Here is a 60,611-nt window from a genome sequence, read left to right as displayed (position 1 = left end):
CCTTTCCCTAAAGGCATTGATGTTTCATCATAATTAGCGCTTTCATCTGAATTATATGATAAAGCATTATCATTTTATTGAGAAAGCAAGTAAATCTTTACAATGTTAAATAAAGAACAGCTGCCAAGGAAAATGTCCATAACCCACAGATTGTTCATCCATCCTTTAAAAAAAGGCACAATAGTCAAACAGTTCTTGTAATCAAAGAGCTTGCTGAATTCCCAGTTTAAATTATAAATCAGCTTCTCTAACCCTTAATTGGAGTCACACCACTCATTCTGATTTGTCATTATTCCTGTATCCAACATACTAGCTATTTCATTACTGGTACCTTGCTGTCCTCTGGAGAGACCACTAACCACTACAGATACGTAGGGAAATTTTTTCCTGTCATATAAGCATTTTACATTTGAAGTCTCCCCTTCCAAATCCAGATAGAGTATAAATATTTTAAGTTTTCAAGCAAAAGTAACCCCCAAACCATCAGTTTGGTTAAGCTGAAACATTTGGTTTAGATACAATTGATAAGAAATGTTTCAAAGTTGATACTCATATATTCAAACTTTAAAAATATAAATAAAATATTAAAAGTGAAAATACATTCGAACTCAGAAATAGAATCTAAATGCCAATATAGAAAGCTTTGATGATTTTAAAACTTAAAAATTGATACTGTGAATTTTGTCAAAATAGATATTTTTCCAGAAGTTTCAGCTTTGGGAAGAGTTTGGTTAAAATTTGACAATTCCTAATCACACAATCTTCTTCTGAAAAAGTCTTGCTAGCTTCAGAGGCTGTCAATCTATTCTGCACATAGCTATACTGAAAAACATTTGTGTGCTGCTTTAGAGAACTTGTTAATATGAAGTGAATCAACATGGACTGCTAGCAAACATCCATGATCAAAAGTGATATGCTGACAACAGTCTCTCCTGTAGCCTTTTTCCACTGACTCTATGATTTATTTAGCTATACACAACTCTGTTCAGTAAGATCTAGCTTTTGTGAATCAATGCAGAATTCACAGCTGAAGACAAGTCTTATAGTCCTGTCTTCACCTGAGAATCCCTTGTTCTTTACAATTCAGATTATGTAATAATTTTTTAACACCAACCAGGTCTTAGCTGCCTTCATAAATTTAGGCTATTTGGACAGTTATTCTGTGAACACTTAAGACCTGAATCTTTGTCCAGTAGGATGGATTCTTGCTTATGCCAATAGAAAAGCAATTTCTCAGCTGATCTTTTTGTTAACTTTCAAATCCATCCCTAGTTATGGCAAACAAAACACCAAAAAACCCCTCAACCCAAATAGTTGTCCTTTTTTTTTTTTATTTTAGAACAGTTTTCCCAATTTTTTTGAGAAATGGTATGTGCCTTATTCTAAATTGAATCTGTACTGAATGTAATGAGGTTCGAAACATTAATATTTTTAGGGAGACAAAACCCAACAAGAATGTTTGTTACTGATGGAGAAACTATGGTAATACTAAGGAATAGTAAAGTGGAACATTTTTTAGTTACGGATGATAATGACTGTATTCTGTTACTGAGACTCAGAAACCTCACAATGTCATGAAAAAGGGCTTGATATTGATCTTATGAAGCAACTAAGCATGTAGGTGACACCATTTTCCCAAAAGCATATAACAAGTGAATGAAACTTAATCTCCTGCTTCCAGATTTGTACAGATTTATCTATCAGCTTTAGTTAACTTAAAACGAGAAAGCAAGTTCTGTCATGTAAAAGCTGATTGATTTGGCAGCAGTTAAAGTGACAAATAGATGACAACAGACAAATGAAGTAATTTCATTCTCTTCTGTAAGACAAACAGCAATGTTGCTGTAAATTAAGATAATTTAGCTACTTCTGTTGAGATGTTCATCATGTCTGTGACAGTGAACTGCACTGATACATTCCCCTTCAGTAGCAATATAGAAAAATTCCTGTCAAAACCCCTGGTGCAAATTCCATGTATGGAAAAATTATAAATGTCATAGGCTTCATTAAACATGTATTGGTTTAGTCTTGGCTGGAAGAAAAACTACACCTGATATTATACTGGTGAGCACCACTAAACCAGATCTTAATTCTTGTTAGTTAATCACATCTTCTGTGATGGCTGACTCCAGTGAAACAGTTATAAAGATATGCCCTACATTCCTTTTCAGTATGGCACTTTCCCAAACTATTCACCTTCTCACTTCCTTTGCAACAGAAGTGCTTAAGTATCTTTTTTCCTCAAGTAAAAAAAAAAAAACTTCCTGTGAAAATACTGGTGGTATGTATTGCTAAAATATAAAATACTGGGAAAGCAGACAAGATCTCATGTGGAAGATCCCTCTCCCTTTGATATCTCAGGCTGGTGAGGAAAGACCGGGCAACTAAAGGCAGATGTGTATGTTGGAATTTGGCACTTGCTCATCAGCTTCTTCCAGATGCTGACCAAAATGGATGCCAAACAGATGGGTGATAAAATTTGATTAAGAAGTGTTCTGTTGAAATGCCAATTTCTTCTCTCTTCTTGACCCACACATCTGCTATAGTTGAGATAATATGAAGTAGACAATCAGGAATGATAGGGGAGCACAAGATACAAAATAAAAGGACTGCGTGAAGGAAGGCGTTGGAGATCCTATTTCTCCATAAGAAGTGGAGAAAAGTAGACAGAAGTCTTTTACTCAGGAGCAAATTGAAGAAGTCCCCTCCAAATTCCAGACAGGTTCTCTGTCAAATCTTTTCTTCTTAGGCTGAGAGGAAGTTACTTCGATCAGTGCTGGAGAGAAGTTGATAAACAGGATAGCAGCCTGTTCGTGGCTACACTAGATTTACTGAGGGCAAAAAGATTATCTTTCAACCCTAGAGGCAGCACGTAGAGCCCAGAAGCAAAACATTTAAGGAAAAAAAGAAAAAGAAAAACCTAAATAAGATCGGAGGTCAAATGTTCAAAACAAGGATGCCGCTTGAAGATGACAAGCAGAGGACACCAGACAGCCAAAGATTCCAGGGAGTCTCTAGATCCTCAGAGGATGTCTGCCAGGTGTGTGAGACAGAAATCAGGGCTGGCTTCTCATGTACACAATGCTTCTCAGCAAGCAGTGTTGTCTGGACTGTGGATGTTCATTTTAATCAGTACCTTGAAAAAATTGACAAGGAAGTCCCAACCTAAAAGTCTTGAAAACTGAAGTTTGATGTATCATCAGAGCAGGACAGTATGAATGGTTCCTTCCAATGATCCTACCAACAGACTTCAGCCAAGACTTGGAGAAAATGAACTATGGTGGGTTTTAAGTTTTGGCACATATTTTTGATCTCTATATACAAACACTCCCAAGAGAAGCAAAATGCGAAGTGGTTCCCAGACAGCTAGTGAGAGACTAACACCAGTTCATTTTGGAAGCATCTGATGTGACTAAATATGTCATCTATGAAGCTCTAATTTTTATTTACTGCTCATTCTGTGTCCCCAGTTTTTTCTTCAGTGATTTAGTGGGGTCAAGCAGCAAATATGAATCAAACTGGAGCAGCTTAAGAAGTTGTTGCAGCTTATTTATTTTCTTTGCCAGAGAAAAAGCATTCCTTACAAAGGTATGTGAGCATTCCTCATCCAGACCAACACAAAGCCACCTGACATTTTAAGAAGCCTTCTTCAGCTGTTTGAACTATGAGGGAAAGTTGTGTAATGAGACAGTGCTGAAGCATGCTCAGGCTGCTCTGCCAACTGTCTTAAAGTGGACAGTAATATCTAGAAGATGGTTAGGAAGAACAGTTATAAATAATAGAGCTTATCACTTCATCCAATTTCTAAGAGAACATCTTGGTACTGACTAAGACTAACACAAATCAAATGAATCATTAATCTGAAATGTAACTGGTGACTATTTTGCCAAACCAGGACTGACAAGGTGGAGACCTGACTAATAGCTCACCTGGCCAGCTTCAAAAGTCCTAGTCTATCACTAAAAGTAATTCCATCCATTACAGACTGTGTGGTAATGAGGTGCTCTGTTAAGGATGGATATGCAAGATTAAAAGAGAGCAATCGCATGCCTCAGTTGTATTTTAGTAACTATTGTGCAAATGTAATTGTGTTGAAAGACCTGTAGTGTCTCAAATAATACAAAAGCATTGAAGAACTAGTTATTAGTAGCAGTCTATATTTGTTTAATGTTATGAACCATCTTATCAAATCATAGGCTATGTTAGGTGTTCATAATAAGAATATACTTTTCATCTTTCCCTTGGATTATCAGGACAACCTATGTTGCACAACCGCTCCTTGTCTCCACTGCTGAAGTGAAAAGGGATTTGAAACTCAATAAAGCTTTCTAACTTCAGCCAAAGGCAGAAGGGCTATGGAAAACAAATCTTTACAGCATCTCCAAATCAAGTAGTGTTCCAAAGATGGAAAACAAACTCACCTTCAGCACCAGAAAAGAGGAATAACAATGAGCTTTTACAGCTCAAAAATAAAATTGAAGCTCTTTCAAGAAAACCCTTGTTAAGAAAGGCATGTCATTGCTTGTGACTAACACAACAATTTCAGGAGTGGGAAGTCCAAATTCCTGTCTTCCTGAAAATACATGTAGCACATGAACCAAGAAGGAATATGCTATGCGACTTATTCCCCATCCAGTTTAGAGCACTGCCATCAATAAGGAGGTTGAACTGACACTTCTGTTATGCTTCTAATTGCTTATGGAATTTTGCAGTATCTTCACTTTTTTTTTTAAATGAGAACACCTTTAAAATGCATTTTTAAATGCAGAGGAAAAATGCATTCCATGTGTCAGCCAAATGAGAGACAGAAAAGTCCCCTTTCCAGGGTTAGTAATAGTGTTTTTTCATGTTAGTAAAATGGTGTAGTAATTAGAAGCAATACTTTAAACTTTTCTATAATTTTCCACTCAAGGATCTCATGCATTTTACCAATAATAAGTATGTCTCCTCAGCTTTCCTACCAGAAGAAAAACTATTGAGACATGCAATAGACATCTGTGCCTCTGGAGTCAGGTGTGAGAGACAGGTACGTAACAAAATCTTGTACCTGCAAAATAGATAAATAATCCATCTCCTCATCTCACAGGGCACTGGAAAAATGAATTCATATCTGTGAAGCAGTCATAAACATTACCAAAAAAACACAGCTGAAATAATTCTGTATTCAAAGTAGGTATGGTTAACATACAGTAGATAAACTTTTGACCATGCATTAGAAAAGAGTAAGAAAATAAAATCCTTAAAAACTCCATTGCCAAGTGAGATGGAATCTCTTAAAAAATAGTGTGTGATCATATTATTAGCTGTAAGTCTGGCATTTCTAAATTCTGAGTAATCTAATAGCCTTTGAATGTCATTTTGTATATGCGGTTTCTTATATTTGAAACAAACAGAGAAAACAAGAGTGGAATTTCATGTTGGCAACCACATGAGTCATCTGAAATATTTCAAACTATCATACAGAACTTTGCCTGTTTGGATTAAAGAAATAAGTCATTGTCATCATATGTGTGAAAGAGAACTAAATGAAGCATACATTTTCCCACAGGATTTAAATATATTTGCTGACAGAAAAGGGAGGGGGGGAGCAGGAAACTTGGGTTCTATTTCTAGCTTCATTAGTAAATGACCTCCAGTGAGTGCAGACGACTTCATGTTACTCCAAAGCCTGGTCCTCTTTGCCTTGTCCTTTCAGGTTCCCTCTGGTCACTCTCCTACTCCTGTCTCTTCATCCTAGCCCTGTTCTCTTTAACTACTAAATCCCAGCCCCTGATCCTTATATTTCTCATGACAGTTCCAGTTTCCTACTGCAAACTGGGTCAGAGCCCAAACCTTTGGCCTTTCTAACTTCCTTGCAATTTGGTAAATCAGTTTCAGAATTATCCCCATAATCAACGCCTACATGCAGAAACTACATACTTACTAGAATCCTTGAAAATTTGTATCCTTCTCATATAATTGTATCTCTAAAATTAATAATAATTATATTTTACAAGCAGGGTAAATAAAAGCAAAGTTAAATGATTGAGGGAGTGTCACACTGCAAATTTTTGTTAAGTAAGAAGCATGCCATTTCTGTCTGTGCCTAAAACTCAGCTGAGTAAAAAGAATTTTCCCCTCTGAACAGAAAAAAACCACTCCACCAAGACAAACTGCAGTCAAGATATTTGGCTAGGTTCATTCTGGAAACTATATTATCCATCTTACTATCCTATTTCTAGACAGGCAAGTAAGTGTAAAAGGGTAAGATTTGCTTAAGTGAGCCATTATTCTGACAGCACATAAAACACTCTAGATACTAAGGCCATTACACATACAAACACAAACTACTTATCAGAGCTCCATCCTCACTTCAAAATTACCAGTGTCAATACTTAAAATAGATCTGTGTACTTAACTGTTTCACTGATTCTCCCTGTTCCTTTAAATTTTGACTGAAACTTCTTACTTCCTGATGCTCAAAATTACTTTCTACTCCTTCATCATTTAGCTCTGAAAAGCAGAGACAGTATAAAGGCAAAATCTATACTATATATTGACTGGGGGGATCAATTAAAGAATAATGTGAATGAAAAAGCGTTAAAATTACTAGAAAAATTGGTTGGCTCTAGAGTGACATGAAAAAATCATGATGATACTTTATACATGTGTTCATTTTCACAGAGAGGATCTCGAAACACACTTTTGTAAACAAGTGACAGACAACTCCGTTGTCATAAAAAATTTATGGAGAGTTACAATGAAGCACACACAGTGAAAACAATTTGTTTACAGTTGTACATCAGTTGAATTGAGAGCATAACGCAAGATGTATCATATCCTCTTGACAGATTTCAGACCTTCACTAATGCACGAGTCAAATAACACAGTGCCAAAGCAGATACTCCTCTTTATAATGCTCCTAGCATCAGTCTTTCTTTTTAGTCCTCTGAGTGACAGCATCTCGCTGTACTGCAAGTATGCACCCCTTAAACTTCTGTTCCTCTTTCAGTTTAGAACCTTATGCTGTCATCTGCCTTCCTGAAGCGCCTACTACTCGTGTGATAAAACATGGTGTCTACACTCACCCAGATGTCAGTTTGAGCTGTTGCTCCTAATGGGGCTAGTTACACCATCTTAGCACCACAATTTTGTTTAATTGCATAATTTACTGCCAGATTACTTTTGAAGGTAATTTATGCAGCTCTTAGCCTATTAATAATTAGATTATGCTCTTAAGGAAAAACCATTACATGTAGGTCTGCAGATGAGGATTGATGCTGATCCAGACAGCTCTAATGGTAGCTCATAATCAGTTTTCTGTTTCTTAGAAGCTTGGATGGTAGAAATGCGTCCCATAACTCTTACTATGAACATTTGTTCTCAGCTCTTAAGTAGTGGTCAATGCAGAGGTACAATTCACTTTGAGTTGTCTCCAAAGAAAATGGCTAAATCAGGAGGTTTAGCTTCTTCCTCAGGTCTCCTTTGCTCTAAGCTGTATTCAGCCAGAGCAACTCTTTTAAGTTGCTGGAAAACTAAACCAGGCTGGTTCTGCTGACTCGGATATTGTGGAGTCAGATAATTAAATAAGAGGCTGTACATTTTTCACATTAATTATAGTTTATATGATTACAATTCTTTTTAATGATTACAAGAATTGCTACTGTTTTAATTATTGCATAGTGCAGCACACATATATTTATGTTTATGACTGCATTGGGAAGGCCTGAAAACAGTTGTTTTCCTATTTCCAAGAAATAGAAAGCCAAAGATGCAGTTCCACAGCACCAAGTATTTTGGAAAGGGGCTTTAAGTACAGTCAAAACAATCTCTTGGAAGCAATATGAATACCAGTAAGTCAGTTAAAGATTTGCAGAAGAGGCTGGGTTGGAAGCATGTGAGAAAGCTGGCAGGTTTTACCAGACTTGGTAGAGCTAGAGCTTCACAGCAAGAGAGACTCATTCACAAGGACGATAGTTCAGCACTCAGAGAACAGAACTATCCTGTTTTGGATACAGTTCTGAAAGCTGCTCCTGAATTATCTAGATGATTTGTCTGTTACTTACACCTGTCCTGAAAAAGTCTTTGATCTGTGTGTGTTTTTCTGAAAGCTGAATGACCTCACTGTTGAAACACACTCCTCAGTCAGCAGAGACCTGTTGCAGGCATCTGCGTAGTAACTTAAATGGATATTGGCAGTAGTGGAGAAAGAGAGAGAGGGCAACATATTTTATGAGACCCAAACCACTAGCTCTTGCTGGAAGAAGAGATCTGTGTTTTGTAATTGGAATGGGAAAACAAGGTCATGTGTTTTCTTCTGACATAAAGGATGATGCACATGGTCCATTGGTCAGTGATGAGACTCCCACTCTCACTTCAAGTCCTGTTTCTGAATGTCTCATCAAAGGAGAATGTTTTTTTTATTTCAATCCTCCAGCAGTTACATAGTTAATTCAGTCCCTGAGGTAGATAACTCAAAGTTAATTTCTAATGTTTCATATAAATCATTCCAAATAACGGGGACAACAGAACACACTAATTATTATCACCCAGAAATCAAGGCAAGTACAAAACAATTGCATGATATAAATGAGTATACTGATTGATTAAAAAAAAAAAAGATTTTGCCACTTCATAACATGTGGCTTCTTTGAAGCTAAATTCCATTAAGTTTGGAGAAAGAATCCACCTTTACTTCAACTCTTGACTCAGATCTACCTTCTACACAGTAAATATAAATGGAAGATTGTGTAAGACTGAGTATAAAACTGTGGTAAGTAATTTTACTTGTTCCAATTCAGTGTAGTAATAATTCCGAGTAGAAAATTGTTTTCTGAGTTCCAAGTAATAAGAGAAAAATCTCCAAAAGTAAAATAATTACATGAAATACAAAAATAACTGAGAATGTCCTATATTCCTAAACATCTCTTGACCTCTTGACCACTTGATTTGAGAATAGTCAGCTGAATAGGTGAATTGAACCACTTCTGCATTTGATTCTCTGATCAATCTCTTTTTGCCATGGTTGTCAAATTCTGGTATGAAGAGAATCTCAATGGAAACAGATAAAGAAAGGATAAGATGGGCAAAAAAATCCTAGAGAGATAAAGATAATCAGAAAGAAAAACAAGGATGGAAATTCAGGTTTTGGAAGAAAATAGCTATTAGCAACTGAATGAGGTACGTATAAGATATTTCAAAAGACAAATAACTATTAGACTGGAATTAGATATTCCTCCATCTGGGAAATCGTGGGACTTACGTGAGATCTCCCTTTTGAACACAGTATTGGCAGCCTCACAAAGACTTGAGTCAGTCTCTGAAACCATGACAATTGCCACTGTATTTGGGTTTGTTTTGTTTATTTGGTTTTTCTTGCACGTCTTAACCTAACTTAATTAGAGAACAAGATGTATACAACTATGCTGTCTGTGGGTCTGACAATCCTTCAGCAATAAATTCTGAATACACTGCTCCGTTTCAACCATGTCACATGTTGATTAGCTGATGCATACACACTATGTGGCCAGCCAGCTGGCCGCTTTTAAGCAGAGATTCACTCACCCTTCCCTCACTGGAGGCTTTACTCAACCACTGAAACACAGTCCCTATGTCTTTGAAAGACTAAGATACTGTATTGAAATTAAACCTGCTCTGAATCAAATGACCAGGAGATTGGTCTCTAAAAAAAGACCTCAAGTATCACAAGAGTCATGATTAAATCCTAACATGTAGTAGCACTATTGACATAACTCATTGATTCCTCCTAGTCTCTCCTTTTCCAGAGTCTTCGCTCCAGCCACATCACTGTCATTTATCCTTGCATTTTGTGTAGTGCAACATCAAGCACTGAGCCTGTTTTTGAGGTCCTTAAAGTCAAATTCTCAATTTGCTCAACCTTAAGGCACCCAACAGTTGAGTAATTTGAATTTCCCCTGGCTATTCATACATCCAAAGATTAGCAAGGCAAATCTGTAATTCAGCAGATAAACTCTGACTGATTTTTTGAATTAATTTCAATTGGTGCTAAATCAGGGTTGATTTCACAAAATCAACCAAGCAACTGAAGAATATTTATACTTTTTAGCAAGTACAGTCAAGGACCCAAATGCAGGGAGACTGTATGTAGTACTGGAAGATCTCAGTGTCATGGCTCTTAGTGAATGCTAACAGGCCCTGACCAGCAGCATCACCTGGGTCCTCAAAACACCCAGACCCCTCTGCTCACTGGTCCAAGAATCACATTTAAGCTCATGCCAGGGCCACATGACCTTCCCTAAACCATGCCAGAGGTATGCTTGTGCTTGTGCTCAGTCCTGTCTCTAGCTGGTCTGCATTGCTTACTGGTCTTTCTGGATGAACTTTCAACCTGTGCTGTAGGTTACTTGCCTCCTGTTGTCTTTCTTGGATGGACCTGGACTCTACTCAGTATCTTACCTTGCCTGGCACTGCTGATGGTGCCTGTCATTGTCACTAGCCTGGCTGTGTTCAGATCCTGCAGGACTGTGCCCTGGTCAGTGAGGACACTGCCCCTCCCTCAGCTGCCATCACTCCTGGCTCTTGCTGTTGCTAGAAGTCATGAAACTCCCGCTTGCCTGGAGGTGATCTCAAGGCAAGACCTATGAAATTAAAATGTAAAGTGTTAGTTGAATTAATGTGGTATTATTGGTGCTAGCTCTCTTGATGTTGTACAACTTTACTTTCTTTCTGAAACCTGAACTTTTCCTTGAGGAAGTCACTTGTGTGGCAAAGCACTTGATCCAGGCTCTCTTGTAACCTAGAGAGGAGACTGAGGAACAGGTCCGTAGAGGGGGTAGCATCTTAACCATTGCTGTCCGGGACAGTTTTTATCATCCTTCGTTCCATGAACCAAATGACATGCATGTGCATTATCTTGAGCTGAGCCCTACCCACCTTTCCCTCAGGAAAGGCTCTTTCACACAGGTAACAGAATAACTGCCTAGGCCCGGTATTTGTTTTTTTAAAAGTGGTCTAAAAAACTAAAAGGAAATGCCCTCAAAAGCAGGAGACTGGCCTCTCAGAAGCATTAAATATTTTGTGGAGTTTTTACCCCTCAATAAAGCCAAGGGGTCCTGAGCCCAGCTGCGGTGTGGCCTCTCTCAGTTACCTCCTTGCTTTGGCTGTCCTGAGACCCCACCGAGGCTTACGGGTGAGGGGGACCCCCAGAATCCCTCCTCGACGGGGCCCCGAGCGCCGAGGGCAGCCAAGCCCCAGCGAGACGTGGGGGTGCTGCCTTTGAGGTGAGCAACGCGGAGGGCGGCAGGGCCCCCCCCGCACTCTACCCCCTTCCGAAGGGCGGGAAGCGCTGCTCGCTCCCTCACCTCAGGGCGCGGGCGGCTCCCGCCGCTGCCCGCCTTGCGGCGACCCTCGGGCTGGGGAGTGGGGGCCGCGGCGGCTCCCGCCCGCCGCCGGTGCAGCCCCCCGCCCGCCCGAGCTCCGCCCGCTCGCCGCCCTACCTCCCGCCCGGGTGCCGCCGGAGCCGAGGCGCGGGCAGCCCGGCGGGCGGCCGCCGCACCATGAGCGCCGAATGCAGCAGCTACCTCACCGCCGACAAGGTGCTGGTGAGCGGGTTCAGCTGCCCGCAGACGGGCGGCGACGCCCGCGCCGTGTACTGCTGCGGCTTCCAGGACGTCAAGTACTGCTGCGATGACCCCCACAGCTTCTTCCCCTACGAGCACAGCTACATGTGGTGGCTCAGGTAGGGGAGCGGCGGCGCGCCCCCGGCTCCGGCCCCGCATGGCGGGCGGTGGTGAGGCTCCGCGGCCCCGGGGGCGGGAGACCCACGTCGGCCCGAGCGTGCCTGCCTGCGGGTTTGTGTTTCTGAGGTACTTGTAGCCGGCTGCCTGTGTCCCGCTGAGAGTAGCGGCAGAGCTGCAGCTGCTACCCAGAGAGACTTCTGCTTGTGTCGGGGTGATCTCTGAGAGAAGGAACTCGTGGCCTTTGTAGGGGAGCGCTGGGGACGCTGAGTGCCCGTGTACGGGGCATGCGGAGCGTCCCTGCGGCCCCGCGGGTGTGGGGAGCGGCCCTCGGCGGGCCCCGCGGGCGAGGCGCTGCTTGCGTAAAGTTCCCAAGGACTTTAGCTACTTTTCTGTGTGTAGTGAGATCAAGCGCTACATCGCTTCCACTTGGTTGATGGCAGATAATCAGGCTTGTGCTTGCTTGGGTCAGCGCGAGGGTCCATGTAGCTCTGGATCACTGCGCACCACTGCTGGCTGTGCCTGGCTCCCCTCAGGCTCTTAGTCCACGCTGGCTGTGTCAGGGTGTTAGTACACCTCTGCATGGTGCTTTCATTAGCTTTCTATGGACTTGTTATCCCTCGTTTTGTCTAATCCCTTTCTACGCTTGCTTCTACTCTCTGCTTCTGCAGCCTCGGTGGCAGCAGTCACTACCTGCTGTTTGAGGATACATCCTTTTAGCAGTTCTATACTGTTTCCTACCAGTTTTCTGGAGTGCCCTCTGGTAGTAGTGTGAGACTTGGCAAACAAAAATTGCATGTTAAATTTATGCACAATATTAAAAATTTTGTAAGCATTTGGTGCATCAGTTCTCAGCTTTCAGCTCTCCAAACCGAACAGCCTTAGTCTTTTTGGACTCCCACTGAGACAGATGCTGTGTCCCACTGATCATTTTGGTTGCCTTTCTTTCATACCTTTTTTCACTCCACAGCGCTGCTCTAGAGGTGCATAACCTGGAGCTGTGTGCTCATGTGGGTATGGTAAGGTTTTACACGCTGGCAAGATGCTGCCTTTGGTCTTGCTCTCAAAATCCTTGCTGTTGGTGGTGGCCACCATTTTGTTGATGTCTTTGGCTGCCAGTGCACATTGACCTCATGATTTCAGTGAGCTGTCACTGATGGCTCTAAAACTTTTCTTGAGTTCACAGCTGCCAGTTCTGAGTTCATTGCCATCTAGGCTTGGTTTTGTTTGTTTATATATTACATTATGTACACTGAAGCTCATTTACGTCACTTTTGCCTGCTTGCTCAGTTTTCTGCAAGTCTTCTAGCATTCTTTGCCCTCATAGCATTTGGTCGCTTGTAGGGACTCAGGATCGTCGGAAACTCAGATTTCATTCTTTTCCAGGTCATAGATGAAGACACTGAATAAAATCAGTCTCGCCAATGATTTCTGGTGACTTTTCTTTATACTGAAAAGAGACCACTTAGCCCTGTGCGTATTCTTTTAAGCAGCCTTGAATCTGTAACAGAACTTTTCCCTAATGCTGTGTCAGTTCAGTCTTTTTAGTCCCACCCTCAGTGCAGGGCTTTGTCAAAGGCTTTTTGAAAAATCTAACTCTGTCTGCTGGGCTCTTTTATGCATCTGCTTATTGACAGCTCATAGATTCCAGCAGGTTAACAAGGCAGTATTTCCCCCACATAGTAATGCTGGCTGTTTAATGAAAGATTTTTTTGTCAGGAAGCAGGAAGTGCCAGAAGCTTCCTGAGGGCAGAGTGTGGTAACAAGTTGGATGAGGGTAGTGGCTTCACCATCAAAGGACGTATCCCTCATATCAAGGTGAGGTGAGTGGGGCAGGCCTGGGCATCGTGGCTTGGGGATAATAGCCAAGGTCAGATACAACCCTGTGCCCCCCACTCAACGCCCTGACATTGTGTTTATCTCTTGGCTTAGGGATATTACTCCGTTTTTTACAGACCTTTCTGTCTTGCCAGGGATGGAAATCAGATTTACTAGTCTGTAGTTCCTGAGTTCCCCTCTACAGCCCTGTTTTAGGTTGGAGTTACACTCCCAGCCTACCAGTGCTCTCGCAGGGTGGCCTTATGTTGCATGCCCTGGCCAGCAGTTTTGCAATTTCACATATGAATTCATTCAGGGCTCTTGGAGAATGTTATCCAGTACTGCAGGCTTACTTTAATTTATCTGGTCTAATATTTAGTGTATAATTATTTAAAATCTAGTTTGGTGCAGATAGTGGGTTGAATGTGGGAATCTCCCAGCCAGCCGCAGCTCTGACTGGCACAGAATTGCTCAGCTTCTCTGATGTGAGAAGACATCCTCAAGTGTCCTTTTTTACGCTTTTTCTCATCAAATACCCATACTGGTTTAATGTTACGTGATTTTTTTGATGTAGTCTTTGACTGGTTTGGTCACAGGAAGCCTTCTCAACATGGGAGAACTACTGAAAGATTAAGATGACGTCTAGCTCTTGCATCTTGATGAGACATTGTAGTGGAGACTGTTAGAGCTTGATCTTTTCAGAAAGTACCTCAAAGAACTGAATCCTATGAGAGGCTTTAATGAAGCATGTCTCTGAATGTTCTTCATTTAGAAAGATTTTCTGGGTCTGAGAAGTATGACTGCTTTCTTTACTCCAGAGCTTTTTAAGTTTCTCATCTTAAACCTTTGTTTGCTTGACTCCCCCCATTAATTTGAAAGCAGTGACTGAATGTACCACCAAGTGGTTGGTGGTACCTGAGGGGTTATTTTGGTGATAAACCAGGTAGAATTTCAGGAAGCTATTGCATGTATCTCTTGTGTTTTTTCTGCTGTGGGAGACATGTTTGCCAGACCACTTGACAGTCAGCTCTGATGGAAGCAGCTCATGGAGAAACCAGCCGCCTAGGCAACCTGAAGCAATAGTCACTTGCAGGCCTATGCTGTTGTTCTTTTGCCTACTCACTACTGCCGGTACTACATTTAGAGCTATATACTGCACTATCCCTTAGCAAAATGGAACCATCTTTTCTCCTCCCACTCCTGCAAAAACTGCAGTGTTAGACAAGTGCATCCTAACACCCGCTGTACTAGGAGCAGCTGGACAGCCATAAGTAATTGACCTTTGAGGAACTCTGGCACATGTCATATTTCCCCCTGAATGTATTATCTGTAGTATTTCTTTCTCACTTATTCTTTCTTTTTTTTGCTGGTACTTAAAATCAAATAGTATAGTCGTTCGGGTTTTTTTTCTGTTAGAACAGCCTATGTTCCCTTTACACATTTATTGAAAAGCTGACCTCAGCAAAGAAGAGTGAAAATTGTCTTTTTTCTGTCTCTTGCAGCAGTCAGGAGCCCATAGAACAGGGAAGGGCACATTAGGAAAAGGCAGGAGTGTACAGAATTTGCCAGAAGGTTATGCAGCTTTTGAAACCACAAAACACAGATGCTGTAAAACAATAGTGAGCAAAACACTGAACCACTTGCCCTTCATATCTTTATGTTGTGCATGTACATATAGTCATCATGACATCTACTTTACCTCCAAAGCAGAGTGGAAGGGGAGAAATACTGAGCATGTAGCATTTGTATTGAACTGTGATGCAGTTAGGGTCAGTCAGCACCTTTTTTGTTTCTCGTTGTTCTAAAATTATTTAGAATTATTTTTGTCACTCTTCAGTTAAGTTTTATTTTATCAATTTAATGGCTTCTTTCAGTATCAAATAAAATTACAGTACCTTTTATAAGTTTCATGTAATATTACAGATTTGATTAAAACTCTGGCAGGCCAAGTATAGATTTTATTCAAAATGCTCTATGAATTAATACCCATAGAACCATGGTGACCTAATGGTGTAGCCAAGCTTTGCTTAGCTGTACAGATCCTCGGGAGTCTGCTTTAGCTTTCCAAAAGAGCAAGTCTTTTGTTCCCATATGGCCATTCTTCCAATCTTCAGGGAATATTTGTTTGCTTTGCAAATACTATATACAAAAAAAAATAATCACTGCAACGATGGCATTAGAAACTTTTGATTCACTCAGTTCCGGATGACTCATGAGCTTCCTTTTAATCTACCAGTGGACATACAGCATCTGCTTAGCCAATATTTAAATTTTTCCTAGCTGTTGTTGGTGTGGATGGACTAATTTTATGGACTAAAAATAACTGTAGGTGTGTGCTACTGAGCATCCCGTGACAGAAATGTCAATGACCCACTAAACAGCTTCCTGGAGAGCAGCCTGGGGAGCCCTAGAGAGTCTGCTGGCAAGAGTGGAGCCTCTCTGTCCAGTAGAGCCCTTGTGCAGAGGTGTGTGGCAGTGCTACAAGCTCGTATGTGGCACTCGGTGTAACAGCAGTAGGAGCATTAGTGAGATGTGTGGTATCGCTGTATCTTTATTGAAGAAAAGTATTGTAGAAAGTAACTTGGGAGTGTTCTGTTTGGTCTGTGGATCTTCTACCGAACTTAGCATTGCTTATGTTTCAAGAATTGTGTAAATGCTGCTGGGGTTACCCCTAGGCTTTCATTGCCATTTTTATGCTAGGTCATCGTTTAGGGGGTGTGTGTGTGTGTGATGTTAATGCGGAGGTTTTCATTTTCTAATGAGGCCATAGCTGTGGGCAAGAGTGACTTTTTAGCTTGCTTGTTTAGTGTCTCTGTTCAGAAAACTGATCTTTAAACACCTAGTGTTTAAGGTAAAGACGAGAAGATGGCAAAATGTTTTTATCAAGGTCTTGTCTAGATGCATATGCAGCACCACAGTAACTGCTGTAGAATCCAGAGAACGTGCTGAAGGGCTGTCTTTATTTTCAGAGGAGGGTGATCATTAACATAATCAATGATCATAGTTATTTTGGTATTTTGTTTCTGAAAACAGTTTTAACTATTAAGAAAAAAGAAAAAAAAGATTGTGTTGTGGTTAAGGAACTTAAGTGTTCAGAGCTGTGGAAGCCATACTGAATTCCTCTAAATTAAATAAATTAAGAAACAATGCCTCACCCCCCAACTTTAACACCAAATTAACCTTAAAGAAATAGTCATACGTTCTAAGAGAGTTGATGGCTTCAGCATGTGGAGAACAATCTGGTATTGAAACATTGTTTAAAAAGAGTAAGTACAAACTGAGTCTTAATTTCTCATTGATTTAGGAAGTGGAATCCAGGGTGTCTATTTGGTTTTGTGATGCTGATCTTCATGTTTTTGGTGAGATCTTTTCACATTGCTGATGGAGCATGACAAGTACTTTTAGTGGCATAAAACCTGTGGTAGGTCTTTGACCTATAGTAGGAAATAACGAAGAGTTCCTCAGGAACTGCTTTTCTTATCTTTGCTATTTGTATCTTACAAAGCATCTTACACAAGTTACGTAGTAATACTGAAGATGCATGATGCTGTACAGTACACAACTGTATTGTTAACGTCATCTTTACAACTGCATGGAGGAGAGCTACAACCAAGAAGTAATAGATGCCTGAATGGAAAGACAAAGAATCAATGATTAATATGTACTTGATCAAGTCAGCTTTAGGATGGCTGACTCTACTTAACGTTTGGCTAATGGTGAGCAACCTCCTTTGTTCTGCACTGCACACTATTATTTAACTAGAATATTAAAATAGGGCTAGTTACTGACATGACAAAAAAGCACAAATACTTGTCTCTGAAGAGCCTTTGGGTTGGTATTACTTCCTCAAATAGATTCAGCTGTGGAGAACTTCCATGGTTCAATGGTTGCTCACCTCAACCTCCTCTAGTGTAGTGTCTTCTGTTTTGTCCATTTGGGTCAAGGTATTCCAAGTGAAAATGCAAAAATGAGGCCAGAACACAGGTGAGATCTCTGGCTGTAAGGACATACTCAGATTCCATGTTAAGCAGAATATTGCTTGCCTGTAAGTTTTGTTTGAGCCAAAAAATGATAAGGGAAAATTTGCTTAATATGTGCATATATACACAAACATACAAGGACAGTCTAGTTCATATGGATGATAAATACCATGAATAATCTTCATAGGGGTAGAGCTGTTCTTTCTAGAACCAATCATTCTGCTGATAATGAATTATTTTAGTTGTGCATGGAACTTAACACTGCACAAACTTCATTAATGGATCTGACCAATAACTGATGAGAACTGCATCTTGAAGTCATACTGGTATCTGTTCTCATCCTACTGATCTTAAGAGTTTACCCTATGGACATATCTGTCTACTGGTGTTATGGGAACTTGCAGAGAAGCTTTGCAGTAGCTTGAATGTAAAATTCATAAAAACATCCCAAGGCACAATTCTTCTGATCTCCCTGGAAGGTCATAGTAGAATTGACTTCTCACTGATAGCAGTGATTTATAAAGGCATTTTTATCGCTAGAGGATGGGGTTCCTAGAATTTAAGACTTTCATCTCTCTCCTGTCCTTTTTACGTCTGCCAAAAATTGTAAATATACCAGAGTAGTAATACAAGGATTCTCAGTCCTCGGACTCACTTAATCTGTGACCAAGAGGCTGCTGTACAATTTCACCAGAAATCTTTGACATGGACTGTAGAATAGAGGATTGGAATGCTGAAGGCATAAAATGGCCCAGGAGAGGATAAGATAGTAAATGATAGCTAGACTGTATTGCAACCAGTCCTTTAGTTCATCATGAGAATATTATATTAGGAAAAAACTTGAAAAGAAGGATTGGAAATAAGGAAGCTGCTAAAGGAATGACTGTATGTACATATACTGTCTCACTGAGCATCTGTGGGAGAACTATAAAGTAGCTTCTATCCTGCAGAAGTAGTATACTGATAAAATCTATATATAGTATTGTGTGTTTGGCCTCCTGAATAATTAAGTTCCTGCTCCTTTGATGCTTTTGATATTGTGTGTAAATTAATTCATCTTTACTTTTCCTTTTACCCTGACAAAGATCATGGAAAAACTTCAGTCTTGATTGGAGATTTATTGCATTAACACAAAGGCACAACAGTGATCACAGTACTCTACCCTGCTTTACAGAGTTGCTAACAGAATTGAATAACATGGCTTGCACATTTTATATCCTGTTCTTTATGGGCATGTCTTCCTTGGTGAGAAGTCTGTGACAAATGTGTACTTTGCTTGGAGTACTCCAATGGGCTCTTCTTGCAATAAAAATAGCATTTCAAATAGAAAATACGGATTTAATAGTCATGTTGTTTGAGGAAAAGGACTTTGCTTGGGCTGCCTGGAGCTCTGGAAGTGTGTGCATATATTTGTGTGATACTATGCTTATCTAGGAATATACCCTGCATTGGAGAAGTTGTTGATCTCAGTGATGCCAGTTACTGCATGAAGTTATTTCTGATTTTCATAAACACAGTTTAAATCAGGCTCAGGAGTCGTAAGCATAGGTAACATGAAATGTCACTGAGGGCCAGGTGTTCAGCTGCTGTGTAGTGATATTGACCATTCTGAGGGCAATGAAATAATTCCAGTTTATGCAACTTAAGTATTGAGCTCTAAACTTCAGTTTGCGGTAAAATACACAGTCACTCCCCTGATGGAGTGCAAGCAGCCTCCAGACAACATCCTGACCATTGTTTTAATGGGTATCTCAGGGTGTTTTTACACTTAATTTCTTTGTTTTTCTCTCTTCTTAGTGTTGGAGCACTTGTGGGCCTGTCGATAGCAGCAGTGGTCCTCTTTGCTTTTATCATCACTGTGTGTGTTCTCTGTTATTTGTTTATCAGCACGAAGCCACGCAGCAAACTGGATACTGGTTTAAGCTTACAGCTGGCAGGTAAGACCAGTTGTTACTTGACATACATTATCTCCTGCAGAGGAAAAGCCTTATTTTGTCTTTAAATGGATGTGGAGGAATCCAACAAACAGCGTGTATTTTCTTTCTGATGGGGACTTCAAGATTTAGTCAAGCTATCTTGCTGTTTTACCTTCTCAATGAAATCTGTACGAAACTCAAATGAAAAAAATGTAACAGAAGCTCAGTATATTTATTTAGTAGTAGGAAGAGCATAAAACTTTGCAATACTGAGTAAGTGTGCAACAAATAAGTCCCTTTATCAGCAAGAGGCTTAATGATTTAGTTGCTCTGGATTTCTTGTCAAGAGTACGTAAGCATATAGTAGTGATTCCATTCTGGGAATAAGAATCTCAAAAGAGATTTTAGGTGTCTTTTCTTGTGACAGGGAGAGATCATTCTTTTGTCTTTCATACTGACTTAGGATCCAGTCTTTGAAGTCTAAGACTCTTTGCTTCAGTCCCAGTAGTTCATACCTTTGCGCCCAAACTGTGTCAGTGGATCCCTGCAGAAACAGTGCATGTAGCCAGCACTAGCTCACTGGTGTGGGAAAACCTGTTGCTGCTGCCACATTTCACTACATTTGTGAAATCTGACTGCAAGTTTTGATGGCAAGGTGGGGTGTGCTAAGTTTTGCCCTTTGTCTTGGACTTCCTAGGTGTTTAAATGTGGCTTCAGTAGTTCAGCCAGTAAAGTTGTAGGAAGTAACGGGAATGTTGTACTTAATTAGGTCTTGGAAGTTGAAGAAGTTGAAAAAGGGGAATAGTTCTTGGGAAAAAAGTCCTCTCACCTCAAATTCTTTTTTCTTACTAGTTTTTAAAATGTTTCCATACCTGCATGGCAATAGATGACCAATGAGTTACTATAATTATAGCCTATTATACAGCAGTAAACCCCTTCTGAATGTCTAGTTAACATAGTCCGCTCCATACCAAACTTCTTATGTCTTGTTCTACAGAGAATGCAGGCTTTGCTCTATAAGTTGTTTATAGGGATGTCAGGAAATGCAAAGCCTCCCTTTGGAGCTATATAAGCTGAGCAAGCTGCTGAAGTGAAAGTCACACATTCAGCAAACTGCTACTAATCTGCAAATTGAAAACTTCACACCTGTCCTGGAAAGAGTGGAAATAAGACCTGTAACCTAGAACAGCCTAAATAAACGCTTGGGTGGGATGAACAAAATGCCTGGTGATCTTTCACAAGATGGTTGTATTCTAATTATAAACTGGCATTATGCTTTTGAACGTGTTGCTGTTTAATTTCTTCCCTCAGGTTTTCCTGCTATGGCATCAGCTTGTAATCCATTGCCAGGACAGCAGTGCTGGTTTTCTCATGCTTTGTGTTTTTGTGCCAGACATGTTTGGCATATGGGGAGCTGGGAAGGAGGCAGGTGCTACTGCTGCCAAGTGATGCCATCTTTCTCTACAGACTCAAAACCTGCTGCAAAACCACATCCTGCTTTGGCATTAGAGATAGTTCCTCTCTTCCTATCATGAGGTGAACCGCATCCCAAGCTCCTCTACTGATGACCCAGCATTCATGTAGGCATCCTGTTTCCCATGATTCTAGGTGTTATGACTCCAGGAAGCTGAGAGATCTTTGCTCTTTCCAAACCATCTTCTGTGTTGTTTTTAGCTTTGTTCAGACTGCATTGCTTTGTATTTGAACACTGTTTTGACTTTGCTCTCATCCTGTGTTTTTTGCTTTTATTATTCTGCTTCTTTGACTGCTCTGAATGACAATTATTTCACATCTAAATTCTGATAGCTTTAGCTGTTGATGAAGTGGGTTGCCAGAAATTGAAAGCCAGTTGCTTTGCCAAGGTTGAGAGATCTTTGAAAATATTGAAGGATTTAATTGACAAGCCTGAGTACTTATCTTCATTATACTTGGGTTTCTTTTGCATGGAAGTCATGCAAGGGCTGAGTATCTATGAGATGACTAGCTAGCTACTTTCAGGCCTGGGGAACAATAAAAGCAGCCTCTCCTCTTTCAGTTTTTCTGAGATTTGAACATAATCCTGTATAGGCTGTAAAAATGAATTAAAAAAATTAAAATAATCTTTAGAAATTTCAGAAAATTTTAGGCCTGTGGATCATGAGTTTTAACTGTGAACTCAGTTCAGCCCTGCTTTTTCTGAACTAGCATAACCTTGCCTTTAGATGAAAGCTGTCACACATTAGATATTGTGCAGTGTCTGGACCCCTGGAGCATTTAGAAAGCACTCATTTATAAAAGCAATACTTGTTACTATATTCAATTTCACCCATAATATATCAGCTTAGTTGGAGTTTTGTATTTCATTAAACATACAATAGATTCTTGTGTGCTTCCCACATCTGATAGCCAAAGTTGGTCATTGTTCTGTGGGCGCATCCAAGATCTCCTAAATATAGAAGTGGAATTGTTGAATTTTTACAGAAATAATTTCACATGCAATCATAAATATAAAAATAATCTGGATGTGTGGCCTTTGTTAAAGTCTCTGATTCTGCAAAAGACAGATCAGCTGGAATTTGGCTCTATTTAGTCTTGAACAAATGGTCTTCAATAGCATCACCACAGATACTACCTTTGGGGTTCCTGAGTTAGCTAAGCATGTTGTTAGCCCTATCAAAAATTAGTGTTTTAATCTGAGAACTAAATTTCAGGGAAAATGAGCTCAGCCACTGGTGTAGACCAGCAGTAACTACTTAAATGTTAATGGAGTTATACTTATTTCTATTTGTAGTATCGCAGTATAGAGTGCGGAATAGATCCCTTATATGCAAGACAGTGTGTACTGGCAAACGAGAAGATCCTACATCCCAAGGAGTTCACAGTCTAGTTTCTCATCAGATCTAGTATTTCTCAACAAAAAGCAGCAATGTACTTTACCTCTTTCAATGAAATCCTCTCCTTTTACAGGCAAAATTTCAGTTCTTTATACATTGCTTTCTTATTGTTTGTGCTCTGTCTCAGAATGCAAGGTTCGCCTAGGATTTGGCTTGTGGGTTAATGATCTGCTTTACTAAAGTGTCAAAGTGCTTCATTTTTTCTTCTATCCTCACATCTACATTCAGAAGTAGGGAGGTGCCATTAGGTCTGTCTCACAAGGAGACAGAACTGCAAGGAAGTGTCATATTTTTAATACTTTTTGTGTCAATTTAGACATTCTTGTCTAGTGGAATTTTGAAAGAACTTCACTAACCAGAAGAGCTTTTTCCCTTTGCTTGTGATACCTCTAAAAACGTGGCTCTAAGACTAGCTTGGCACAGGAATTCTGTGGTACAGAGAATTGAGCCGTGGTTTCTGAGACCAAGATGAATACTTAAATCATTGGACCGTACTTTCTCTTAGCATAGTGAACTTGCTTTTTAATCATACAGGTTGCTCAGTAAGCTCTTTCTAAGTGAAAGGATTTTTTGCTGAACTTATTGTAGGTGTTTCTGTTTTTCCCATTTGAAAGCTGGAGAACTATGTGTTTCGTGGTAAAAAAAAGCCCCAAAGGAATCTGAGCCCTGAGAATGCAGCTATGCATTATGCAGTTATGGATTTTCCCAAGATGAAAGGGAATTTGGCTATACGCTTTGTTCTCCTTCTAATGAAAAAACTTCCCTTTGTGCGAAAAGTTTATCCCCTTCAAAATGTAGGGAGCTAGGGAGTCACAAAATTGTGAATGTTTTGTTAAGGCTGAGCAAACAGTGCTGGAGCATCTAGAGGAGATGAGGATGACTGAGTAGAGATTGCATAATTGCCAGGAGAGAAGTGGTAAACAGGCAGAAAAGCAGAAATCTAGAGGCGTATCTGCTGCTGAGCTCTGAGAAAAGGTGAACATATGCTTCCAGGCAGCTGATGGGAGAGCAGTAGTCATCTCTGCACACCCCTTAGAATGGGTTTTGCCATCAGAGATAAAAAGGTAAATAGAGACTCCCCGCTTTCGTGACCCAAACAGTTTATAAACACATTTTCTGAGTTGCCTTCATATTTCTACCAGCATTAGTCCAGGAAGACCTTTGAGGCAAGGTGTCCTATATCACTGCGAAGCGAGAATAGCAAATTACATTTTGTGATGGTAACTAACATTTTCCTTTAAAACTTAGCACAGGAAACCCTCTATAATGTATTTGGAGTCAGACAGCAGGGACCTTTAGGTTGGAGTGTGAAGAGAACCATGGCCTTGTAAATTACTCATAAGTGCTGGGAGAAGTGTGCTTTAATGAAAGAGATTAATTCTTTGTTCTTACAAAGCAGTGACATCATAGTATGCTAAAGTTCATGGTTTCATTTCATAGTAATAAAAAAATCAGCTCGAAAAATAGCCAGATGACCTTCCTGTCCCTATTTCTCTCCTTAATTAAACATTCCTTATGGAGCACTAATCAAATATACAAAACATTTAGGTATTTTGATGAAAAAGCACCAAACTCTCACACTTTCTCCTCCTTAGCTCAGTAGAGTTATCTGACTCTATTCGTTCTGAAACCATCCGACTTCAGAGACACTGTGCTTGGTTTTTGGAGTATGCATTGATAGGGTTGCTTTCTAGGTTTGTCAATGATTTCCACTATATAGTCTTTCTGCAGCTGGCCTTAAATTTTCCCCAGTTAGGCTACTTTGCTCTTTGCCAGCCATCTGCCTCAGATATTTGTATATGGGAAAAATCAGCCTAATGGGCTCAACTGTTTAAAAAAAAAAAGGGCTTTTTTCTTTAGGAAATGAAGAAATTTCCTGTTTTGGAGCTGGGAATTCAAATACAGTGGAAGGGTAGCATTAGTTCAAAGCTACATCACTAGGACAGATTAAATTTGGGAATGGTTAAATTGGACTCCTTAGCTTTTAAATTTCCCAAACTTTCTTGTAGTAGTGAGTTTTTTGCAGCTCATTGACTCAGTTTTTTTTTAACTGCAACAATACACATAGATGCTGTAAGCTGGTTTAGATATGAAATCTAGACAAGCTTCAAAACAGGGTGCCTTCCTCTATAACTGATTAGGATTATTTTATTTTTTTTTACTCTTTGGGTTTGCTTTTTTTCATCACAGCTGAAATAACTCACTGAAGAGACCTGGTTTCAGCTAAGAACTTGGCTTAAATATTGTACAGACTTGAAATGACAAACTATCAAATCCCATTTTGATATTTTGAAACCAAACTGCAGGTTTTTTCAGTTCAAACAAAATGCAACTTTCAAAATGCTTCAAAAACAAATGATTCCTTTGCCCAATTTGCTTTGTTGCAGTTTTTTTTCAAATGAAAATATTTGAATTCTCAACTTTTCCTCCCTTTTGGATATAGGGAACCTTTTTAAATCCCTTCCCTACATTTCCTTGGACAGAGGCACCCTGCCCAGTTACGCTTTGCTTTTCGTTCTCTGTGTTGGCGCAAGCAGTGGGAAAGTGCAAAATGAGGTCAAAGACAGTGTTGGACTAGAGGCTAATGGGCAATACAGGGAAGCTTGGCCTGGAAGGAAGATGAGCTCCATAAGGAGACTTAGATGAGACGATGGAGTAGAGAGAGGTTTTGGAGCCAGTAGATAAAGGAGAAACTGCAAGGACCTCAATGTGCCTGGGAGCATGTGGAAGAGGGACTAGGCTAATGGGGTTGAGAGCAGCAGAGCAGGGAGGCAATGATGCTGGAGGGGATGGAGAAACTCCTGTGAGGGCCAGGGAGTGGAACAATGGCTGTGGGTGGTCTGGAGAGCAGAGGTGGGGTGCTTGAGGAGAGGGATGAAGAGAGAGCCTTGCAGATGGAAAGCATGCACAGGAACAACTAGAGATTTAGGGCAGAGAAAAGAGATGGGAGGGACTCAAAAGTATGAACTGTTGTTCACAGACATGGGGACTAGCATGGGAAGCATAGTAGCAGAAAATTAGGACTGGAAACTGAGTGAGGAAACTGGGAAGGGAATGAAAGAATGAACATAAGGTAGGAAAGAAATAAAAAGTTCAAAGTGTGGTCAGGAAAGTCTTTCCTCCTTGAGCTTTGCTTTCTCTGCTGTGAGCAGGTATCAGTGAAAAGCACTGGCAGAGTGCTCTCTTCTCCCTTTGTGACAGTGACCCATTGCAGACTGCTTTTGCTTTGGTTATTCTGATCAGCTCGGCAAGCTCACGTTATCTGCACTGAATCTAAAGATTCCAGCCCTTCTGCTCCAAGCAGATGTCTGTCAGTTACCCGGTGGAATCTGATGAACTATTATTTATTCTAGCCTATGAAGCTGTGCTCTGAAAAACAATATTCAAATACTATTAAGCTTGAGAACCAAACATTTAAAAGATGGGAGGTACCAGAACTTGAGATTTTCTGGGCAACTGGTGAAATGCCTAACTAAAAATTGCTTTATTTGCTCCTGTCATCTCTTTAATCTTTCTGAAAAACAAGTGTGATGCTTCTTTCACGCAAGGAAGTATCGTAAGCCTCCACTCACACAGTGGTTTGGGATCACTGGATGGAAGGTGCAGTGACTACAGTAGTGACTGATCATATTTGGAGAGGGGTTAAATTTTGAGATTTCTGATCTGTTTTCTTGAATATGGGAAATTTTTCTGCCATTTATTTTAGCAGACTCTGATTTCCTGCTGTAAGTGCTACTTATACCACAGTGCTGCTAACTTAAACTGCTCTTCATCTTGATGTTTATTCCCTTTTAACACAAGTAAGTTAATAGTTGCAGCCTCCCAGGGCTCAGGAATAGGAAGTGGGATGGCTCTTGTTTATCCCATCCTCTGAAAATTGTAGAGGAAGATTCCAGGAATTGTATTTTTTCTAGTGCAGTAGGCACCTATGTGTATTACTGCTTGCAACTAAAGGAAGAATAATGCTGTTAGTTTTACTAAAAATGCTTTTGTTTTACAGAAAGTGAGACTAGAGGGAGTTCGATATGTTAAACAACAGAGTCACTGGATGGATTCTACTTTCTACTAATGCTGTAATGAATATAGGTACAGTGAGAACTTTTATTTTCATCTTCCTCTTGTATTTGTATACCCTCTGCTCTGTTTTACGTGTGGTGATGCAGATATGATAAGCGTTTTTTAAAATACCGTGATTTTTTATGTGGGTTTTTAGCTTTCTGAAAAGCACTAGCAGACTGTCTGTTTTGCTTATACATTGCCCTGATGCTGTCCTTGCACAGGGAAGTATCTGCAGAGATTTGAACAAAGTCCTTCCATAGAGAAATCTCTTTTTGATTTACTTGTACATGAATAGTCCACCATGGTTGTGTGCCAGAGAAGATTACGTACCCCTTATGCTGTATTTGTCCTTTCCCTGATGCTGTCCATGGTGCACCAGAGCTTACTAAGGGGGCAGCCATTATAACTTGTCATTCAAAAAAAATTCTTTAGCGACAAACTGCTAGAAAGACTCTGTGACAAAGGGTAAGAGCAATGAAGTATCTGGTGGGTAGTTTAGTCATACCCTGCTTCTTGGGATGCTACCTACAAGTGCTGAGTCAAGTCATGATAGAGAACTGAGGAGGGTTATCTTGCAAAAAATGAAGTTTCATATACTGACCTGATTTTTATGCTGAAATCCTGTTTAAAAGTCGAACTGCCTATGGCACAGACTGTGCAAAATAGTAATTCAAATGTATGCCAGTACCGATGAATTATACTTCAGACTTAAGAGGAATTTGTAAGTAACGCAAAAGACTTCATATGGCATGAAACATGCATTTTACTTTATGCAGGGTGTAAAAGCTCATAGCTAAACAGCCACAGAATGTGAGAATAGCCATAGATAAGCAATGTCTGTCAGAAAAAAATAAAGTGGGCCTGCTTGCTCAGCAGTTTTTCTTAGATGAGGAGGGATGTAAATTTGTCAGAGTTCCCTACTTCACGTATTTTCTGTTGTACCTGTGCATTGTAAGTGCACCTGCATCTTTCTCAGCACTCTATTATGAGCATAACAGGTTGGTTTGGGCTGCTTGTCCTCATGAAAGTACTTAAGTGTAACAAAACTCATTTTCAAACTCCTAACCACCTCCACACGCTTTTTTTTCCCCTGCTGTTGCAAATGAAATGGCTTGTGGGAGAAAAATGCCATGGGAAGACTAAAAAGGATCCTGCAGTCAGAAAGCCATCTGCAGTGAGAAAATCCAAAAATATCTGAGGCAGGCGCTAAGTGCTGAGATAAGACCTCAGTTCAGGTCTGTGAATGTGGCATTGCTGAAGGCAATGAACCTCTCATTTCCTCATGCTTCAGTTTGCCAGCCTTCCACTGTAGCGTAGAGACTAATGTTTGTGGAGTGCTCTGAAGTGTAACCTGCTAACCAGTGTTGCTTACAGGAAGAGAGAAAGGAGGAGAGAACTGAAAGGCCAGCTGCAAAGCATTTTTTTGTAGTGTTTGAATGCACGCATGATATAAAGACCAAAAAATTTAGAAGCTTTGTTTGTGGATGAATTATCCGGTTCTTTTTTGTCGGCTAAATGAGGCTGGCATTGTTACGAAGACTCCAAATACTTGAGACCTCTTTTTGGGATAAAACTAGGAAAACTGTGCCTTTAGCCTGTGAGCTTTTTTGCTTCCAGATCCAGAATGGAGCAGCTGGAAGCTTTCTGTGTAAATGAAAAGGGAGGCAAGGGGCAAGGATCTTTTCTGAACTTCAACAGATAATCTGGTTAAGTGTTGCTAGAAATTCCAGGTTTTTCATTGTTTTTTGTCTTCTGCTTTTCATGTTGTCTGCTTGTTGCAGATTTCATGCCTTCACCTGTTACAGGGAGCTGCTTCACAGTGCAGTGATAAGCCAGAGAGTTCAATGGCTGGGAACTTTCCACTGCTGTGACAAAGCTATACGTGGCAATTAGATTTGATTTAACATGCATACTTCCTCTGCCAAATTCACTGGGTTTTAATTGGGAACAGGACCCCCTACATACTTGCAACTGTAGTGCAGCATATAATTCAATCTTCTTTGCATGCTCTTTTCCAGCAAAAGGGCAAACACAGCTTTTAGCTTTAAAAAGGGAAAGGAGAGGAACTAGGCAGCTGGAGGCATCGCTTCTAATTTGGAATAATAATGTATTGAAATAGTTAGCAAGAGTTACGCACAAGAAAAATCTGACACAGATTTAGTGAAGACAAATCATGACAAACCAGTGTAATTTCTCTTTGTCAAGGTAATTTTGCCTGTCAGGTAAGTGGGAACAAGTGGCTATGAGTATGGGTCTTTATGAAAATGCAAAGAGAAGTTTTCAGTGGCTCATTCACAAACAGATTTTTGGAGGGAAGGATGTCTCAGTACTCTATGCCTGTTGAGTAGTAAAAGCTTGGTTGAAGGAGTAAGAGGCAAATCTATAAAATTTATGGATGATACCACATTGGGAAGGGTTGCAGGACTCTGGGAATAAAACTACCTTTCAGAATTATCTCAGTGCCCTGGAGAAATGGTCTGAAATAAAAAAGGTGAAATACAATAAAGATAAAAGCAAAGTACTGTATTAAAAAAAAAGAATCAAGTCCCCAGATGTACCCAAGGGAGAATAACTAAGTAGTGTGTGTGGAAAAATATCTGGGGATTTACAATATGCCATAAACAAGAATATTGATGTTCTGGGCTCTTCTTTTAGTCTGACATACGAAAGAGGGGAGCTGTGTATAGGATGTAAGATAATAATTGGCTGCAGCTAGTACTGGCAGTGCCTCTGTTATAATAATGCTCTTAGGTGTTAATATACTGGAGACGAGGGAAAATTGAGAAAATGATGAAGATTTTGGAACAGCAGGAGAGGCTTAAACTGGCTTAAGTCTAGAGAGGAAAAGATGAATGACAGTGTTCACTTATGTGAAATAGAGGACAGTGATTATTTTTCCATGTCTGTGACAGGATAACTAATGCGCTAAATTTCACATTGAAGTAGATCCCAGTTTAGTGATGGAAAAAATCTTCCACACTGTAAGGGGAGAAGTGATATTGGACCTGCCGGTGAGGCAACTTGTGGGAATTTCTTCCAAGGTCATCTTGAACAGGCTAGACTCACACTAGTCAAAAGTGAGATAGATGAAGGATCTCTACAGCCTTAGTGTGTGTGGGACTGTGTCTTAGTCCCAGGCATCCCTTAGGCCACACCAGAAGTCCTTGGCTTTTTCTACACTGTGTCCAGGTCTGGGAAAGAAATGTCTGTCATACTACTGCTATGAGTAGAGACAGTCTTGGGCGCTGTGTCAGGCTGTGTGTGGGTCTGCCCCCCAGTCTGGAGAAAAAGTGATGGCCATAAACGAACATCTGAGCTCCCTTCTGATCTGGTATTTCATCAGGAACACTGTATGTGGAGGCAGAATAGACTAGACTTTTCCAGTTGAAAGGGACCTACAATGGTCATCTAGTCCAACTGCCTGACCACTTCAGTGCTGACCAAAGGTTAAACCAAAATAAGGGCATTGTTCAAATGCCTCTTCAACGCTGACAAGCATGGGGCATCAACTGAGGAGATTAAGACACGGACTCCTGAATCTGACCAGAAGACCTTTCATTAGTCCAAAACCCATGCTTATATATCCTCGTTCGCTGTTCACGCACAACATACTAAAATATCATTGGTTAATCAATACTGTTCACACTTTTCTTGGCTAATCTCTGTGAGTTTCATGTTCTCAGCCAGCCGCCGACATGTGGCATCGCACATCCGCTCCAGCCTCGCTTCAAATCCCGTTTTTCTTCCAGGCGTTCAGCCAACCTTATCTTTCTTTCTTCTTTAGCCTTCAAAGTCCTTCACAGGTGTCGTGGCCTCTGGCACTTGCCATAAAGCTCTCTACAATCAACCACCTCTCTAGGAAGCCTGTTCCAATGTTTGACTACCCTCTCAGTAAAGAAATGCTTCCTAATGTCCAGTGTAAACCCAGCTTTGAACCATTCCCATGTGTCCTATCACTGGATCCCAGGGAGAAGAGCTCAGCACCTCTCTCTCCACATTCCCGCCTCAAGAAGCTGCAGAGAGCAATGAGGTCACCCCTCAGCCCCTTTTCTCCAAATTAGAGAAGCCCAGAGTCCTTGGCCACTCCTCATAAGCCCTTTCCAGCCCTTTCACCAGCTTTGTTGTCCTCCTCTGGACACATTCAAGGACCTTAACACCCTTCTTAAATTTTGGTGCCCAGAACTGCACACAGTACTCAAGGTGAGGCTGCACCAAGGCTAAAAACAGCGGGATAATCACCTCTTTTGACCAACTGTGTTTTAACATGCCCCAGGATGTGGTTTGCCCTCTTGGCTGCCAGGGCACGCTGCTGACTCATACTGAGCCTGCTGTCAACCAGATGGCAATACTGGAGGAGGGTACCAATCTAAGGTTATATGTATGTCTCATATGTTTTAATTTAAGTTGGTCAGGAATGTATAACCATCCTCATAGCCTTAAGCAGAAGGAAATGTAGAATGTACAAGAAGTATCACTGATAACTCAGATAAGCATCATTCCTCTCAATGAATGAACCAGTACCGAAGTGGTGTTCTTTGGTGGTTAGGATACTCTTTGCTGATAGTTGCTCTCTGCCTTGAAATCCAAGATTTTACACTTCAGAACATCTGTCAGTAGCTGAATTAGCTGAGATTTTCTGGCCAGACTTCAGTGCATGTCCATTGTTTTTTGCATATCCAGACAAACATCTGCTTCTAAACCCATCTCTACCAACAGCTGTTGTGCTTCCTCAAAAGCAATCTCGTTCTAATGAGCAGTAATTTTTTTTGTGCAGAAATTCTTCAAGTGTTTGGAATATATATTTGTATCCTTTAGGATTAAAGGCACACATTGTGAGTATGCTGTCATACAAAAATAATGAAATGCGTGGTTTAATGTAGATATTAGTGGTGTATTTTCCAAGAGGCATTGCATATAAATGTTAGATGAATGATCCTGTCTTTATCTGCTAAGCCTTTTTTCTTTTGTTTTAACACCCTTGTGCCTTGAGTTTATCACAAGTAAGGTGTGAAATCCTCATTTGCATAGCAGAGGAGCAATAGCAGTTCTACCCATCGACATACATCCCCAGAGGAGGCATTTAGTGTTTCATAGCTGTAGTAGTGCCCTTCAGAGGTGTAATTCTTCACAAGATAAAGGTCAGGAATCTAATGAGGTGCTTGGGAAGAAGTAATGCCAGTGAAATGGATTGAGCTGTGTGGTTTGTTCTAGATTTGTTTGTAGGATCTTCCTATCAACTTTGCTATGCAGCCGAGGGAAAAAATCTTCCTCTTTCAGTCTAATTCTTAACTGTGATTGGTATTTTGCAGATAGAGAGCTGCATCCTTCACAAGACCCCCACCAAAACAAGCTGTTTGACAAAGCCAAGTGGCATCAAGAGATTTCCTGAGCCACAAAGATGAACTGTGACTGTAAGCCACAAGAACCTGAATCACTCTTCCAGAGGTGTTTCCTGGCTATTACGACCAGTGTTGGTAACCAGAGGCCAATCTGAAGCTATGCCAGGATATGTATTTGTGTATGGTTACTGTACTGAGAAGTAGTATATTTTGATTTGCACATACCAGCTACTGCTGCTAGTAATTTTCATGCAAATTGTTGTCTTTACTCTGTGCAGTTCCAGTGAGATAACACAGTTGCCAAGCAGAGCAGAATTTGGCACACCATGTTGACCAAGCTTTATTTTAAGCTTTTATTGTGTGTCATCTTAGCGTGGTGTCTTCACATCATGAATATGGTTGTCTTTAGCCAAATGTGATTGTTTGCTGCACAAACACATGTGATGCAGTACCTCAATAAAATCTGACATTTGTGTTGTATTTTTCTTAATTTATCATTTTCCCCCACCTTTGTTTCCTCAGAAGATTCTCAGGGATCTTAAAATCATTTTGATGGGAGAATTTTCCAACAAAACAAGTGAAGTTAGTGAAAGGTTAATTTTTGTAGGGAAGTTTTGATTTGAATAGCTGTTCTCATAGGAAACAGAGAACACTGAAATGAATTGAAATAAACATCCACAAATGTTTTGCAGATTCTACATCAAAATATGTTGGAATATTTATTTTGAAGCTAACTAAAAATTTTCCAGTAGTGTTCCAGTTTGAAGCACTAATTTGTGAAGTGTTGAACTTCCTTCAGGTAATCGAAGAGCTCTAATTGCACATTTTATTTCCCCAGAAGTCTTAGGAACAGCCAACATAATCTTAACTATCATATTTGAGCTTTCAAGTCTTTCAAGCTTTCAGCCTTGAAATCATGAACATTAACAGTAAGGGTTTCTTTTTATCTTGTGAGGGTTCTTTAAGATCAGTGATCAAAAGAATTTCTAAAATATTTAACCATGCTGTTTATATTAAGGCAGTAGATAGGTTGTATCTTCCATTTGCAATGAAGCCTATTTATGTACCATGTCAGTTTTGTCTCTGGCTAAACTTCAACTTTTTAAGATCAGATCCTTGACAGCTTTTGGGAGTGACATCTTTGTGCGTGATAGTGCTTGAAATGTAAACTTCTTTACAGCTATCTGGCATTATGCATAACAGAACCCCAAGTGCTTCCAGTCTAAGCTACTCTTAAGTTGCATTACTTGTGTGAAATAATACACCAGTGTCCTCAAAAGAAATAGAGACTGTGGTAATGTTCTCTCTATAACTGTTTTCGTATCCTATCTCACTAAACTGGCTTTTGCTACTGTGGCCTTCTAGAAAATTAAAACCACATTGGATGCACAAAGAAAATATTTTTGTAACAATAGAACGTAAACCTGATCTTCCAGCCTCATAACTTTCTTGATTGGGACTGTCAAACAGCAGAAGGGAAAAAGATATATGATATTTGCCATCTGGTTTCCTTTAAGGATTCCAGCTCTCCCTGACATGTACATTCTGGAAGTGTATGCTTCATTTTAAACCATCGATAAAAGACTTACAGAAGATGAAAAAAAGAGGTTTAAGTTATTTCAACTTCATACAAACTTGGACCAGCAATTTTGTAATTTTTAAATTTTAAAGTATTAAAGTTATTTCAAAGTAATAAAAGGTACTCTATTTTGAATGTTGCAGATCAAAATAGCTTTGGGTTTTGTCTCTAGGGCAATTTCTGAACATTTGATTCCTCAAGTACTGGGCTTTTTCTTCATTTTGAGTATCTTAAGATACCAAAGTAGCAGAATAAAAGCAAAACCAGAATGCAAAAAAGCACCCAACTTACCGTTCTTTGCCTATGTGCAATGCCTGTTGATGTTTTCTGGTATTGTGTTAGGAAAATCCATTTCTTTGCCCTTTTAGTCAGTTATTTTGTAACTGAGGGTTTCTAAAGGTCACAAAAAAGTACCTCCCACACTGGTTTGGTGAGGGAATTGGCTTGCTGCCCATTAACAGCTTTTGAAAGTAATGTGCAGTTGCAACAAGGGTGGCTCCCTGTGTTTAATAAACATAATATGGCTTAATGCACTTGTTAGGCATAGCACTAATTTTTTGCCCTAGGAACATTTTAAGCTTAAGTTGTTTAAATGGCCTTGTAAAGCAAAGTCAGGGCTGTTGTGCTATCATCATCCATACAGAAGCTAATAAAACTCATAGGAGTTGCTATGAGCATTTTTTATTGTTTTTCAAAGTTGAGGAATTTTTGTAATCATAAGGGCAAATTAAAAGTGGTAGAAGCATTGTGTAATAGTATGCGATAGGCCTCATGGGCTGTGGGATATAGAAAGTGTGCTTTGTCTCTCTGCTTTTACAGATACCAGCAAGGCAGCACAAGCGGTGGTCCCTGATTGATTTCACTGGGACCAGGCTGGCTGGGTCCCACTGGTAGGTCTGGGAGTGGCTGCATCTTTCTTTGGAGTCACGCTGGCAGAAGTAGCAGCTTGCTTCAGAGTGATCTACCTTTCCCATCCCTACAATTCTCTGGATATTTAAATTTGCTTGTAATCTTTAATCTCACTTTGGGTCTAAGTAGAAAATACCTTATCAATGGCTCCACAGTATCAGTGAAGTACTTAATGACTTTCATAATTTATCACCTTATTCAAGTATAATTCCTGAAAACTTTGGCTTTTGCAATTTCCAAATTATGGAGAAAGACCAAAGAAAAGTCTCAGTTTTACTGAATGAAAATAATGTCTGTTTTCATTTTTTTTTTACCATGACAAATGCTAGAGATCCTCACGACTGTTCTATCCTTCAAGTTCTGAAAAACATGAAGCAGTAAAAGCATAGATTCAGCTACTTTCTAGGAACGCAAATGAGAAGCTTTTAAGTTTTCATCTGTTAGCCTGAAGCTCACAGAAATCTTGTCTCTCTTAATTTGGGGTAAGGAATTTAAAATTTTGTTGAATAGATTTAGAAGTGATTATATCTATAAGGTTAGAGAAGTGGCCAATTAGTAGGTGTCTATGGAAGATCTACTTGTTCTTTTTGTAGCCATTTGTTTAGAAGTTTGTAAAGTTAAGAAAAAATGTTTAAATAGACTTCATATTTTAAGTGATACTGAATAGTTGGATAAAGCTCCATTAATATATTGCATTAAAAGCAGAGGATGAAAAAATTCTGTAATGGACAAGTTTTTGGAGAGTCTCTTCCTAGCCACATGAAACTATTTCTGGTTCAAAAGAGATCTCTGCTACACTGAGAAATTGAAGAAATTGAAAACCTGATCTGAACAACCACCAGCAGCAGGATCTGTCTAATTTCCCTGCCACCATTTACTTCCAGAACAGAACTTTGCAAACAGGGTGCTGGTTTCTACTGGTCAACAGGATTGCATTTAGCATCCCTTTTCTGTCATTCTGTTGTGCCTTTAGTGACCATGAGAATGTGGTCTACAGGCAGAGATAATTGATTTTTATATATATGTGTATGTCTATATGGCACATTTTTATAAAATAAATGCCTTTGGGAAGAATCTATCCAAGTATCTCTGAATCCATAAGCCTCTGACATATGCTAAAATTTGGATTTTAGGTATGTTACACACTTGCTACTTTAAAACATCTTTTTAGTCTTCTCTGTTATTCCTATGCTTTTTCCAATCCACATCCTTTGGAAAAACTGTTGAAGATCCTTGCTTTATATACAGAAGAGTACATTTTGATGGCAACAGAAAGCACTAAAAAAACTGTTGAAGAGCCTGAAAAGCCTTGCTGTATATACATAAGAGTACATTTTGATGGCAACAGCAACACAAAGTGTTGAAATTGGTTAGTGGTAACGGTGTAAGTAGAAAGAGCTGCATGTATGCACTTTTTTTTTGCAGTTGATGTTTCAGGGAATTCTAGCTGAAGAGTATCTTATGAAACCACAGCTTCCCTTTCCCATTTGTTAAAAAGAAAGCTGGTGGCAATAGGATGTTAAGGACCATGATTTTTTTCTTTGCTCCATCACCTGTGCTGAGCATTATGCCAGTGTCACATGGAGGTTTTAGGAAAAAATAAGTAGTTCAGGCTTTTGTTGGCTGTGGATGGACTGCTGCCAAGGGGTGTGGAGGTGTTGATGGGACAGCCTCCTGAGCCTCCTGAGCCCTCATTCGGGCAAAATCTGTACCAATTCCAAAAGGGTGTGCAGAAGCAAAACCCAGGGTTTGCCCTTAGAGTTAGAGGGAAGTGGCAGGGGAGAGCAGGTAGCTGGCTGATGAACGTTATATGTTGTCAATTCTCATGTTTAATATGATAACCTGGATTCCACAGGTAACACCTTGCAGTGACGTGGCTTTTTGCCATTACCTCTGGCTCTGTGTTCTCCCTCTTCTTTCACACAGTGTGTAGCAGATGAAAAGCCTTCAGATGTTCCTGTATGGTCAAGCGAGTACAAAAACGGCTCTGCATGTGGCTTTCAAATAGCCATGGGACTGGAATCCATCTGGGAAACCAGAAGAACCTTGTGGAAACCAGGTCTCAGGTCAGAACTATCCTTATCTGAAGTTGTGACCTACTCCAGGGAGGAGAGCAAGATATTCCCCTTGTTCCTGATGAGTGACTACTTGGTTCTGCGAACACATGTAAGGTATGTTTCCCTTAATGAATGCATGGCAAAATTGAATCAGTATTTTTTTCCTAAATGCATCAACCACAGAAATTTCAGTAAATTGAGTCTGCTTTTTTTTGTAATGCTGAATCAAAATGTCAAACCAGCACAACTCAATTATAGGAGAGAAAATAAAGCAACATGCTGAATACCAGCTACCAGCAAATTATTTATGAAATACTTCAAATTGCCAGTGCTGTAACTACCTGTGGGAAATGAGAACAGACAGGAGCATAGATTCAGCTGTGGGAAAACTGACTCGGAGCAACTTGTTTGCAAAGTTTCAGAATTCAATTTTTCACTCCATCTGAGCTTTATAGTCTGGTTGCACCCTTCAGTCTGTTGCTGGTTTTGCTAAAGAAATCTTTTAAGTGCAAAAAAAGTGAGGGGAGGGAAAGGAAGAACCAGAATTCATGCATTTGGATTTTTGAAAAGGTAAAGAAGCTTGCTATTTTTTCAATGCAGTATTGTTCCGCATTTTGCTGTCCTTAAAAAAGATCAGTCACCCCAAAATCCTTTCTACAGAGGAGACAATATTGCAGCTGCATCATTTTTCTTTGCATTTTAAAGTAGAGATAATTACCTTATTCCTTATTTTTATGGTGCTAAGAGACAAGGTGCAGTGACTTTAATGTCAGATGAGGTCATATCTGAGTACTTCATATTGAATGAAAAGCTAGATGCTTCCAGGGAAATAGCTTTATTAATGACCAAGGCAACAAATTCAGATCTCTCCACAGTTAGTGGGAGACACTAAGTAATTCTAAGAAATACATTTGGTATTCATGCAATACATTGTTTTTAAAAAATAGTAACAGTTTGGGAAATCAATTGCTAAAGTTACTGGCTCTAATGCCTACATGTACAGATCAGGTCTGAGTAATATGATTCTTTTAAAGGGCAAGTTACTAGATTCTGTAATTTGTCAATATTTTCTATTTTTTATTTTCTCCATTGCCATGGGAAAGCAGGAGATGGGAAAGCAAAGGTCATGAGGTCTGGTTAAATATTTTGAAGTGGTATACACATCCTACAGATCCTTACCTCTGTACCTGAGGATGAACTTACTGAGTGTGAGCACAGGCTGCTGATAAAGCTGGTACAACAGTACTGTGGTAGGACTGTGATTTTAAAGATATATACACTATCATATCCAGATCCTGATCCTAATCTTGTTCTCCATTTGGGGCTGTCGGTGTGGTTTGCCTTGGTCTTGCTGTGCCTTGGCTTTCATTCTTTCCTTTTTTCTCCCCAGTGCTGTGATGGTGCCCCGTATGGAGGGGCTGGGGAGAAACAGCACTTCTCTTCCCCATCACATCCCCCTCTCTTCCCAGCAAAGCAGCAGAGCAGAATTGGCTCCCTCATCTGCAGTTGTTGGGTCCCAGGAGAAGAGGTATGCTCGAAAAGGGAATCCTGTATGCTATAAAGTAATTCTGCAAGATGGAGAAGGTCCTAGGAAGTGCACTGCATCCCTGTTATAGGCTTTGGGGTTTATCATGGATGATCCCAGTCCTCTCCAGTGGGATTGGCTAGGAAGAAAGAAGCTAATAAGAAAGAAACCTACAGTCCTCTGAATGTCTACTGACCCCTTCTTCAAAAGCTTTAATAGAGCTGCAGAATGTGGGAGCAGTGTGACACTTGTTTGATACCAGCATCACGAAAAATTGAGCCCAGTCCACCTGTCCACTGTTTCAAGTCTCAGAGTCTGACAACTGCACACTATGGCCATGTTGATGACTACAGTGTAAGTGGGTCTGTCAGGGGCACAGATGGAAAGGAAATGCCTGGGTTTGTGCTGGAACTGAGGGAATAGACGTAACCACTGCTGGGAGTATCCAATTCTTATCCCACAAGTGCCAGGCTTTGAACCCAGCCCCTGGCAGGATAAGATCCACTCAAACTTCCTTCTGGCAGCTCTTGAGTTTCAATTGTGTCCTGGCAATATTTTTTTAATTTTGGTTAGATGGAGAAAAAATGCCAGAATTCACTCAGGCTGATTTTATAGCAGAGTTTGGAAGGCAGTGTCTCTTAACGTGTTAAGTGACTTCACTTCTCATTAACTAGATGGAAACGAGAGCACTGAGCCCTTTCCAGGATGGAGATCTAAAGAGCAGTCAGCAAGAAGTAGCATGCTACCTCCTGCATAGCATTGCCTGTATCTAAGCTGCATTCATACTGAGAAAATGTGGAGGTAAATGTGCCTAAGGCAACACAATAATGATGTTCATTTTGTATTAGAGACAAAAATGGTATGCGCAACTTGCATTTGTCATCTCATTTCTTTCTGGGTAAGAAATCTGAGAGTTTGGTCTGAGAATGTGAAGACTTCATTCTTAAAAATCCCCACCCTATTTAATTGTCTAACATTTTTTTACTTCATCTGATGCAGAGTAATTGCTCATAATGCAGACCAAAGCATGTCTGTCCCTTTCAATAGCAGCAAACCTGGGACTGGAAGAAATTCTCACTGTACACCAAATCCTCTCTCAAAGCTTAACCTGCCACGTATGGAGTTAAACTACCACTTCGGATATAGAAGCCTTTCCCTCTCAGATGTGAATATGAATCCCAAATATGCATCACAGCCCCACCTCCAATGCAATAAGGCAATTAATAATGCAATTAAGGCAATAAGTAGAAAGAATGAGACTATAAGGAGAATAAGTAGCTGTAAACCTTCAAGCAACCAGGAGTCTGAGTGGCGTGGCCTGGTGTTTGGCCAGCTGAGATATACACACTGCCTTGGCAGACCTTGGAGCTTGGAAGAAGCCAGATACTTGGGAATGCACCCAGCCAGGAAGGGCCTATAGAGAGGAACCATGCTGGCGCACACCGTGTAGCAGATGATCATGGACTATTTTCAGGTGTATTAACTGCATTTTTTGAAGATGGAGTGATCAGATCATTTGTGGGGGAGGGAGTCTAGGTCACTCATGGGAAAACAGAGTGAAAATTTGTGTTAATTATTGACAGAAATTTGGCCTGGGCGGTGGAGAGGGTGATGAAAGGGAGGTGGAAGAGGATGGGGCTGGCATTCTGGGACTCGGGGGGGAAGTCTCTGATTTCTTCCATCCCCTTTCCCTCTGATTCCACTTTTCATTCAGAAGTCATGATTCACCATTGTCTTTTATTATTCTTTCTTCAGTTTATGGATTTAAAGCACCCAGTCGTGGAAAATACCTTTTGCATAAATGTCATCTGCTCTGTGGAGAAAAAAACAGGAAGACCATAAAGTTGGAGCATACCTATGCCAGCCTTAGTAGTGAGTAACATGCAAGTGATTTCCTTCAAATTTTGAGGAGGTTTTGGGTTTTTGGTTTTGGCTTTGATTCTTCACTTTGCTGTTGAGTTGCACATTAATGAGTGGCAGTTGGAATAAAGATCCCTCCAGTACATTACAACTGGAGAGCTTGTTCTGCTTGAGGAAAATAATGTTCCTTGCAAGTTATCAGCAGACAATGTTTCATATTTATCATCTTGGCAACAGTAAGTGATACGAGGAGCTGAAGAGTCCTCAGTGGTAGCAGTAACATTTCTATAAAGTAAATTTCTGACTTCTTCAGAATACCACAATATCTTAAATAATAATAAAAAAGAAGTGGTTGTATTGAGCAGTCACTCTGTAGTGTTAGACAGAGTATGTGGAATAATACTTTAACTTGCCAGGTAACTTAATTATTGGTCAGCCAAAAATAAAATCATCACAGAACATGATGCTTTGTGCAGCTGCTTGCATGTCTTTTTGTAATAGTATGAGGAAGTATAAAATACTCCAGGACAGAGAATAATGAAAGTGCAGAACTCTGTTTCAGTGATATAATGGGACGAAGTTAAATCTGGAAGTTACACTCAGGGAATTCAAACACCCATAGAAGGAATTCACTGGCAGATCATCAGGCTGTATCTGAACAGTGCTCAGCATCCGTTGCTAATCCCACACAGTAACATACAGGAAAAGGGAAGTAGAGGAGTAACAGGCATGCACAGTAGGAAAGGATGGAGTCAGAAAGGAATCTTTCTACAGCATATATCAGATAATAGAAAGCCTGTGGAAGGCATTGGTCTGTCTGGTTATTTACACTAGGGATAAAGTCTGTTACATTGTGTCGGTATGTCCTGTCAAGGACACTGAGCGGTAGACAGCCAGGTCCAGCTCTGTCATAATCTGCAAAACATTCTGTTGCTCAGGCTTGCCTGAGACAAAGTTGTGAGGCACTATACCAGCCAGGTACACCATCAGTTTTCAAGTGCTATTTGAAAAGCACAGAAAGAAAGAAGAAAAGAAAGACCAGGTGAAGCAAAAAGAGTCTCCACCCAGGACTTACTGATCAAGAGGGGATGCAGATGTGCCGCTGTAGTAGAAGAATTCAGCGCAGGTTGCTTTCTTGTTATCCTGCAACTGCCAAAGCTCACACTATTGTACTCAACAATGCTTGCATTACAGTCACCCGTGTGACTTGCTTTTAATGGCAGATCACATGACAGCATGACACATTGTCAGGTGTTCACATCCAAACGTTCACACACTTCTGTACTTTTCCTAGTGTCTAATGCGGCAACAGAAATGTAAGAGAAAGATTTGGGAAAGTTAGTTTTAGCCTTACAGATTTCAAATTCTTCCTTGTTTCTGCCTAAGGAGGGAACAGTGTTTGTGCAGATTTTGTGTCTCACAGCATAAGATGATTGAGGGAAAAGTATTGGGAGTTTTGGCTTCTGTCTCATACCTCCTCTTCATTTACACTTTTCCAATTTTTCTTCTCTTTCAGGAACACTTATGTTCAGTTCAGTACCCAGAACTCTGGGGTTTGACTGGAAAATATTGGACTAAACCCTGGTAACTTCCAGAATCTAGGCTCTTCTGAGTTTTTTAACGTCTTGAAGCCAGTTTGGAATATGAATATTTTAGCAAATGTTTGCATGACACACAGGTTTTCCAGTCTAATGACTGGGAAGAATAGGATCCCACAGTATCAGAGACACATAACATCCTTTTATAGAACGAGCTTTTAGGAGGCAGGAATGCTGTAAATGCTGAAGAAAGGAGCTGGAAGGAAATACCCAGGAGCCTACATTTCTCTGGCAGTTAAGGAGCAGACTTAACATACTGTTAAGCATAAACTGAGCTTGAGAATTAGATCAATGGTTATCCATGATTTTCTGCTAATAGGAACAACACGTTTAAAAATAATAGTATCTCGTAATAAAGCAAAAATATCATCACAATCCTTGTTTCTTATTTTAGCATAAGGAAATAGAATAGTTTCATTGTGCAGTTACATTATTAGAAGCAGTTAAATGTCATCTTATTTCTCTATAGAATATAATTAATACATGTGAATATACCAAAAATGTTGTTGGATCTTGTACTAGTTTCATCTTCAAAACACAAGAACTTGAGACATAGAAACCTTGAAACCCTAAGTAGCCACTAGCTCTCGGTGTTAGCATTTTTACAGAATATCACTTGTTTACATCAAGATGATCACTTCTCACCTCACTGCTGCTGCTGTGACTGCAGTTCCCAGGAGCTCTAAACATCGTATTCTGAAGCCTAAGAGTGCTGTAAGCATTTCTTAGACTTCTGCTATGTTGATTCTGTGCTCTTTCCCACACTTAGGAATGCTTAGCTCCATAAGGAGATGCTGAGCTTCATGGCTATGGCTAATGGAAGTGCAGAGGCCTCTCAGCGTGGAGGAGGATCCCCAGCAGCACAGGGCAGCTTGGTACAATAGCTGTGGATGGGTAGTAAAGAATTAAAATACACACAACATACATGTAGCTGGTAGGTAACCAGGAACTTGGCTGGACAGAGTTAGAAATAGTGCAATGAGGGATTCAAGTAAATGTAGACTTCTGTGATATTGCTATCACAATGGAAAGAATGGATTTTCCTATGGATCCTGTCCACTTACTGCCTTTAGCTGTTTTGAGGGGAGGCAATTGCTCTTCAGCTGCCAAGGCCCTGTAGCTGCAGGTTCCATTTTGTATCTGTTGACTCCCTTTTTGCTGCGTACCTGCATCACTGGCAGATGATCTTTGTAAAGCTGGACCTCCGGGGAATGGTCAGTAAGCAGGTCACTGGTGCCAGAGATCAGGCAAGGTGGTGTGGCAAGAGAGAGCTGTTCTTCCCCAAGCAGCCGCAGCATGCTCCAGCCAGTCACAGACTTGCTGCCTAGTGTGACAAGCAGAGGACTGAACCCTCACTGAATATATGCAGACATTTTTCTTTTCTGTGTACTGAGGCTGAACAGAATACTTAGGACTACCAGGCAAGCATCACATGCCCCAGCCAAATTAATTTCCTCTGTTTTCCATAGCAGTTTTCAGCAGCAAAAAGTAACGAGAAATTCTTGCTTACTGGTATTTTCAGCTACATCTATTCGGTCTTCCAGAACTGAAAGGTTTAGCTGGATGCTAGAATATCAGGGCAAAAGCGTCCTCATCTGTTAGTGCTCTGAGACCAGCCACACTGGGCTGCTGCTGCCATTGGGAGCTCCTGTTACATTGTCAGACATTTTTCGAGACTGTGTTTAAACTCCTAGGAAAATACACACTTACTCACTCTTGGGCAATGCTGCGTGGCCCTGAGCTTCCCACTTTGTCTCTGTGATTCAACAGTGCTTTTGTCAGGTCACAGCTGTAAGCAGAAGGGGCCTGATGCTGTCCTCATATGCACATTTCTTCAAAAGCTCATCTGTGTGGGTGATGTGGTGGTGGGAAATCAGGGGAGGATAAAGCTCCACTAGTAGCTTGAAAAATGGAATGTGAACGCTTTTAAAAGGTACTTTGTTCTTCTGTGCCCCAGTCTTTTTTAAACAGAAGTGGGTGGACCTAGGTATGCAGTAGTGGTAATGTTTAGTAGTCAAGTACTGTCTGCTCCAAAGTGCTTTGCTCCTGGACCCAATTAGGGTTGCTAAGTGACAACAACCTAATTGTCTCCCATAACTTTGACTAAGCCAAGCATTCACAAGCAAGAAAGTGAAGTGCTAAGGACAATGTAGCTCTCCTGCTGGACATATAACAAACCAGGTTTGGTACTAATCTGTTTTCTAGAGCAGACAAAGGTATTTGTTTGCTGTTCTCCTCTAATAACTTTATTATTCCCAAGAATATTATAGGGAATTGCATTAACTTCTATGGTAATCATAACAGAAAGCAATTATTTTCAGCAAGTAACAATTACTTCACCTTCCCAAATTTGTGACCACACCTGGCCTTAATCCCAGATTTAATAATGAACATTTTTCTGAACACTAAACCGAAACAGAATATATTGCTTGCTTTTTCATGGGGAGGGCTTGCAATTCTGCATGCTAGAGTCTTACCCCCTGCCAAACCTCAAAGACATAAACTGTTATTTTAAAATATCATGATTTTTGTAAGCATCTTGTCGTATTATTAGGGGTGGCTTAGGGCTGCTTTTTATTTGTGATTGCTACTTGGTGTAGGCAAAAATGCAAAACACCTGGCTTAAAAAGCTTGAAGCCGTGTAAATACTGGGACCAGCTTGGTTTCACTTGAGATACTCCACTATGTTTCTGTTATTTTCCTATCTAAGGACTTTAAAGAATGCAGATGTGAATGTAGATTTAGGAGAAAATATTAGGAGAAAACATTACAGGGCAAAATTGTTTGCTCTGTCAACATATGATTGTTACTGTGCAAACTGATCAAATACTGTGGCATTAACAGTACTAAAATGTTATAGAATGCCTCACAAAGGCATTAAATTATGTCTAAAGATCAAATTATTTAATTTAATTCTGTGTATAATAGCTTTCCCCTATGTTCCTTTTGGTTTTTAAGCAAGGCTTGTATTTTACCCGGTACTGCTTCATAAACTGTTTTTTTTTAAATCCACTTGTGCCTGACCTAGATTGAAAATTTTCATTGATAAACAACTAAAGCAGTGTTCAGCTATTCACAGCAGTATTCCTCAACATTGCTAATATTCATTAAACCTGGCAGAATGAGAAATCCCCAAACTACTAATTACCAGGGTGCTGTGCTGTTCACATAAGTAAACTGAAAAACATTCTGTCCTTGCTTTGTAATAGGAAAGATGGATGGCATTTTCTATTCTGTTTGTGCTCTCCAGTGAAAACCAGCACTGGAAAATACCCAGGGGTACTGCTAGCAAGAGATGCTTTCATCTAGCTGGGATGAAAGTGTAGATGAAAGACTGGTAAGAACTGATGCCCTGTTTCTCACCTAGCTTCCACATTCAGAAGTGTTCTTCAGGGACTCCAGGGAAGTACAATCCATAGCTGGAGGCTGGAGTCAGCACAGCAGGCTAAGGAGATGACAAGGAGCTCCCACTAAGTTGGATCACTAAAATCTTCCGTAGGTACTTGGTAGCCCAAGTTCAGTTTGCCATGACACAAGTACATCCCAAATCCGTAAGCTGTGTTTCCCCCTTGTAGTGATTGTATTTTCTCTGGAGAAAGAGCTCTACAATGTCAAATAACGTTGGTATTTTTCACTGCTAGTTATTTCTAGTACAATGATTTGTGGTCCAGGGCCTGATAGCCAGATTAAGAAGATTCCCCATGAGTTTGCTGGCTGAGAACATTTGCCAAGCCCCGAGCAGCACAACACATAAACAGAGCGTTAAAGCCAGATTTGCTTTTAATCTCTGTTTCGCTCTAATGCAATAATTTACATTACCTTGGTATCTAACTAACGGTCTGCCTTTATGAGCAGACATGATCTTACCCCGTGCTTGCTAGAAAAGTACCATCTCCAAACAGTGGGTTAGCAAAGCCCTGACTCTCTGCTGGTAACTGCATTTGCTCAGCTTCGGGACTGTGCCTTCGTAGCCATATGGCTCACAGCCAGCCTGAAACACAGGCTGGGAGAGCTGTGGAGAGAGCTGGAGAAAAGAAAGATGGACCAGTCTTAAGGAAGTTGAAGTTAGGTTTATGAAACAGACTGTAGCCTACTTCTCCAGCAAACCATGTGAATTAAGCACTTTGCTGCATCTCCAGATATCTAAATGTGATTAAATGTCCTGCTTAATGTGAATTAATGTGATTTGAGTCAGAATTCATCTTGCTAGGTGCTTTCTTTAAATAAAACATAACCTAATTATACATGCCAATTATCAGAGAAACTGATCCTCAGCACAACTGAGGGAGAAAAATCCCTCAGCACAACTCAGGAATACAGTCCTAATGGTTTTGTGATTTTGGACAGTACAATGCTGCAAGTTCAGGCACCATGTGATTTTTAAGTGATACAAAAAGTATGTGAACTTGCCGTTGTGTGCATGTTGTCTTCCAATACCCATTTTTCAAATAGCTGTTCAGTTTTATGGTTTTGTTTATGTGGCTCAGAAGGGTAAAGGACTGAAATAAAACAGCTTTTCCAACAAAGCCATGTAATTAAAACCTGACACTCAGCCACTAAAGAATTCCCTGGTGGCCAAATGAAAACTGAAGAGTGTTGAGGGATATTAGTGATGTGCTAAGTCATATCTGGCTTCCAAATTAGAGGCAATCAGAATTAGTTGAGAAAAAAAATTGCTTTATTCAAGTAAAATTTTAAAAGATGCTGAATTATTAGTGTGAGGTTAGTCATGGGGGATGTGAAGGACAGCTGGGAATGTGAACTAATTAGCAACCAGATATGTAGATCATGAAAACCAAATTGTTCAACAAAATTGTAGCAATGTTAGGTTTTTTCCTCTCACCAGACAATTAACAAATTGTATCATCTCTCCATTTTACCGGTGATGAAAAAGCTGAGAAGGTCACATTCTGATGTGCCAAAGGATTGTAAGAGAAGGCGTCCAGTTGAAAGCCTGGGTACTGCCATTACCTCATACACGCTTACCACTGACAGCTGCTCTCCAGTTACCTCCCCGAATACACCAGGCCACTGGCTCTTGGTGCCTAAATTCTCTAGGTTTGCTGGGATGTCCGATCGCCATTGTGGTCGGCATCACTGGGATGAAATAAAGAACTTGAAGCACAAATAATTGGCAAGATACTGTACCTAGTATTGCAGGGCTAGTCAGAGAGTAGGCTACTTTATTCCTGAATTTATTAAAATTAGCTCTAATTAGTAGGATTTTAATGCATCTGCCACATGATTTAAAGGACCATGTGCAGTCCTCCTATGGGACTGAACCAGCACCCTCCAATGATAAGACCAAGCTGTTGCAAGTTATGCTAAAAATGCGACCATCTTCAGCATTGGGCATAAAATTCTTATCCTCTAGGGAAAAGGCACATGAAACTTGCTTATAAAACTGGATGACTAGTGAGTTACATCCACAGGAACTAACATCTGGCTATGATCCTTTCAGATTACCCAGAATCTTAATCGAAGGAGAAGAAAGCATATAATTTCAGTAGTCAAACAGTATAAATAATAATGAAGTAGTTTATCCTTTGAACAAGCTACTTATCCTCAATGTGTATATGTACATTTTGGGCATATGAGAATTTTAAAAATGCTCTAAATGTATATCAAGACCACAAAAGTGATGTCATCTTTATTTATACACTGCAAATGTAATTAACTTTTGCTATTCATATTCTCTGTTCAAGTGAATAAAAAAACCAGCTTAGACTTTTAAAAAGTATAGTATTAGGATAAAGAACAGCAACAGGCATCTTTCTTTTGGCACCATGGGAAAGATGCAATAACTATTTCTTTAAAAAAAAGACATAAATGCTATTAATCTAAACTACCAAGGAGCAGATGAGAAGGCTAGCTAACAAATCATTTATTGTTATATAAAAAAAGCATCCTTTTATGCATATGAGTATCAGTGATACTGGTATAGTTAAGAACACATTAGGAAGCTCAAGAACCAAGTTCACTATTCCAGTTTCTTTAGCATGATTTCAATGACTTTTAATTATTTCATCATGTCCACGTGTTAACTTTGTTATACAATCCTGCTCCCAGTCCCTTCTGGGTCCCCTTGTCTTACCACCTTCTTACTTCTGATGCTTGCACCAGTCACAGTACTTCAGCAGTGTGTCCTCCCTCCCCTCCACCACAGACCCAGGACTGTTTTTCACATTACTCATGAGGCTGGGTAAGAAGATGATTACTAGATGCTTTGCCACAGTTTGTCTCCCAGGAACTTGCACGGATCTGGGGGAAGACTTCTCTGTACAAGGGCTACACTGACAGTCTCCTGCTCAACCATGTTTGTCCATAGACTTGTTGATTCAGATTTTTGTAATGATTTCCACAAGTTGGCCTGGTGGAGCTGTCAGCCTCAGTGATCTTTTAATTCCCTGTAATTCCTCTTGGATTACTTTTTAAATCACACAGTTCACTGGGAAGCCAGTAAAACACTTGAGCAGTTTTGACTGTCACTGCTCTCCAGCAGAGAACAGCCCTGGCATGCACAGGTGCTGTCTGCCTCCAAGAGAATTAGAGGTAATCATACAATATTCGAGGATAAAAAACCCCTTAAAATATGAACTAGCCTAGTTTTAAGTTTACATTAGCAAAAAACCCACCCAAACCATTGCCCAACTCAAACCCTGCTGTAAAGCAAAATAGTTACAACACAGCAATTATGTGTAATAGGCAGCATCTCTCCCAGCATCAGATGTGGATTGTAACATATGGCTTTCCATGATGGATTCCTCTGAGAGTCCTGCAAATTAATTGTAGTTAACAACTACTGCTACAATTAGCCTCTTGTTTTTAAAAGACTAGGGTTTTTCTCCTTCATTGCCTAATTGTTAGCAATGATGTTAATTGATAGGACCCCCTTTGAGTTTGCAGTTCTAGTTCAGGTTTGGCATGGATCGTCACAAAAACAGAGCACTAGATAGAAGAGGGTTGCATACGTTTCTCTTTTTAAAAGCAAAAGCCAGTAAAGGGAACAAACAGCCCACAAGTTTCACACTGGTTCTGTGCAGTGTAGGCTGGTGGATCAGAAGATGTTCTTTCAGGCTAGTAAGTGAGGAAGGGCAAGGAATAGATAAATGTAAAATTTCCAGCAGTGTGCCTCTGCATGATTTAGTATTAATTTAAAACATCAAAATCGCTGAATTCAGAATGGCTGAATTTCCATCTTGAACCTGTGCAAAGGTTCATTTCAATCCAGCAGCTACTTCAGAGTGCCTGCTACCAGGTGCTTTGCAGGAAGGAGGTTAAAAAAATAGTAGTAGATGGCTAGGAAAGAGTAACAATGTGCCAATGGGGGAAGGAAGTTTCTTTAATCTTCCTGGCTTTGTCCTGAAAGCAAGAATCTTGCTTATGTATTGTAACACCAAGCAGACCTTTTAAAAGCAAAGTAAAACAGATACAGCTCCAAAGGGTAGATTTGTCTACGCTTATTTTAACTATCTAAAAGTTTCAGCTATTTGTCCACACTTCTGGTGTAGCCAATGGAAATGATAGACAGCAACCAGCACTTGCCAATTCATCCCGGCCCCAGAAGAGCTATTTCACCCTGTAGCAACATGTGTTCCTGCCATTTGCTGTTGGAAGGGACCCAGGTGGCTATCTTGGAGCAGAGGCCTGCCTTTCAGATTATTTATAGGCAGGTGAGATGAATCCCAAATGGTAAGACTGCAGTGTGCTTACCGTTAACAATAAGTAAACACTGAAAAGCAGAGAGGTGCGTAAGGATTTTGTCCAACTCTCACAGTTCCCACAGATGTTTATGAAAAAGATAAAATGCAGATCAACTCACACTTTGATAAATATACTGTATGATCCTACATCACTGAAATCAGCAGAAGAACAAACAAGCAAACATCTATTGGTACTGATATGAGTAAGCAAGGATCCAAAATTACTCATCATGAAAGCTGCTGGTAACTGCCTCATGGTGCTCTCCTTGCTCCTACTGTTCTCCAACAAAGCTATCAAACATTTGCGGTGCCAGGAGGGAGGTAGCTGTGGTACATGGGTGCATCTCTAACAGAGTAGCAGGGGGAGGCATTTAACATTTAAACTACAAGCTGTTTGTGACATCCCAGCAGAGCTGTGGGATGGCATCACTGCATGTTAGAGTATAATGAAAATCTGTTGTATAAGGAGGTGCTTCATGCTCAGAAAGGTTGAAATGTTCATACAAACTGTAGATGGCTATTTTAGTGGAACGTGATTCAGACATTGCATTGATTAATTGTTTTTTGCCTAGTCTGAATGGAAGAAATGCACTAAACCATTTTTTCATTACAGAAACCTGTACTAAAAGCAAACAAACAAAGCCCAAACCAGTTACTTTACTAGGAACATGAAAAGTCAAGACAAACTTGCTTTTTAAGAATTGCTATTATCCTTTACCTATGAAGTGTCTCTCCTCATACCTGGAAATGTTTTTAACACCCCAGAAGTGTTCAAAGCAGCCAGAAAACAACATCTGCTTTAAGGAATTGTTCTGAAATGTAAAGTGTGTAAAAAGCAATGTAATGGCCTGCTCAAAAAGCGAACATTTTGTCTCCTGACAGTCAGATTCTGACCATATTGATCAGAACAAAACCTTTGGGCGAAACTGGCCTGCTTCACTGAGTTTCTTTTACTAGCTCTTGTCTGTGGCAAATGGACATTTTATTTTATAGCTGCACGTTATACTTATTCTCACTTGCCATCTGCAGTTTTCACTGCTGCTTGTTGGTGATTATTTCTCTTGAAAGGAAAAGATCAGGCAAATTAATGGACAGCATTTGCCGTGAATCCTTCCTCCTCTTCCTTTAGGACATTCCTGAAATGCAAATGATGAGAACAAGAAATGGTTCAATGCTCTTTATGGCAGCTGTCTGTGTCAGGGTTAATTAGACTCCATCAGGTAGCCAGATATTCCTCGAGAGAAAATCTTTGTTATTAATAAACACATCTGGCTTGGATTTTGTAGGACACAGGCTAGTAATATAACAGAATTAAAGATTGGTAGCTGGCATGAGCTTTCTCCCCAGCCAGATTTGACTCTTACATTTACAATGCATTGAGTTTGTCTTTTCTGAAGGCTGAATTCTGACTTGAAGCACAGTCTGGGAGCCAGATTACCTTAGGTCAGAGACTGGACTGGAATGAGGTGGGGGGATCAGCATCCACTGTATAAAATAGTTTATGGACCCTTACTTAAACTATCAATTTGTCTTCAATAATTCACAATCTGAAGCATGCAAATTATTTTCTAAAGCTCCAGAACGGAAGTGGTCATGGGTTTAACATAAAGCCTAATCTAAAACAGGCAGCTTCGTGAACAAGGGTAATCGCATTGCGATGAAATCTGAGCTAATGGAACAGGTTATCACTGTAAAACCTTATTGCTCTGAAGGGCATGTCCACTTCTGCTTTGAAGTCCAGCATCTCCTCACAGATGATGCAGTTCTGTTATAATCCAAAATCCTGGTGTTGTGTAACAGGAAAATTGCATGCAGGAGGAAGCAGCGAGAGTATCAGTGTGAGGGAGAGAGCAGTTAATGCATCCACAGCTTCTCGCCATGTCTTGCCACCCTCACAGTAAACAATTTCTTCTTTAATCTAAATCTCCCCTCTTTCAGTTTGAAGCCGTTTCCCCTTGTTCTGTCGCTACATGCCCTTGTAAAATGTCCCTCTCCAGGTTTCTTGTAGCCCCCTTTAGGTGCTGGGTGGCTGCTCTAAGGTGTCCTTGGAGCCTTCTCTTCTCCAGGCTGAACAACCCCAACTCTCTCAGCCTGGCTGCACAGGAGAGCTGCTCCAGCCCTCTGATCATCTTCGTGGCCCTTCTCTGGACTCGCTCCAACAGGTCCATGTCCCTCTTATGTTGGGGGCCCCAGAACCAAACACAGCACTTCAGATGGGGTCTCATGTCAGTGGAGTAGAGGGGAGGTACTACCACACTTGTGATGCAGCCCAGGATACGGTTGCCTTGCTGGGCTGTGAGCACACATTGCTGGGCCATGTTGAACTTCTCATCCACCAACACCCCCAAGAACCATATAAGACATCTGTAGTAGATATGGGAAACAAAGCCACGTCATGATTGTCAGGCCTCTGCAAACGTGAAAAGCCTGTATTTCCCTTGGCACACTTTAATACAATTTATACTCTGAAGGATCTTTTTCTTCCTCCAGTGACATGCACCCTGCCCGTTAGGACTGCTTACCTGCCAGTGCTGGCTTGGAGCAGGCAGGTTTTCAGCAGTTTGACCACTCACAGCTGTCTGGCAGCTCCACAGAGCATTCTGAGGAGAGACAAAGCCAAACTTCCCCAAACGGAATCTCATTACAGAGTTTTTAATAATTTTTAAGTGCAGAATTAAGACACCATAGTGCTGTAGCAGAGAGCTTACCATTACTGCTTCTCAGCAGGGACACAGTAGTGGCTGTGCTCTCTGAGATCAGTACTTCATATTCTCCAGGAGTCTGGCTCTGAAGGCAGGTGCCATTAGCCCCAACAGAACTGCCTCAGAGAGGAGTCCTGGGGGACTTACTTGGAAGAAGTTACTGCCTTTGGGGAGCTGATTTATGCCAGAAAACAGTCTTTTGCATCCCTTTCCTGTTTCCCTTACCTAATGTAATGACCATTTTTATATCTGTGATAATGGACAAAAGGAACTTTCTGCTGGAGAATGCTGTGCATGAGAAACACTATTATTTAAAACCTTCCTGGAGAGCCGGTGTATGCATGTACAGGCACATCGCATTTCAAGCATTCTCTTACTGATAGATCCTTCCTTAGCATTGAGATGTCCCATCTTGGCATGCCCAAAGGGCAAATGTTTTATGCAGGACAAACTCTTCACTGAGTCTCTGCAGTACCCAGAACCATAGGTTGACAGTGAGTGAGAAGGAGTCTTAGGCTTTACTACAGTATTAAATAAAATACTGTAACTTAGTAAAACAGGGGCCCAGTTTGGCCAACTGGAAGGCAAAATCCCTAAATTCCAGGTGCTGTGAGAAGTTGATTTTCTTCCATAATCTTTATTCCTTCCATGGTTGCACACTTTTAATCGGTTTGTTTGGGAGGTGCAACTTGATCCACATAACACCACAGAATTGGTACACCTTGATGTCCTTCAGTTTTGCCATTTTTCAAGTCATCCACTGCACGTTCATCCTGGGAGGAAGCAGCTTTAGCTGGAGGTTGGAAGAGTGGGACAGGAGGGTGTTGTGATGTAGAGAGATGCAGGGAAGAGCTGCTTGTGCAGAGGGCTCAGTCTCTCCAGCCAGCAGTTACGGGGGGATTAGTCCCTTGAGTAAACCCGCTCTTAAATGGCTGTGGGGTTTCCATAGAAGGGTGCTTCAACTCCCTGTCTGCATAAGCTGGAATAAAAGTCACCTCCCCTCAACTGAAGGCTGTGTCCAGCAGGATGCTATTATGAAGTTGTTACTCCTGGAAAAGAAAAGCAAAACAGGTTCCATAGCCTGGTTTTAGTCTCATATGTGTGTTTGATTTCCCAAACTAGGGGGTTTGATTGCAAGAACCTCTGGAAGTTCCCTTTTTCCCTTGCACCTTTGCTGATGTACCCAGCTGGGCACTGATGCATGGTTGAGCAGACAGCAGCCCTGCAACATTTTCATAAGAGAAATGCGGCAATTTTCTATGTCAGACTGTGATACAGCATAAAAAGCCTATTTCTGTTAGACCACTTCAGCTTAAGTATTTGTGCGCTGTTCATGCCAGCCTTATCTAGGAAATAATACTGTGCTGCATCATGAAAAATTCCTAAGTGAAGGCAAGCTGTTCCAAAAGCAAAGGCCAAGGTATTCTGGACAGGTGTAGAAACACAACCACCAGCTGTGCTTTGAGATGGACAAATGAAAAGTCCCAGTGATGCTGGGACTAATCTCAATTCCTGCATCAAAAACCTGTGGAAATGGGGATTAGTTACTATAGTAGTTGCAAAGATGGAGGCAGTTGCAAACCAAGAGGGCTGTGCAGCACCTGGCACTGCTGCAACGTGCTCCGGTTTAGCTCGAGAAGGGTGCATGGCTCTCCCTCAGCTGTTGCAGGAGCAGGGGCTTCTGCAGGCAAATTGGACTCAGAGTTTTCCAGATCAGGACAAAACTCCAAGACAGAGCGTGTCTTGAAGCTGAGAGAGGTACTTTGCACTGCACCGGCTTTGTGTGCTCAAGTGTAAAACGTTGCCAGATCAGCATACTACATTTTACAGATCTACCCTGAAGAGAAACATGATCACATTGTGGGTAGAAGTTGGGCCAATCAAGGGGTTTTTTGTTGGTAATGAAAAAAAAGGGAGGGGGGCAGTCAGCATTTAGGTGAAGGTGGGATAGAGAGAGCAGAGATTGGGTTTCCTGGTGCAGGGGGCTCCTGGGCCTCCTCTTTTTGCCAGGAGCCGTGGGGTGAGGGGATCCACATGCCATGGGTGCTGTGTCCCGTGGGCACTGCACACCTCGGCTCCGTGCTGGTGTGAGCCTGGGAGGTGGAGGGCTCACCTGACTGAAAAGGGTGCGCCGCTGCTCACCTCTGCTCTTACACCCACAGCTACGATGGCATCCGCCAGGCATCTTTTCTGAAATTTGTCTTTGTTCTGGTTTTAACTTTTCTTCCCACCATTTTTCCTCTTCCAGCACAGAGTGTTTCCCGGCACAAAGCTCTAGAGCAGAGCTGTCCCTCCAACTCCTCCATGGCTGTCCTCTCCCACAGCAGCTTCTGAAACAGGAATTCAACTGAAGCAGCAAGTAGGTTTTGCATTCTAAAATCTGGAAACCTTCTGAGTGAATCTTTGCAGATCTCATTTATTTCCTGGGCTTCTTACTATATGTGTGGTTTCCAAAGCACAACTCACATGGAAATGTGCAGCATATTTAATTTGGACATATTCTCAGAGCTTCTTTGCTGCAGACAGAACTTGCTCAAATAAGTAAAGAAATATATTTAATTCTTTGAAACTTAGTGGGTCATTTTCTTAGATACAGACATAACCCCTAGCAAACGTTTGTAATTAGTGGCTCTGTACCAGTCATGTTACCTTTCTCAGTTGTTTTACATCGAGGACAGTTAATTTCTCTGCTTATCTGGTCTGTTTGGTATGTACATGATGTACTAATGAAGAGAGAGAGAACAACAATTATGCTTAGCACTTATACAGCACTTACTCCATTTTGCTGCATAAATATTAACTGATGAATCTTCACAAGAGCCCCAGGGAATAGATTAATACTATTATCTTTCTATTTAGGGTAATAGAAGCAGAAAGATGCAAGACAGTATGAAAAGGAAAAAGAAGTGCATAGATGTACTTTTCTGAGCTTTTTATAGCATATGCAAGAGGCCTGTAGATGTTGTTTATAATTCTGCTTGCAGTTTACATTTAAGTGCAACAGAATATTAAATCTTGCCTTCCTCTGACTTTACTGAGAACTTGACAAACGAGGAGCAAAAACATCTTTAGAAATTAACCGAAAGGTGAGAAAGTTAAACCATCAGCGAGGATTTTTCTTCCAAATGTTTTATTTCAACAGGCATTAAAGACTTGGAAACGGAATTAATATAAATAACTTATCTCAGTTAGGCACCGCTTCCTTGCCGTTCTGCTTTCTTCAGAACTAATCATCCTGCTCCTCCATGCACAGCCCTGCTTCAGAACTTTCTGGGCTGCTTTTGTGTCGGGTGCAGGTGCCCGCACCACAGGTCTTGGACCTGTGTTTTAAACCTAAACTGAGCAAGAAAAAAGGGCCCTGTTTTTGTACAGATGGTAAACACTGGTTGTTCTATCATCCAACCTTTGAAAAACTCTCCAGTACTTCTTCAGTGATATTGAATATATTTAGTTCCAAAGGGCAGAAATTAATCCCTTCAACAATTAAGTTACTTTATTCTCTGATAGCATTACTATACTTGAAGGGACACAATACATAAATGCATGTTATAGCTGGTATTCCTTGAAAGATGCATTTGTCCTTTCAAGACAGAGACATTATGTTCTCAAAATCCATTTTTAACTGAAAAGCCTCCCGCTGCCTACATGCAGGTATAGATGTTTTCTGATTACCACTAATCAAACTTCAAGGTTGCTGCGTTTCCCATTCAAGGGAGAGCAGGATAAACTCATGTTAATGAAAGAGAGGAAGCAGCATTAGTCTTGGGGATTAAAACAGATGGGCTTATCTTGACTTCCACTGAGTTTGCAGAGAGGGAGTAAAAACTGATTTCAGATAAAGCACATTCAATTAGATCTTTTTATACAGGGTATATAATGAAAAATGTGTTTATATACTTAGTGATGTCTACTCTGCAGGTTGAGCTATGAGTGTAACCACATGAGTTTACCTCCTTTTTGTATGAAGGGCGGTGCTGCAGCATCTTGTGGTTTAGCTTGTGAATAGCACAGCTGCACTTGGGGCCAAACACGCAGCAAAGATGTCACCAGAGCTTATTTGCCAAGGCAGCATGTACTAGTGGGTGAAAGAGACCCTGATAAGAGTTTAGAGGCAGTTAACACTAAACCAAAAAGTGCTTCAGCAGGGCAGTGGAGGCAGGCGAGTTCTGACTCAGAAGTACAAATCCTCACTCCTGGGCAGGCTGCTTGCCGTGAGTGACCCCATATTGACAGCAGATGTGGTCCTGGCGTGTTTTCAACAGGCACTGTGGGTATGCCCGGCATCCCAAGCAGGAGGATCTTTGTGAGCCTTGGCCTTGTCCGACAAGCCAGTGCACACCTTGTAGTTCTGCAGCTGCTTTGTCAGTGCACCAGTGAGTGTAAGGGTAATCTGGTGTGTTTTATCAAAGTAGAGGCTTAAAAATTTCATTGGCATATAGGAACCAAAGCTAAAGACAGATCAAAGGAAACAAAGCACATCATCTGTAGTTAGTTGTCCCTGGTTTTAACAAGTTTTTCAGGATTTTCTTCCCAAGTACCACAAGCTATAAGGTAAGCAGGAGTTGAGGCCAGATTCTAGTAACTATTTCCACAGCTCAAAGTGGTGCTGAGGATCCTGCCCTCTGCTGTGATCGTCAGTCCATGTTTGTACTCCAGGTTCCCTGGAGCAGCTACCTGACTACAGAAGATTTTCCTCCCCAGAGTCTTTTCTCTGAGATATTAGCAAATGTACAAATATTGCTTTGACATGGTAGGTAGACCTGCCTTCTTCAAGTCTTCTCTTAACACTTTGCATTCCTTAGTTAAGACATTCCTACTTCTTATCTTTTCAGGGCTGCCATGATACTTCGTAGATCACGTACCATGAGAAACGGCAGTTGTGCTTACACCTTTGTAGCATTGGGGCTTCCAGCTCATTATGAGCTTGGCAGTGAGTCTGCTGGTGATTTTGCTGCTGGTATTAGGTAAGTGCTTTTTCTCAATGTTCCTGTCTCCACCACACTTACTATTAGTCCTGTAATCCTGCAGCCACAGCCGTTGAAGGTGCAAAACGCAACGTGTGACCAGAGCTGTTTGAGAGTTTCTTGTTTTCAGTAAGAAAATATACCATTTTCTCATGTAGCTACTGCAGCAAACATCACAGTTCACTTCTTTTGGTGGATTTTGCCGTAGAAAAAGGCTTTATAATGAACAGCAGTTTGAGGGAGACTGCAACCATGCAAATCTGCACTCCCTGGCCTCCTGAAGCCAGGGTGGTATGTGCCAGTTTTGGACTCTATGATGTCTGCTGCCTTCTCTGGTGGATTTTTTGCTCGCACCAGTTTAATGCTTCGTATTTTTTGGTTCCTGAAGGAGAACAGTGAAATTGCTTGTAGTGATGTCCCAATAAATTTTCATTCAGTAAAATAAACCACAAGCGATCACGAGACAAAGAGGCTGTTAATGACTCACAATGTTTCTTTTGGTTTGGCGGGTTTTTTTGGTTTGGTTTTTGTTGTTTTTTTTTAACAAGGACACCTGCACAAAGCACTGCACTTAAAATCATTCATTTGATCTGAACTGGCCCCATTCAATTTCCTGGCATTCAGAGGAACCACAAGCCCCATCAATGTAATTTTATTTTCTTAAGTGAGCAAATGCAAGCATGTACTGTGCCAGTATGGTCAAATTGAATCTCACTATATCTTCTGATCACTCTGGACCATTCACAGGAAAAAAAATCTTTATGAATCTTCCTCTTCCTGGCAGTTCCTCCAGGTATTTTTGGGGAAGGTGCCTCCCCAGCAGGGTCTGGAAATCAGCTGTGGGTTTCCACGGGTCAGTAAGGGCAGGTGGATGGGGCTGATCACTTGTGTGAGCCCATCAGCTTTTGAGGGAGAGGCTTAAGGCAGAAACTAACACATGTTAAAAGCCATGGGGTCCTAGCAAGTATGAAGAACATAGTTGTCTCACCCCTTTGCTTTTTAATGGAGATTACTCCCTCTAATATATACGAACGTATTGATTTCTCTTTTGAGTCAACAATAAAATGTGTTTCTGCAGCTTTCCTTTTCATTAGGCTGCATCAATAAATCATGAAGTTGAACTAATGGAAACTATGGTCTGTTAACCCTGGCGCTCTGACTGGGGCCATCAGTCTGTAACGTGCGACGGGGCAGCTCACAGGCGGAGATGCGCCCTAGGAGCACTGCTGTACCTGGGGGGCCCAGAGCAAAGTGGTTAGGAGCTACAGAGATTCTGGCGATGCTTCCTAGGATTTGCTGGAGCCACCAAGCTGGTATTTGGTATTTTAAATTGTAAACTTTGCGACATACGGGATGAAGTGAATATTAATTCAGTTATATATATGACCGAAGTCCTTCTGGAGAGGGTGATACTGCAGTGCTGACCTGACGAGGGCAGCTCAGAGTTTTAATGCAAAGAGGAAATGGCAGATTGTGCAAATGAGACCTGGTGGTTTATGCCTTGGAAATCTAAGAGAATTATGGCAGTGAAAGGCATTTGAGGCCCGCTGCTAGATGAGGTGCTGGGAAGTGGGCTGAGTTGTCTGGTTGCACCAAAAGCCTTTTTACTGAGTTGGGCCCGTGGGTGAATTCTGTTTTCACATGGTCCTCCCTGGGCTTCCTCTGATTTCCTTTGTTGAAATGGGAAGTTTTGGCTGAAAAAAGTATATATTAAGCCATCTTCGCACAGGACAATGTATTCTTCTCTATTCTGTCTCATCAAACATTTAGAGGCACGTTTGCCAGATTAGGGCTGGAAAAACTATGTCAAGCTGCTTAGTCAGATCAACAGCTTTGGCCTCTCTGCTTTCCTTCCCAGGGAGGTGGCAGAGCAGGGCTGCCTGTGCCAGCAATGGACACTCTGCCACGGGCCCTCTTTTCTGGGGAACTGGACCACAGCCATTGGAGTGCTTTCATTTTCAAATAAAAGTATTTAAAATAAAATCAGGATGTCATGCACTTTACAGCACTTCTCCTAGGACAGAAAGTCAAGAAACAAGTTTCCATTAGGTGCCTTTCCTCTAATTCCAGATATTAATCAGATGGCTGGGATTTCTGATGCAGTCTTTGTACTGGCATGAAAACAGCAGTATATCACGTGGCAGGTAAATCTCTTTCCTTACCAATAAATAAATAAAGCAGTTTATTTCTAGCATGTTATTGCAATGACAGCATTAACAATAAAAATCAAGAGCAGTTACTCTTTGACACAGTTAAAAAGTAAGCCTGGACCAATCCTTATCACTAGTATAAGAGGCTACTCTCACTTATTCTGCCTCTCTCTTTCATTGCAATGAACTGCATTTTTACATTGACCCTTTGCTAGTTATCTTTTCTGATACTGAGGAATTGTATCTTGTCTGCACTCTCAAGCATGCTGAAAGGACCGTTGTTCTTCACCTGATGGTAGACAATACCCTACTGTAGTCAACCTGAACTAAATAAACGCTCAAGTTAAGTAGGACTTCCCTTAGACTTCCAGGACTCCTGCATTTGTGCTCCTAGGTTTGTTCTTGCCTGCATGTTGTGCTTTTACTACATTCATTCATTGTATTCATGGTGGTTGAGGAAATCATGAGCTTTCTGGTGGAAAGATCAGTAAACACAGGAAAAAAATTGCGTGCAGCAACCGTGAAGCCTCCAGTAGAGGTTAGACAGGGCAAATAGCTTTCAGATATGATAAATACAGATAATTCTGGCTTGGGACAGAGAAATAGACTGCATAACCACAAGGGTCCTTCTTGCTCATTTTGCCTGGGCTTCTATATAGCACATACATTATTAATATGCATATTAGTGTCCCAGTGTGGTACATTTTAATATCACTCACACTGAAATAAAATTTTATTTCCTCAGGAGACCATTCATACAAAATTACCTTGTGCCATCTGCAACAATGAAGAGTATGACTTTTGCATCTAAATACAATGATGTTTTCATGACAGAAAACTGGTGAGCAGCGGCTGATGTGCTGGAGAGCCGTGCCTGGTGTGAGTGTGTGTCTCTGTGCCCTGAACAAAGCTGGGACATGCTTGAAAGTGGTGCCACTTGAACAAACCAGGAAAAGCAGAACTCCAAGTCCTGGGGCAATCACAGAGGATTGGACTGCTGGGAAATAGGCATATTTGCAAAACAGACAGGGAGAGACTTTGTAGAAATAAAATGGAGAGTTCGATTTGTTTAATAGGAAGATATGAGCTGTCACAGTCTGTACTGGTTGCCTAACTCACTGGACCCACTCGTTGGACCCCCAGCACTTACCTGGCAGTTCTTTGATTCCAGGTTGCCAAAGTGAAAGAGAACTCTTAACAATTTTTGTGCAGCAAGACCCTACAGTTTAACCTCTTTGGCATCTGAAAAGAGAGGTTTCAGCCCTCACATCTTCCCAACAAGAAATGCAAAGCAGGTCACACAGGCTCAGCAAACCGACCTGCTGATCACCTTCCCTCTGTTCTTGAGCTAGGCAGAAACAGTGCAAATTCCTGGAAAACAGCTAAACACTGAATGTAGCTCCTGCACCAATGCCTCCCATGTTCCTCCTCTGCAAGCTGCCTCCTCTATCCTCTGAGCCTTGCTGGTGGGCAAAGCCAGCAGCCCTGCTTACAAAGACGGGATCAATCAGCATGTGTGCTAGGCACATCCCTGAATAATCAGATTTGCTCATATTTGCATCTGGTATAGCCACAACAGAAAACATGGGGGGGGGGGGGGAAATCTGTACAGTATAGCCTTTCCGTATTTGTGACTTTCCTCGTTTTCTCCCAATACAGATTCATGGTGTCTGTATTTGTTTTTGCTGTACCACACTATTTGGTGATTGCAGATCATCACAAGTCCTTACCAGGTTCCCAGCTAGCTAGTGTACAGCTCTTCATCTACTCACCACAGTTACTGCCTCGTTTTCTCAGCTTTTGTCTGAGGTTTGATGGTTTCTGTTCATCTGATGGACCCGTATTCTTGCTTCCTTTTCTCCCCTGTCATTACGCTGGTTTCC

The 60,611-nt window shown here is 40.9% G+C and overlaps 1 protein-coding gene and 1 long non-coding RNA gene across 2 annotated transcripts; both read left to right on the top strand.

Annotated features, from left to right (window-relative positions):
* Window positions 1-11,484: 11,484 nt before the first annotated feature.
* SHISAL2A (shisa like 2A) lies at window positions 11,485-32,125 on the top strand. The gene is made up of 4 exons (XM_056356251.1): window positions 11,485-11,698; window positions 19,292-19,431; window positions 26,284-26,369; window positions 31,652-32,125. Exons 1-3 carry the CDS (start codon window positions 11,517-11,519, stop codon window positions 26,313-26,315), a joined length of 354 nt encoding a protein of 117 aa, XP_056212226.1. The 5' UTR covers window positions 11,485-11,516; the 3' UTR covers window positions 26,316-26,369; window positions 31,652-32,125.
* A 7,330-nt stretch (window positions 32,126-39,455) lies between these two features.
* Window positions 39,456-58,723, top strand: LOC130157097 (uncharacterized). The gene is made up of 4 exons (XR_008824697.1): window positions 39,456-39,623; window positions 53,863-53,973; window positions 56,447-56,578; window positions 58,649-58,723. It is a non-coding gene; the product is annotated as an uncharacterized LOC130157097 (long non-coding RNA).
* The last annotated feature ends 1,888 nt before the right edge of the window (window positions 58,724-60,611 follow it).

Source organism: Falco biarmicus, chromosome 11, assembly GCF_023638135.1.
Source record: "Falco biarmicus isolate bFalBia1 chromosome 11, bFalBia1.pri, whole genome shotgun sequence".
NCBI lineage: Eukaryota > Metazoa > Chordata > Aves > Falconiformes > Falconidae > Falco > Falco biarmicus.
This window is presented reverse-complemented; position numbering and strand designations above follow the sequence as displayed.

Bases quoted from the DNA above. Each gene is read 5' to 3' on its own strand.
- SHISAL2A (XM_056356251.1), top strand. From the start codon at position 11,517: ATGAGCGCCGAATGCAGCAGCTACCTCACCGCCGACAAGGTGCTGGTG. The intron at 11,699-19,291 runs GTAGGGGAGCGG...CTCTCTTCTTAG, and splicing joins AGCTACATGTGGTGGCTCAG to TGTTGGAGCACTTGTGGGCC. The intron at 19,432-26,283 runs GTAAGACCAGTT...TTTGTTTTACAG, and splicing joins TTTAAGCTTACAGCTGGCAG to AAAGTGAGACTAGAGGGAGT.